Genomic DNA, 72,089 nt, shown 5'->3' with positions numbered 1-72,089 from the left:
TCCTCTGCTCTCTGAAACAATATAATTGTTAGGGACTGAATTTCTGCAGCTTCAAGCCTTCTGGTGATGAAATAGAGATGAGCCACTCAGAACACCCCAAGTATAGGGATGAGTAGAAGAGGCTTTGGGCTTGGGGGCTGGGCAGGAGAAAGGAGACAAAGCACGTGACCCTATCATGGGGACCTCAGTCCCAGGCAGCAGGAGGCAGTGGGGGTGGGAGCACAGCAAAACCTCAGCTGCTGGAGAGGAAGAGCCAGGACCTTTTGTCTCATAATGTATGGAAGAGTGTGCGCATGTATGTGATGATGATGATTAAATGGTACATGGTATCAGCGAAAATTGTCAGCACGGATGCTGATTAGGGATGCTGAAGAACTAATAGTATGGAAGGAAACTGGAAAAATTGGTCTGAGTGTGGAAAAGTAATACTAATTACAATCATTTATGCGAACTGCTTACCATTTATGACTAATTACCACCCAACACAATAACCATTAGGTATATCATTAAGTATGTGTCAGATTAACTTTGTTGTCAGTTTTATTTGTGATTAGAACAGTAAACTCTGCATGTATGCTTGCACTTAATAGTTTGTTGCTCATGCAAGCACGGCTGTCAGCTCACAATTTAAAAAATCATTATGTTAGGGCTGGAGCGTGGCAGGCTTTGAATTCCAGGCTAAGTAGTTTGTAGTTAATTTAGGAGGCAATGGGGAGCCCTTACAAAATAATCAACAGGGAAGATACATGATCAGTGCTGTACTTTAGGAATCACAGATTGGTAGTGCTAAAAGATTCCTTAGAGATTACGTACCCGATGGTTACCATCCAGGGGGCACTGGCAACCACAGTGAAGGTTCTGGAGGGATTGTCAAGATTTCAGAAAAACTAAAGGGAGCCATGCACTTCTCCATAATAAGGCTGTACATTTCAACTACAATGTTGTTGTTATTTGTTTGAGGCTAGAATTGATCAAACTGGGACACTGATCAGAAGCATTGATTGGCAGTTGTGAAAGTCTGATTATTTATTTTTATTTTTTAAAGGTTTATTTATTATTTTAGACAGAGAGAGAGAGAGAGAGTGTGTGTGTGTGAGTGGGGAGAGGGGCAAAGGGAGAGAATCTCCAGCAGACTCCCTGCTGAGCGCAGAGCCCAGATGCAGGGACTGAATCTATGATCCTAAGACCAGGACCTGAGCTGAAATCAAGAGTTGAATGCCTATCTGACTGAGCCACCCAGGCGCCTCTGATTATTTTTTTAAATGGGAGAACAAGTTAATTGTTTCTTAGCAACTGAAGATTTTAACATCAGAAATTTTTTCTAATCATGGACTCCACAAGTTAAAAACAAAAGAAAAGGAGTTTTGGGTCATGAAAAAGTTGGGAGCCTCTATTATAATCCAACCAATCCTTTCATCTACAGATGGGAAAAGAGAGCCTAGACACAGATGGAACTTGCCTTAGAGAAAGATGGGCAAATAGATTGGACAGTTCAAATGGAAGGTAAGTGAAATTAGATACCACAAAATCAGTTCAGTAGCCAATAGAAGTGCCTAGATTAGGGTGGTAGAAATCGATCTACAAAGGAGAAGGGCAGATGGGAGAAAATGAAAAGGCAGTGCCAGACAGGACCACTAGTTGGATGTGGGCAGAGAAGGAGAGAAAGAAGTTGAGGAGGACTCTAAAATTCCCAGTGTGACTGAATGGAGCAGTGATGGCATCATCAGCAGAAATATAAAAAACTGGAGGAAGAATTGGTTTTAGAATAGAGGGGAATCGTGAGTTTGGTTTTAGAACATATTGCCTGTAACTCGTAGTGGTACCTTTTCAAAAAGAGCATGACGATAGAAATTGGAAACACGTGGGTTTGGCTTTTGGTAAGGAATTTCTCCTTTGACTTTTGTTTTCTATATCTATAGATCTAGGGCAATAATATCTGCCTTATAGAATTAGTGAGAGGATTAAATGGGAGCATATATAGGAAGTACCCAGCACATTATCTAGCCGAGTGGCAAGAGCTCATTTCTCTTCTCCGGAGGACGTATGGAGATAGAAATGTTTAGAGGCAGTTAAGAAACAACGGAGAGTTCAGGAAAGATATCAGATCCGAAGTTATATGTTTAGGATGCAAAAATGTTTTATTTTTATTTATTATATTTTTAACTGCAAAACACGGATGGTGCTTTCCCAGGGTTTCTGGGAGGATGATGTCACCAGGACATAATACAGGAGAAGCCACACTTACTGAGAATTTGGGAAGGACTCTAGCAAAGGAAGCTGAAGGAATGGACAGAGGGGGATAGAGAGCACACTGTCAATGAAGCCAAGGGAGGGAAAATAATTTGAAAGTGGAAGGTGTGGTCCATGGGGTCAAATACAGTAAAAAGATCTAGAAAATGAAGACAGAGATGAGGCCATTAGGAAGTCACTTTTAGAGACCTCAGAGAATTAGGGATGAATTAAATAAGAGGCTAAGTAGCAAGCGAAGGTAAGTCAGTAAAGGAAAAGGAACCCTTTCAACATGGACCATGAAACAAGAGGGATAGAGGCAACAGTAACTCAAAAGAGTAGCAGCTATAAGGGAAGGTTATTTCAGGCTACTTAAAACCTGAGCATGCTATTGGCCAGGGAAATGATACCAGTGGAGAATAGACTGATAAGACAGAAAAGACAGGTCATATTTATAAAGCAGGGTCTGTTAAGAAGTTATGCATAGGCAGCCCCAGGCTGTGGTCACTTTAAAGATGTGCTTAGTGGAGGACCAACAGTTTAAGCCAAGAAAAATCACCTGAGGTCAAACCAGAAGCAAGAAATCCCATTGTAACTGTTTGCCTATACTTGTGAACAAACCACCCTAAATAAGGAGCTACTCTTCTCGGTGTGAAGTGTGATTTGGGTACTCTGGGTATGGCTCCTTAAGGGAGGGAGCTCAAAATTCTGTTCCTTAAGACTTTTCGATGTGAATAAGCTTTAACGACAGAGTCATTAAAATTAAACCTTCCTCTCGCTTTAAAGTATGGAGCAAGACCTGGAGTTTACTATTACTATTTAACATTATTCTGGACATACTGGATGATTTAATTAGGCAAGAGAATAATAAGAGGTTAAAAAAAATTGGAAGTGAGACTTCTGGAATGGCAGTGAGAGAAGCTTGGCGCATTCCCCCAGCAAAACAACTATTTAACGGGTAAAAAAGTATTTCTTAAAAAACACACACAAACATTTAAAATCTCCAGAAATTGTCTCAAGGCATAAAGAAAATGGAGAAATGTTTATTCAAGAAAATCTACTATATCTTGGTAAGAAAAATGAGACTCTGTGTCTTTTAAGCCAAACCTGCTCCCATCCCCCACCTTACCCCGGGTTAGTGATAGCAGCTCTATCCTTAGGTGTGGCTAAGAAGATGAGGGCTCCCTCTGCCCCCGATTCTAGCCCAGGGCTACTATTTCACAATCAGAAAGGCAGGCTCAGGGGTGCCTTGTGGCTCAGTCGGTTAAGCATCTGCCTCTTGGTTTCCGCTGGGGCTGTGATCCTGGGGTTGTGAGATCCAGCCCCGTGTTGGGCTGCCCGCTCAGCGCAGAGTCTGCTTAGGATTCTCTCTCTCCCTCTCCCTCTGCCCCTCCCCTGCTCACACATGTTCTCTCTGTCTCTCTCTCACTCAGGGAGAAACGGACCACTGTCCTACCCTGGGCAACCACCAGTCTGCTTTCTAGCATTATAGATGTGCCTCTTCTGGATATAGCGTATAAATGGGATGATGTGATATGTAGATTTTGTGTCTGGCTTCTTTCACTTAGCATAATGTCTTCAAGGTTCGTTCACACTACAGCATGTATTAGTACTTCATTCCTTTTTTTCATTGTGGTAAAATATGCAGAACTTAGAAGTTACCAGTTTAACCATTTTAAGCATACCGTTCAGTGGCATTAAGTACATTCATATTGTTGTGCAACCATCACCACTCACCATCTCCAGAATTTTTCATCATCTGTACCCATTACACAATAATGCCCAATTCCCCTCTCCCCCAGTCCCTGGTAACCGGTATTCTACTTCTGTCTATGGATTTAACTGTTGGGGTTACCTAATGTTTGTGCAGTCATACAATATTTGTCTTTTTGTGTCTGGCTTATTTGGCAGAATCATAGTCTAGTGTGTGGAAATACCACATTTTGTTTACCTATTCACCAGGTGATGGACATTTGGGTTATTTCCACCTCTGGGCTATTATGAAAACTGCTGCAATGAACACCTATGTGTAAGTTTTTGTGTGGACATATGTTTTCATTCCTCTTGGGCATATATGTAGAAATTGCCAGATCACATGATAACTCTATGTTTAACCTTTTGAGGAGCTGCCAAACTGTTTTCCAAAGTGACTGCATCACTTCACATTCCCACCAGCAATGTGGGTTTCTGATTTCTGTCATCTGTGCCAACACTTGCTATTGACTTTTTAAAAATTATAGCAATCCTAGTGGGTGTAAAGTAGTATTTCATTGTGGTTTTGGTTTGCATTTCCCTAATGACTAATGATTTTGAGCACCTTTTCATGTGCTTATTGGCCACTTTTATATCTTTAGAGAAATGTATATTCAGATGTTTTGCCCATTTTTAAATTGGGTTGTCATTTTATTACTGGTTTGTAAGAGTCCTTTATATGTTGTAGAAACAGGTCTCTTGTCAGATATATGATTTGCAAATATTTTCTTCCATATTGTGGGTTGTCTTTTCACTTTCTTTGAATCATAAAAGTTTTTGATTTTAATAAAGTCCAATTTATCTACTTTTTAAAAAGTTGTTACACTTCCAGTGTCATGTCTGAGAAACCATTGCCTAATCCAAGGTCATGGGGATTTACACTTATTTCACAAATAAAATACCTAGGATTACTGAGAAGATAATCACATGGAAAAAGTTATCCAACCATTTGAAAATCTGTAATGTAGTTTTACATAGATATAGATATGTCTTTATGAACTTAATAAATAACAAGATTTATTGGTGGGTTCAATAGCTATTATAATTTTGAAGTAATAATGAGCATGATGATATTTTGAGATATCTACAAGTCTAATGTGACAGGAAAGCATCTGTGATTTCTTTTGGTGACCAAGTCAAAGCTGTTGCTGATGTTACTTTGGTCTGTTGCTTACAGCATAACAAAAGGAATGTGCTACATTTCAGTTAGAAGTCAGTAGAAGTAAAGTTGTAATTTTTTCCTACCCAAGTTAATAGATTCTCTGAATTCTACCTGTGGATCCTAGGTTAAGAACCCTTACAATAGATAACGTCAAAGCTCCAAATGAATAACAATACTGTAAAATTTCATTCTAAGGTATTATTAACAAAGCAAGATTTACCCATGAAATCCAAATATTGAGTAATCAACAAAAAGGTGAAAGTAATGTTGAAATTAATACAGCTGCCTTAGACTTAACTATTATCTACCTTGGTTGGGGACGATTAATTCAGTGTAGAAAAGTATTTTGGTAGTCCCTTCCTATTCAAATGTGATAAAAAAATATAGTATTACTATCCTTTTAATAACTGGACTAATGGGATTCAAATTTTATCTAAATACTCTAATTCACTCTAATTCCAACTGAAGGTTGAAAACATACATAATTTACTTTCTGGTTGGATTTATTCAAACTGTTCTCAGAAGAGATGAGTTTGTTGCAACCAGCTGCTCTGGGCATTCTCAGGTAGAAAACTGTGTTCAATTGTAAAGGAAAAAAAGACCAAGTACTAGAAATAGATCACAGAATAGAGTGTCTAAAGGAAAAGTTTAATAAGGGGTTATATTTCCTAGTTCACTGGAAACAGATGCCTCCCTCTAATAATCTGTTGATATATTTGCTATTATTATGGTTGTGAATAGGTAATGCATTTATGTGGTTCAAAAGTCAAAGTGATATAGCAAGAAATCCCCAGAAAAGTCTTAGTCTCACCTATAATACAATATACCCTGCCCCCCAACCCTATAGGCAGTGATTCTTTATGAGATGAAAGCAAACATCTGTGTTTTTACCCCTTTCTTACACAAATGACAACATACTATATATACTGTTTTGCACCATGCACTTTTCACTTAGTATATGCTGGAGAATTTTCTATATCAGTATAGTAAGAGTGTCCTCATTCTCTTTTACAGCTGACAAGCATCCTATGGTGGGAATATACATGCCATTGTTTATTTTACCTATTCTGCTTGATAGACCCTAGGATTGTTTCCAGTCTTTTCTATTTGTGGGTCTACTTTTAAACTTTTACACATTTTATTTAGAAGTTGCATTAGTCTAGACTCTTTGGGTTGTAAGTAGCAAGAATTTGATTTAAATTAGCTTAAATAGAAAATGGGATCCTTACTACTGAGTGGTAACCCAGCCTTCTCTCCTTTTTGCCTATTCATAGTAGCACGAAACCTTTGCTTTTACAACACACATCTGGCCTTTATTTCTCTTCTTTACCCATAAGCCCAGTACAATCCAAGTATCACTGCTTGGAATCTCCTTGATCTTAAATCAAAAGCAGAGTCAAGCCCAGGAATCATATGTCAATCCTACTATAAGGTGGCCATCCAGATGATTCATAGCATTCCTACATAAAGGTCTTGTTTAGATAAGCATCAGAATAACATAAAATTAAAATATTCTCATGGAGACATCATCTCCCAGAATCATTTCTGGAATTCCAAGTGGGGAAAACACTGGACTTCAGTATATGTTTTCAGGAATATTTTAGGTGCAAAACGAGGAGTCTTCTAACACCCAGAAAGAGAGAGTTTGATCCAAGATAAAAATAGGCATTTCTGAATGACTAGACTGTTGCCCAGGGAGTGGGGATAATCTACCCTTCAGATACTTACACAAGTTGGGAAGTATTGCTACCAGAAGAAATCAGCTTAGTAGGTGGAGAAGTTGGCCTGGCCTGCATCATAAAGGTCATCCCACCCAGTGGATGGAGAACTTTTTTTTTTTTATTATATTATGTTGGTCACCATACAGTACATCCCTAGTTTTTGATGTAAAGTTCCATGATTCATTACTTGCGTATAACACCCAGTGCACCATGCAATACGTGCCCTCTTTACTACCCATCACCGGCCTATCCCATTCCCCCACCCCCATCCCCTCTGAAGCCCTCAGTTTGTTTCTCAGAGTCCATAGTCTCTCATGCTTCATTCCCCCTTCTGATTACCCCCCTTTCTTTATCCCTTTCTTCTCCTACCGATCTTCCTAGTTCTTATGTTCCATAGATGAGAGAAACCATATGATAATTGACTTCTTTTAAAAGATTGCTCTGGCTGCTGTGTTCAGAATAACCTGAAAGCAAGTGGAATGTATGGTTTCCATACCTACAGATTTACCAGAGTTTAGTTAAATAACAGCACCAGCCAACAACACACTTCAGTTATCATCACATTCTAACCGTGCAATTGCATGAAGTACAGATTGTGCTGATTGTTCATTTCAGTCCACAACTCACCACTTAAATAACGGATGCATGTAAGGATCAGTGACCATTCACATCACTTCTTTCAAAGTCTGTTGCTGCTTGGCGTTGGTGATTTATGTTATTTAGTTCATGCAGAGAGCAGAGCCTATACTTGTGTGTCAGCTTCTCGATTCACGGTGATAAACCCACATGACATTTGACAAAAATGGATACTCAGAAAAGGGGGAATTGGCCAACAAAGATGAAAGTGCAGCAAAGAAACCAAAACATCTAATGCTGAAAGGGAAATTCAAATCAAAGGTATATGGAGTTATAGAAGAAATTTCTGGCTGTGGGGTCATAGCAGTGTTGACACTGCCACCATTCGAGAGACCCTAGATATGCAGAGGAACTTATGTAGAATTACACAGAGAAACTTCGTGAAGGTGAAGTTTCTAACATAAATGAGGAAAGTTGTGACAAAAAGAATAGATACCCCGAAGGAAGTGACACCAGCAAAAGCTCACACTGAAGGAATCTGTGGAGATATTTCACAATATCGAGTGTGAAAGGATAAAATGTTGGAAGTTGATCCAGACTTTGAAAGGAGTATGGCACTTCCCCAGGCATGAAAAGATGTTCTCTTGGTATTAGAAGTTATGAGAAGGAGAAGGCACGTACCGTTCAAACTACCTTTGATATGTTTTTTACAAAGAAATAAAGCACTTTGTCAACATTTCCAGTGTTTTAAATTACATTGTACGAAACAAATACTACTGTCACAGTTTTTTCATTCTCCTATACACTTACAATGAAATGGATGGAGTGAAGGGGTTTTTTAATGTTTTGACAAAAAAAATGTAAATGTCAGAGCACAAGTGCAATTTCTCCCACTGAGTAAGATTGCCGGGCACGATTTCAGCTCACAGTCATTTTCAACATCCTGCACTGCCACGCACAGAGAGGACTACCTGTACTTAGTGAGGACTAGATCTGGAGTTTGACCTTGGAACTGAGTGGCTACAGTGAGGTAGAGATGGTCTTGTAGTTGAAGGCTTTTTGGTGCTCCTTTTCAGTAGAAATTCTAGAACCCTCAACAGCTGCGAGAGATTTATATCAGTGACTTGTTAATATAACCAACCCAACAGCCTAAAGCTTAGTGGTGTGAGGAGAGGTGCCAGGAAGTTCCCATACTCCCAACCCTTCTCTCTCTTGCTGCCATTGTACTGTAAAATGCTGCCATTAGAGATTTGGTTCTTCAGGTTAAGCCTTGCCCTTCTTGAATTGTTAAAAACTATGTACCTGAAACGGTAACTATGCGAGGTGATGTATATATAAACTAATCTTATTGTGGTAGTCATTTCACAATATATATGTCTATCAAACACAAATAAAATATGGACGTGGAAAGACTGCTATAGCAAGTAAGTGCTCTAGGACAAGACAGGAAAGGGGTACTGAGGTTCCAGAAAGGGCATCTTTTTAGAAAAAGAAAATAAATTTGGCAAGCTGTGACAAAAGCCTTAAAAATGTGTGTTCCCCTTTGACCCAGTAACCTCACTTCTGAGAGATTCTATCTGAAAGGAAGTAGACGAAAAATTATGCACAGAATTGTTTGTCATATTATCTTCTATAATAAATGGTAGAAATAACGGTGGGAGGAATGTGTAAGTAAATGTACGATACATGCAAATGATGTGACATTACGCATCCTTAAAAATATATTTATGAAGATTAGGAATTTTCTTTGGGTTATCGTGAAAATATCATGGGAAGAGTTTGTGAAATAATATAAATTGAGAAAGCAAGAATATAAAACTATATATACTGTGTGATCTCATTACAAGTGCATAGAAAAAACTGGAAGAAAAGATGCCAGCGTGTTATTATGGTTACTTCTGGGTATAGGAATTGCAGGAGATTAAAATGTATAAAAGAAATAAATGCATGTGAATTGTTAAAAAAAATAATGCACCATAATACTGGCTCTGGAGCAGGATTGCAGACTAGCCGCATTGACCTTGGGCAAATTCTGTAGCCTTCTATGCCCCTGTTATGTCATCTATAAAATATGGGTAACAGTAGTATTGACTTCCTAGGGTTGTTATGGAGATTAAATGAGTTAATACTCATAATTTATAAGAGTTTCTAGTATATAGTAAGTGCTCAATAAATGTTAGCTATTAATTTATTGACGTGTATACACTTGTAAAATGGAAGTTTATTTTCTACTCATTTTCTACATTTTCACTTGTATATACACAGGAATTGTGTATATATGTGTATATACGTGTATACATACATACACATATATACACACAACAGTGGGGTTTACGATGAATACAATTAAACAACTTGCTGTGTTCACTAAGCAATATATCAATATATTTGGACATTCTTGTACATCAGTAATGTAGATCTACTAGGTTTTTGTTAAGGCAGGTTTAGTTTTCTAGAGTAGGTACTTTATTTTATTTAAACATTTCCTCACTAATGAATATATAGCTTATTCTCAAATACTGCTGCAGTGATTCTGACCTTATATGTATATTTTTCTGCACTTATATGAATATCTTCATAGGACAGATTCCTAGGAGTGAAATTTGGTCAAAGGATATATTGTTGATAGCAAGGACAGATATTTCCAATTTCCCCTCCAAAGAAGTTGTACTAGTTGACCAATACGTAAGAATGCCATCTTCCCCAGAGCTTCATCCACTCTGAATATTACGAACCTTTAATAATTTTTCTACCATTTAGGTAATATGGTATCTTACTAGGTTATAATTTGTATTTCTCTGAGCACTACTGAGGTTGAGCATATTTTCATAAATACATAGGTCCTTTGCATTTCCTCAACTGTGAATTGCTTGCTCAAGTCCTTTTCTGAGAGTTCTTTTCTTTTTAATTTATACTTCTCTGTATTCAAAAAGGAAGAAAAATGTTTTCTATTCTTTAAGTAACCTGTGCTCCATTCTTTATCAAGCATACTAGCAGAGGAAAGCATTTACTCAATCCAAAAGAAAGGAAAATGTAAATGTATATATTTTGTTGAGTCTCTTTTTGGGGGAGGGAGCCGGGAAAAAATTTACCTGCTTAATTCTGCTTTGCTCAACCTAATATCAAATGATCCTCTTTTCATTCCCTGGGCCTCCACAGTTGGAAGACGCTGTTTGATCATTTCAAATGCACCATGGACCTCTAACACATTTGTCTAAGTCTCTGAGGACTAAACTTTTAAAATTTAACTCAATAATTCTATAGTTTTTTTTAAAGCCGTCTTTGAGGTTGATCCAGAAGGAAGTGGAGGGCTGCACAGTTATTTGATATATTCAGGCCCATTCTAACAACCCATTCTAACCGTTCAGGCAGATGCATTTTTTTTCTTTCAGAATTCTTTCAGAATGACCTCATAATTGAACTGCCCCTGTAGGCTCAGCATTGAAGAATAATGAGTTTTTGAATGATGAGGAGGACATGTTTTGAAACAGAAGCAAATAGTGCTGATTATTTACAATGCTGCCATCAAGGGAATGTGAGCTGCAATGGCTGGAAATCTTCCTGTGATTGGAGCTGGGGATGGGCATTGCAAAGAGTCCAGAGTGGCAGTGGCCCTTCCTAAGTGTCCTTGCTCCCATTTTTCCTTTACATGAGTAACATGCTAATTGTTGGGTAGCCGAGAGGCCAACCCAAGCTGATTAAAAGTCTGGCTTAGTGACAGTTTAGTTCAGTTCCATTTCTCCTACATGATACTTCAGTTGTTTAAGGAAGAAAGGCATGGGTGGGGGAACTATCCTATCCTTAGTTTTCACTAGTAACATAAGCTTAGGGACCTTTCTGTAGCCAAACATGGTATTTTTTTTTAAGATTTTATTTATTCGTTTGCCAGAGAGAGAAAGAGAGAAGCAGGCTCCCTGCTGAGCAAGAAGCCCGATGCGGGACTTGATCCCAGGACCCTGGGATCATGACCTGAGCTGAAGGCAGATAATTAACTGACTGAGCCACCCTGGCATCCCTGTAGCCAAACATAGTATTAACCTCAGTAAATCTGATGCCTCCTAGACCCTTTTCACTCATATATTGTGTGAAAAGACCTTCAGATGCTTTCTGACATTCTGATTCAGTGTGTTAACTATTAAATTCAGCTTGTGTGTAACAATGTTTTAACAATGCTTTGTGTGTAATCTTGGATCCACCAGTGAGCAAGTATTTACCTTGACCATAATTTGTATCAACAGAATGTTATTTCAGGAAATAGGTTTAGACCACTAGATTCTTCGGCCTTCAAAGTCATCTAATTTAATCCCCTGCTGAGCCTGGACTATCCTTTCCAGGTCTTTCCCTGCCCCTTAATTCCCTCTAAGTGTGGAGGTAGCCTCTTGTTAGCTCAAATCTCTCCAGTAACATGGAGATCACTGTTATATAAGACAACCCAATCCATCTTGAAGAGCTCTGATAGAAAGCCTTTTTATTGAATGGAAATTTTTCTCCTAGTAGATTCAACTCATTGATCCAGTGGGAGTCCAGAGGTGCCTTCCAGAACGGGTCTGAACTCTCTTACGCATCACATACCTATAAATACCCCTTCCTCCTCTTTCCATAGCTCCACCCCTCCCCCTCCCCCACAATTCAATCTAAATGTTCCCAGCTTTCGTGAATTTTCTTGTAAGAAACCCCTGGCTTCTTCTCTAACCTAATCTCCTCCACATGGCCTCCTTTTCCTCAAACATGCACAGCATATTCCTGTCTCGGGGTCTTTATCCTTTTTCTTCCCACTGCCAGAAATGCTCTTCCCTCAGATAATAGCAAGATTTGTTTCCTTACTTCATTTTCTTCAAGTATAAATTCCTTAGAGAGGCCTTCCCTGACCATTGTGTCTAAAAGAACCCCCACCCCATCTCCATCACTATCCTTTTACCCTGATTCATTTTTTTAATCATGCACATCACTCCCTGAAAGATGATTATATATGTTTATAAGTTTGTCTATCTCTGCAGTTAAATGTAAGCACCATGAGGACAGGGACTGTTCATGTTTCATCTAGCACATAGTAGGTGTTCAGTAAACATCTATTGATTGACTCAATAGGATATGTTTTTTATTCCTTTCACTATCCCGGTTACTCTCTTGACTTTCAGTATCCCTCTCAAAGTGCAATGGCCAGAACTGACAATAGAAATCTAGCTATGAGGGGCACCTGTGTGGCTCAGTCAGCTGCGTGTGCAACTCTTGATTTTGTCTCAGGTCATGGTCTCATGGTTGTGGAATCAAGCCCTGCATTGGACTCTATGCTCAGCAGGGAGTCTGCTTGGGATTCTCTCTCTCCCTCTATCTCTGCCCCTCCCACCTATCTTTCTCTCTCTCTCTCAAAAATAAATAAATAAATAAATAAATAAATAACTCTTTTAAAAAAGAAATCTAGCTATGAGCTGATCAAGGCAGAATAAAGCAGAAAAACCACATTATTCAGTCAACGAGTATACACTATGCATCAGACACCATGCTAGATCATGGATACCTGACAGGGAACAAGTTCAACATGGTCCCTGCCTCCAGAGTAGTCATTGTCTAGTATCTTATAGATGTCCTTTTAGCATGATGAGGTCATAAGGTCACATTTGCTCTTAAGGCAGCCATATCACATATCACACTGGAGAATTCACAGTTAAAACTTAAAGCTCCTTATCATGAGTTCTTTTTGTGCTCAAATGCAAAATCATGTATTTACTCTATAAATTTCATTGGGTTAAATTCTGTCCATCATTCTATTAAGTCAAATTATTTTAGGACCTTAATTCAGTCATCCAAGATACTTACTAGTCTTCCCAGCTTTATGTCATATCTAAGTCTAGTAAGTGGGCTTTCTATATATACAAATCAATAAAATCATTGATCAAGATAGACTTCTATAGCACACCACCAGCAAATTACTTCCAACTCAATACCCAAGTGATAGTCCCTACAAATACCTTGATGCTTTTTAGATTTTCTGCCCACCATGTTTCCATATTTACCAGTCTGGAAATCCTGTTGAAGAAGGAGTTAAAGTTAGACATGTCTTGTTCCTAGTGAACCCACTGGGTCCCAAAGATCATTATTGGCCCTGGCAACCACTACAAATTCTATTCGGTTCACCTAAACCATCCCTTTAATATTCCATTTGATGGTCTTATTTGATTAAAACATCATCACAAATTTATCTTATTCAGAATCTAACTTTTTGCCATTTTTGAAGATCAAAATAAGTATCTGTTTCCTTGATTACAGAGCCTCTCTTATTTGCTCTGATTCCTCAAAATCTGCCATGATAGCATAGCATTCTGTGTGTGTGTGTGTGTGTGTGTGTGTGTGTGTACACACATGCATGTGTGCATACATGCTCTTTTTCCTAAGTTCTCTCCACTGGGGACATAGTCATCTGAGTAAGGAGTTTCAAACTCATTTAAACAGCATCTATGCATTCTCTTACGCTCTCAATTTTGGGCTTCTGCTACCTCTAAATAAAGTTCTTTTCTAACCTTTTCAGTCTTAAACTCATTGTCTTTTTCAGAGAAGACAACAAATTTGGAGTTCTGCTGTTCCTGTCTTCTATCAACATTATTCCTTCAGTCCTAAGCAGGATACCTCTCCCCTGATTTTGTTCTTACTCAGAACATAACTAATGAAGCCTCATGCTTTCATCCTAGACATTTCCTCCTAGCCTCAGCTCATTGAACACTTTGACCCTCCTGACATTATTCACATCAGCTGGTGATCCTCTTCTGGTTCATTCTTTTTTTTTTTTTAATTTTTTATTATATTATGTTAGTCACCATACAGTACATCCCCGGTTTCCGATGTAAGGCTCGATGATTCATTAGTTGTGTATAACACCCAGTGCACCATGCAATACGTGCCCTCCTTACTACCCATCACCAGTCTATCCCATTCCCCCACCCCCCTCCCCTCTGAGGTCCGCCGTTTGTTTCTCATAGTCCATAGTCTCTCATGTTTCATTCCCCCTTCTGATTACCCCCCTTTCTTTATCCCTTTCTTCCCCTACCGATCATCCTAGTTCTTATGTTCTATAGATGAGAGAAATCATATGATAGTTGTCTTTCTCTGCTTGACTTATTTCACTTAGCATTATCTCCTCCAGTGCCATCCATGTTGTAGCAAATGTTGAGAACTTGTTCTTTCTGATAGCTGAGTAATATTCCATTGTATATATGGACCACAACTTCTTAATCCAGTCATCTGTTGAAGGGCATCTCGGCTCCTTCCACGATTTAGCTATTGTGGACATTGCTGCTATGAACATTGGGGTGCATATGGCCCTTCTCTTCACTACGTCTGTATCTTTGGGGTAAACACCCAGTAGTGCAATGGCTGGGTCATAGGGTAGCTCAATTTTTAACTTTTTAAGGGACCTCCACACTGTTTTCCAGAGTGGCTGTACCAACTTGCATTCCCACCAACAATGTAGGAGGGATCCCCTTTCTCCACATCCTCTCCAACAATTGTTGTTTCTTGCCTTGTCTATTTTTGCCATTCTAACTGGCGTAAGGTGGTATCTCAGTGTGGTTTTGATTTGAATTTCCTTGATGGCTAATGATTTTGAACATTTTTTCATGTGTCTGTTAGCCATTTGTATGTCTTCATTGGAAAAGTGTCTGTTCATGTCTTCTGCCCATTTTTTGATTTGTTTATTTGTTTCTCGTGTATTGAGTTTGAGAAGTTCTTTGTAGATCTTGGATACCAGTCCTTTATCTGTAGTGTCATTTGCAAATATATTCTCCCATTCCGTGGGCTGCCTCTTAGTTTTTCTGACTGTTTCCTTGGCTGTGCAGAAACTTTTAATCTTGATGAAGTCTCATAAATTCATTTTATCTTTTGTTTCTCTTGCCTTTGGGGATGTATCATGAAAAAGGTTGCTTTGGCCAATGTCATAGAGGTTGCTGCCTATGTTCTCCTCTAGAATTTTGATGGATTCCTGTCTCACATCGAGGTCTTTCATCCATTTGGAGTTTATTTTTGTGTATGGTGTGAGATAGTGGTCAAGTTTCATTCTTTTGCATGTAGCTGTCCAATTTTCCCAGCACCATTTATTGAAGAGACTTTTTCCCACCAGCTGTTTTTTCCTGCTTTATCAAAGATTAGTTGCCCAAAGAGCCGAGGGTCCATTTCTGGGCTCTCTATTCTGTTCCATTGGTCTATGTGTCTGTTTTTGTGCCAGTACCATGCTGTCTTTGTGATCACAGCTTTGTAGTACAGCTCGAAATCCGGCATTGTGATGCCCCCAGCTTTGTTTTTCCTTTTCAACAGTTCCTTGGAGATTCGGGGCCTTTTCTGTTTCCATACAAATTTAAGGACTATTTGTTCCAGTTCTTTGAAAAATGTCCTCGGTATTTTGATCGGGATAGCATTGAAAGTGTAGATTGCTCTGGGTAGCATGGACATTTTAACTATGTTAATTCTTCTGATCCATGAGCATGGAATATCTTTCCATCTTTTTATGTCTTCCTCAATGTCTTTCAAGAGTGATTTATAGTTTCTAGAATAAAGGTCCTTTACGTCTCTGGTTAAGTTAATTCCAAGGTAACGTATGGTTTTTGGTGCTATTGTAAATGGGATGGATTCCCTAATTTCTCTTTCTTTGGTCTCGTTATTCGTGTATAGAAATGCAACTGATTTCTGAGCATTGATTTTGTATCCCGCCACATTACTGAATTGCTCTATAACTTCTAATAGTTTGGGAGTGGATTCTTTTGGGTTTTCCATATAGAGTATCATGTCATCTGCGAAGAGAGACATTTTGACTTCTTCTTTGCCGATTTGAACACCTTTGATCCCTTTTTGTCGTCTGATTGCTGTTGCAAGGACTTCTAGTACTATGTTGAATAATAGTGGTGAGAGTGGGCATCCTTGTCGAGTTCCTGATCTTAAGGGAAAGGCTTCCAGCTTTTCCCCATTGAGAGTAATATTTGCAGTAGGCTTTTCATAGATGGCTTTTATGAGATTGAGAAATGTACCCTCTATTCCTACACTCTGAAGGGTTATAATCAGGAAAGGATGCTGTATTTTGTCAAATGCTTTTTCGGCATCGATTGAGAGGATCATATGGTTCCTGAGTCTTTTCTTGTTGATATGATGTATCATGCTGATTGATTTGCGAATATTGAACCACGCTTGCATCCCAGGTATGAATCCCACTTGATCATGATGGATAATCCTCTTAATGTACTGTTGGATTCTATTAGCAAGTATCTTGTTGAGGATTTTGGTGTCCATATTCATTAGGGAAATCGGTCTGTAATTCTCCTTTTTGAGGGGGTCTTTGCCTGGTTTGGGGATCAAGGTAATATTGGCCTCATACAATGAGTTTGGTAGCTTTCCTTCTGTTTCTATTTTTTGAAATAGCTTTAGGAGAATAGGTATTATTTCTTCTTTGAATGTTTGGTAGAATTCCCCAGGAAAACTGTCCGGGCCTGGAGTTTTGTTATTTGGAAGGTTGTTTATCACTGACTCAATTTCTTCATAATTAATTGGCCTGTTTAAGAAATCAATTTCTTCCTGTTTCAATCTTGGTAGTTTATAGGTTTCCAGGAAGGATTCCATCTCTTCCAGATTGCTTAGTTTATTGGCATATAGCTGTCGATAAAAATTTCTAATAATCCTTCCAATTTCAATGGTGTTCGTCGTGACCTCTCCTTTTTCATTCATAATTTTAATAATCTGGGTCCTTTCTCTTTTCTTTTGGATAAGTCTTGCCAGTGGTCTGTCAATTTTATTGATTCTCTGAAAGAACCAGCTTCTAGTCCTGTTGATCTGCTCTACTGTACTTCTGGTTTTTGCTTGATTGATTTCAGCTCTAATTTTGGTCAACTGCTTCCTCGTGCGTGGATTAGGCCTGTCCCTCTGTTGCTGTTCCAGCTTCTTGAGGTGAGAATATAAAAACTGCATTTTAGATTTTTCTATTCTTTTGAGTGAGGCTTGGATGGCTATGTATTTCCCCCTTAGGACTGCCTTTGCAGTATCCCATAGGTTTTGGACTGTTGTATTTTCATTCTCATTGGTCTCCATAAATTGTTTAATTTGATTTTTGATTTCCTGGTTTATCGAGTCATTCCTGAGCAGGATGGTTCTTAGTCTCCAAGTGTTTGAGTTTCTTCCAAATTTTTCCTTGTGGTTGAGTTCCAATTTCAGAGCGTTGTGGTCTGAGAATATGCAGGGGATAATTTCAATCTTTTGGTATCGGTTGAGACCTGTTTTGTGTCCCAGAACATCGTCTATTCTTGAGAATGTTCCATGGGCATTAGAATAGAATGAGTATTCTTTGGTTCTGGGGTGTAGTGTTCTATATATATCTATGAGGTCCAACTCGTCGAGTATGGCATTCAAAGCGTTTGATTCTTTGCTTAGTTTTTGCCAGGGTGTTCTGTCTATTTCTGATAGTGGAGTGTTGAGGTCCCCTACTATTAATGTATTTTTATTTATATGTCTCTTTATTCTGGTTAAGAGTTGGCTTGTGTATCTTGCTGCTCCCCTGTTGGGGGCATATATATTTATAATTGTCATATCCACTTGTTGAATACTTCCCTTAAGAATAATATAGTGCCCTTCTGCGTCTCTAACTATAGTCTGTAGTTTAAAATCCAATTTATCTGATATGAGAATTGCTACCCCAGCTTTCTTTTGAGGTCCATTTGCATGAAAGATGGTACCCCATCCCCTTACTCTCAGTCTGAATGCATCTTTGGGTTCGAAATGAGTCTCTTGTAGACAGCAAATAGATGGGTCATTTCTTATTATCCAATCTGCAACCCTGTGGCGTTTTATGGGAGAATTTAAGCCATTAACATTAAGACTGAGTACTGAGAGATATGATTTTAATGATGCCATGTTGCCAGTAAAGTCTTTGTTTGTATTGGCTGTGACTTTCTGTTCTGTATCACTCTTGGGGCCTTTTTACCTTTATAGAACCCCCCGTAATATCTCCTGTAGGGCTGGTTTCGTGGTTACGAAAATGGTTAGTGACTGGCGATTCTGAAATGTCTTTATTTCTCCATCAATTCTGAACGACAGCCTTGCTGGATAAAGGATCCTTGGCTGCATGTTTTTCTCTGAAAGAGCTTTAAAAATGCTCCCCCAACCCTTTCTCTCATTCCAGGTCTGTGTAGACAGGTCTGACGTAATTCTGATGCCTTTGCCTTGGTACGTGAGAAATTTCTTTGCCCTGGCCGCTTTCAATACTGTATCCTTGCATCTAATATTTGTGAAATGCACTATGACGTGACGTGGCGTAGGTTTGTCATGGTTGAGCTTGGGAGGGGTCCTCTCTGCCTCTTGGACACGAATGTTTGTTTCCCTCGCTAGATTAGGGAAGTTTTCAGCTACAATTTGTTCAAATATCTCTTGTAGACCTCTATTTTTCTCCACCCCCTCGGGGATGCCGATGATTCTAACATTGGATCATTTCATTGAGTCAGTAATCTCCTGTAACCTACATTCGTGGGCTTGGATTTTTTTAAGAGCAGCTTCTATTTTCGTTTTTTCCTCTATTAACCCATCCTCCAATTCACTAACCCGTTCCTCTGCTTCTGTGACCCTGGCCGTCAGAGCCTCTAGTTTTGCCTGCATTTGGCTCATAGAATTTTTAATTTCTGTCAGATTCGCTCTCATTTCTGTCCTTAGGGATTCTATATTCTCAGTAACCTTTTCGTTATTAGTTTTTTCAATTCTACTCATCATTTTGACCATCGTTACTCTGAATTCCATTTCTGATAATTTGGTTACATCCATATCCATTATTTCTGTGGCAGAGGCCACAGACTCACTGTCTTTTCTTTGCTGGGGGGGAGGGCTTCTCCTTCTTGTCATTCTGATGAGGAGAGGTTGCAGGGTTGTCCAGAGCCCAAATTATTGACTGGGTCCCAGGCCGTGCCCCTTGTTTTATAGGGATCTTAGGGATGTGGGCTTCTTCTTTAAAGATTTTATTTATTTATTTATGTGGCGGCCAACCAGCGAGAGAGGGAACAGAAGCAGGGGAGTGGGAGAGGAAGAAGCAGGCTCCCAGCGGAGGAGCCCGATGAGGGACTCCTTTCCGGAACGCCGGGATCACGCCCTAAGCCAAAGACAGGCGCTCAATGACTGCGCCACCCAGGCGCCCGGGTTGTGGGCTTCTTGATTTTTCAGCCTGCCTTCTGTGTTCTGGGGGAAGGGCCTGCCGCGCCGATACTCAGGCAGCCCTGTTTGGGTAGAGTCTCCGCGTCCCCTGCGAGGGGGGATGGGGATGGGCACTCCCTGAGCCGGTATTTCCAGGCTTTTGTTCTCTGGCGGCTTTCCCTGGCGGTTTGCTGTGCCTCTTCTGAGAGTCAGAGCAGCAGCGGCCAAATTTCAGCCTCTGTCACAGAACAGAGGGATTGCGGCCCGTTCTCTACTAATGTTCTGGCCACTTTAACTCTGTTACTGTTGGTGCTGCTCAACCCTGCAGCGTCCCGGGATGTGCGCCCCACACCCGGCGTCCCAGCCCTCACTTCCAGGGCGGGCGCGTCTCTGTCCTTTGTGTTTCTAACGCCGCCAGCCGCCCTGCACGCGCTCCCGGATCTCCCGGTCTCAGTCTGGATCCAGTGAGCGCACCGGGATTCCGATGTTCCGTGAGAAGCCTGGTGGCGCGCGCACCCGGCTCACGGTCTCAGTCTGCTGTTTTGCGGGTGCCGTCCGCGAGCCTGCCCGCTCTCCCGTGCAAGTGGCTACCGCTTCCCGGTGCCCGAACGCGGCGGCTCCCTCCCCCTTCTGTTTATCTTCCGATATCTGTGCGCGGTTTCATGGCTCCCCGCTTCGTACCTCAATACTCAGCGCTGGAGATGTTCATTTGTAGAGATCCAGATGTATCTTCCTGCGTCTCAGGCTGGTTCCGTGGTTGTTTAGGCTGGTCTGGTACCTATCCAGCTCGACTCGGGGGACTGGCTGAAAAAGGGGTCTCCTACTCCTCCGCCATCTTAACTCTTCTTCTGGTTCATTCTTAATCTCATTTCCTGCCATTCTCCCCACACTGATCCATCCACAAGCACCTCCTTGCTGTTCCTTAAAGATGTTAAGCATATCCCCAAATGGGGAACCTGATTTTGTATGTTCTGAACCCTTAGCCTGGAATGCTGTTTCCCCACATGTTTGCAGAATTTGCCCCTCACTTCATTATGTCTCTTTCTAATTGTTTTCTCATTAGAGAAGCCATCCCTAATACCATCACTGAAACAGCACATATACCCCACTCCTGTGGTCAGTCTCTGCCCTTTACCCTGCTTCACTTTTCTTAACAATTATCACCATCTGACACATTTCTTTGGTTACTGTCTGTCTTGTCCCACTAGAAAAGAAGTTAACACAGGGACAAGGATTTTTGTTTATTGCTACAACAGTGCTTGTCACATAATAGATGGTCGATAAATATGTGTTAAAAATTAATGAGGGGTGCCTGGGTGGCTCAGTTGGTTAAGTGTCTGACTCTTGGTTTTGGCTCAGGTCATGATCTCAGGGTTGTGAGGTTGAACCCCCACCCCCAACCCCATCGGGCTCTGCTCTCAGAAGGGAGTCTGCTTAAGATTTTGTCTCCCGGGGCGCCTGGGTGGCACAGCGGTTAAGCGTCTGCCTTTGGCTCAGGGCGTGATCCCGGCGTTCTGGGATCGAGCCCCACATCAGGCTCTTCCACTATGAGCCTGCTTCTTCCTCTCCCACTCCCCCTGCTTGTGTTCCCTCTCTCGCTGGCTGTCTCTATCTCTGTCGAATAAATAAATAAAATCTTTAATAAAAAAAAAAAAAAAAAAAAAAAAAAAAAAAGATTTTGTCTCCCTCTCCTTCTGCCCCTCCCCTGGTCACACTTCTCTCTCTCTAAAATAAATAAATAAATCTTTAGAAAAAATTAATGATACCAAGGTAGTTCTCTTAGAACATTGTTCCGTGAGACCTACTTACGATTTTTCCACCTTCAGTATGACTCTGAAGGCCCTAACAAGAAATAATTCTGCTATGAGAATAATGATTAGAAAAGTGACTAGAGGGACGCCTGGGTGGCTCAGTTGGTTAAGCATCTGCCTTCTTTCGGCTGGGGTCATGATCCCAGGGTCCTGGGATCCAGACCCGTATCAGGCTCCCTGCTCAGTGGAGAGCCTGCTTCTCCCTCTTTCTCTGATCCTCCCCACCTGCTGTGCTCTCTCTCACTCTCACTCTTTCTTCAATCAATCAATCAATCAATCAGATCTTTTAAAAAGTAACTGGATATAAAACTTAGATTCTATGACTCGATCTGTGTGATACACAAAGCCAACCTGGAGGTCTAATGTGGGGCAATACATGTGGATCACAGTACTCATTGGAATTTAGTGGGACAAGCCTAAATCCTGGAGGTGGAAGAGGCTGCGCTATCTAAAAGGAGCATATCTTGGGGTGCCTGGGTGGCTCATTCAGTTAAGCCTCTGACTCTGGATTTCGGCCCAGGTCATGACCTCAGGCTTCTGAGATCGAGCCCCTCGTTGGGCTCTGTGCTCAGTGCAGAGTCTGCTTGAGACGCTCTCTCTCCCTCTCCCTCTCCCTCTGCCCTTCCCCCTGCTCTTGCACGCTCTCTCTCTCTAAATAGATAAAGAAAATCTTTTTTAAAAGGGAGCATAATTCTAGAAGAGAAGGTAAAGTCATAGTGTATATTGAATTGACATTCACTTAGATTTATAGGTACTGACATGGAAAGAAGTCCATGACATTCCATTAAGTGAAAAAGGCAGGAAATGGAATAACATGTACAGTAAGTTCCATTTATACGCTATTAGAGAGAGAGAGATGTTTTGAGTCTAGAGGGATTTTAATACTAATATGGTTATCTCTGGATGGTGTCTTTTTATTTTAGATTTTTTAAAAATTCTTTTTATTTCTGAATTGTTTGATTTTCTTTTAAAGTGATGGGTGTGGAGCATTTCCCCCAAATAATGGAGTTTTCCTTGAAAGGGTCCACAAAGAACTGAGAAAAGTGGTTGCCTCTAGAGAGTAACTGGAGAACTAGTAAAAAAAACAGAGGGAATCTCAGTTTTTACTCAATTTGAATTTATAGTAGTTCATTCTATACCATGTACGTGTATTATTTTAAATAAATATTATCTTAATATTATTTATATTATTTTATTATTATACTTATATTTTAAAGAAATATTTTAAGAAATTTATGTACATATTATTTATATATTTATTACTTTATTATGATATAGTATTTTTAAAGAAATATTATTTTTTAAGAAATGCGTGGGTTTAGAAATCTTTGAATCTGAGAATAGATACTATAGATATTCTACGTGAGATGTTATAGGCCACCTGATCATAGAGCAGCTGGAAAGTTATTAGAATTGTGCTGCCAATTTCCCAAGCCTAGAGAAAACAACAAGAAGGATTGTGACTTTACACCTAATTCTAACCAACAGGAGGAATCTTTTGGGAAGTAAAAGTGATAAAAACCTAAAGAGAGAATGAGCGAAGGTCTTTGACCTCCAGAAGGCAGATAGCTGAGAAAAGTCTGATGTCCAAGTTCATAGCATGAGACTATAAGAAGACAATTCAAGAGGGTTGGGAAGCTCTCTGAAATGCCACTCTGACTGCCACTATAAATGATCCGGATAGAGGAAAATGTGGGAAGATTCCTAAGTCAGCCAGAGGATGTGTATTGGAAGTCATAGAGAAACTCAGATATTTAAACATGAATTTTTTAAGTGAAAAAAAGCTCCTTTTTTTTAGTGGGAGGGGGCAGACAGTAACCAAAGAAATATGTCAGATGGTGATAATTGATAAAAAGACCAAAGCAATAAGGGGGCAGAGAGTAACCAACAGGAGTGTGTGTATGTATGTGTTCTTTCTGCTGTGGTGCCAAGGAGGCAATTGGGAAGACACCTGAATGAAGTGTGAGGGAGAGCTCTGCAAAAACCGGGGCATTTCAGGCAGATAGTTCAGAAAATACAAAGGCTCTGATATGGAGATATGCTTGGCATCTTTAAGGAATAGCAATGAGGTGAGTGGAACTAGTTCAGAGTACAGGGTAATAGTAGGAGATGAGCTCAGAAAGGTAGAAGAGAGAGATAATAGAGGGCCTCATAGGCTGTAACAGGAACTTTGACTTTTATTCTGAAATGGATCATTATTGAGTGGTCTTGAGCAGAGAAGTGGCACAAAGTGACTCATGACTTATCAGGATCACTGGCTGCTGTGTTGAATAGATGATTGGGGACAAGAATGTAAGCAAGGGGGACCATCGTGGAGGTTACTCTAGTAATAGAGGTAAGAGATGTTTGTGGCTCAGACTGAAGTGTCAGTGACAGGGCTGGGGAGACAGGGTTACATTCTAGATATATGTTGAAGGCAGAGTCAATAAGATTTTTGATGGGGTAGATGAAAGTTGTTAAGAAAGAGAGAAAAGATACAGATGTAGTGAAAAGAAGGGGCACACGCACCCCGGTGTTCATAGCAGCAATGTCCACAATAGCCAAACTGTGGAAGGAGCCAAGATGTCCTTCAACAGATGAATGGACAATGGAACGCTACTCAGCCATCAGAAACGATGAATACCTACCATTTGCATTGACATGGTTGGAACTGGAGGGTATTATGCTAAGTCAAGCAGAGAAAGATAATTATCATATGGTTTCACTCGTACGTGGAATATAAGGAATAGTGCAGAGGACCATAAGGGAAAGGAGGGAAAACTGAATGGGAAGAAATCAGAGAGGAAGACAAACCATGAGAGACTCTGGACTCCATGAACCAAACTGAGGGTTACAGAAGGGAGGAGGGTGGGGGAGGGGTAGCTGGGTAATGGGTATTAAGGAGGGCACGTGTGGTAATGAGCACTGGGTATTATATGCAACTAATGAATCATTGAACACTACATCGAAAACTAATGATGTACTATATGTTGGCTAATTGAACATAATAAAAAAAAGAAAGAAAAAAGGGAAAGAAAGAAAGAAAGAAAAGAAAGAAAGAAAGAAAGAAAGAAAGAAAGAAAACAAAGAAAAGCCAAGGATAATTCCACAATGTTTGGTCTGAGCAAGTAGATGAATGGTGATTCCATTTATTGAGATGGGAATAATTGAGGGAGAGTCATGTCTTAGAGAGTGGGGTTCAAGACTGAGATTTAGACATATTGAGTTTAAGACATCTACCAAAGAAGACATCCAAATGGCCAACAGACACATGAAAAGATGCTCAACATCACTCATCATCAGGGAAATGCAAATCAAAAGCACAATCAGGTATCACCTCACACCCATCAGAATGGCTAATATCAAAAAGACAAGAAATTGCAAGTGTTGGTGAGGATGTGGAGAAAAGGGGAACCCTAGTACACTACTGGTAGGAATATAAATTGGTACAGCCACTGTGGAAAACAGTATGGAGGTTCCTCCAAAAATTAAAAATAGAAATAACATATAACTCAGTAATTATACTACTGGATATTTACCCAAAGGGGAAAAAAAAACAGTAATTCAAAAAGATAATGCACCCCTGTGTTTATTGCAGAATTATTTATAAATTCCAAGATACGGAAGAACCTACATGTGTATTCATCAATAATAAAGAAGATGTGGGGTGTCACACACACACACACACACACACACACACACACACAATGGAATATTACTCAACCATAAAAAAGAATGGAATCTTGCCATTTGTGACAACATGGATGGATCTAGAGGGTATTATACTAGTGAAATAACTCAGAGAAGACTAATACCATATGATTTCACTTGTACATGAAATCTAAAAACAAAACAAAACAACAAACAAACGAAAAGCAGAAACAGACCCATAAATACAGAGAACAAACTGATGTTTGCCAGAGAGGAAGGAGGGGCATGGGGGGATAGGCAAAATTGGTGAAGGGGAATGGAAGGGCTGGGCTTCCAGAACGAATAAGTCATGGGGATAAAATATACAGCATAAGGAATATAGTCACTGGTACTCTAATAGCGTTGTATGGTAACCGACGATGGTAGCTACACTTGTGGTGAGCACAGCATAATGTACAGAGTTGTCAATTCACTATGTTGTACACCTGAACGTAATGTAACATTGTGTATCAACTATAATTTTAAAAAGAAAAACAAGGTATCTATTAGATATTCAAGTGGAGATGTTGAGTTGGAGGTATATACATGAGTGTGGAATTTAGGAGCATGGTCTTGTTTCGAGAACAAATTTAGCATATATATATATATATATATATATATATATATATATATATATATTTAAAGCCAGGGGAATGGATAAACAAGTGAACAGGGCAGCTAATTAGGCTTTTCTTACCACTTTTCTATCCCTCTTCCCTTTCCCCTGCCTCCCTTACACCTGCTTGCCCTCCTCCTGGACCAGAGAGGTAACTCATTGCTTGGATATACCTCCTGCACCTTTTCAATATGCTCTGCTTGGAGACCTCTGGGTTAGAGAACAGAGTGGTTCAACAAATAACCACAGAAAATATTAAAATTAGGCTTCACTATCTTGTAATGGCTAGTTTTAGAGGGGAAAAAAGCAACAGGTTAGAAGTGACACCTTTAGAAGAAAGGGAGGGGTAAACAGAAGGGGGAATGAACCATGACAGACTATGGACTCTGGGAAACAAACTGAGGGCTTCAGAGGGGAGGGGGGCGGGGGAATGGGATAGGCTGGTGATGGGTAGTAAAGAGGGCACGTATTACATGGTGCACTGGGTGTTATACGCAAGTAATGAATCATCGAACTTTACATCAAAAACCAGGGATGTACTGTATGGTGGCTAACATAATATAATAAGAAATATTATTGAAAAAAAAAGAAGTGACACCTTTCCCCACACAGAGCAGAAGAAAAGGTGAGGGAAAGGGGCACCTGGGTCACGAAGTCGGTTAAGCGTCCAACTCTTGGCTTCTGCTCAGGTGGTGCTCTCGGGGTTGTGAGTTTGAGTCCCACATTGGGCTCCACACTGTGTGCAGAGTCTGCTCTCTCCCTCTGCTCCTCCTGCTCGCATGCACTCTCTCTCTCTCTAAAATAAATACATCTTAAAAAAAGAAAAGATGGGGGAAGTCACATTACCTTCCTATTATGTACCGAGCACTGTGCTCAGCTCTGTACATGCATTAGCTCCATAATTAATCCTCCCAACAGCTCTGTGAGGCAGCAATTCTTGGACCCATCTGTAAAGATGAGGAACACAAGGCGCAAAGAGTTTAAACCTACTTGCCCAGATTCGTATATCTAGTTACTAAGTGGTAGAGTCAGTAATCTAGCCTGAATTCCCCCAAGACCCCAAAGCCCGTGCCCTCCTCCATCCATATGCTGCCCTGAGCAGGTACAGCGGAGAGGTGTGTGGGGGCACGAGAGTGTTAATCAGAGGCCACATCCTGGAGTTCTGGGATTCACAGTATTTATTACCGTTACCCACCTCTTTGAAATGTTGATTAGCCGTTGTTCCCAGTTTGTCAAGTGCTTTCATCCTTAAATCTTTAAAGGTTGGTCCCCCCCCCCGCCCCCCGCAAATGGGACAACCACCATTTCACACCAAGCTGCAAACTATTTTCCACCCTCAGGCTAAATAAGCAGGAGTCATCCCAGATTTAGGTAAAGCCCAGCGATGGACCCTATCAGGCCCCATTCTGTCAGTGGTAAAGGTTTAAGTACAGATGTCCCTGGCACTGCAGAATGCTGTCAGATCTTTGCAATCCTGGGTCATATGAGTTTCTGACCATTTCTAAGGTCAGTATATATGGGGGTGAAGTCATATTTGTACCAGAGACCATGAGAACCTTGGAAGCAGACTGGCCCTAGCTGGGAGTGCACGCGCCTTCACTTGTGCACAGCACCCCCCCCCCAACCAGGTGGTTCTAAGGCAATTTAAAAGGAGGAGGTGACTTTAATTTAGCAACAGGGGATCGACCTGTGCTGCATCTTAACAGATTGTGTGACTGTTTCACTGGGGTTGGGCACTGGGGAGTCAGAGCAGGACCTGTATTCTGATGGGTAAAGCAGAACTGCTCATTCTGGGCTTTGTTGGGCCCCAGGGAGTTTCCTTCTATCTTCCTCACCTGGAACCCATTAACTGTATTCAAGTAGAACTTGGGCCTCAAGACTATCCAGTGGCCCCATCTAGATACAGGCAGAATAGTCTTAAGTCTTGATGGCTTTCTTTTCCTCTGAAGTTGTTAGAATGAAACAGTGTGTCGTATTTATCCCCTCCTCTGCCAAGAAATGTCTCCTGATGTTGCGATTAATTTTCCCCTCCTCATACTCCCATAGCCCTTTGCTTGCACTCCTATTCCAGTGTTTCCCAGCGTCATCCTTATTAGCATTATTTATGGGCACGTCTGTCTTCTCTTCCAGATCATGAGCTCCTGGAGGGCAGAAGCTGTAGTTTATTCATCTCTATCCCCCATGGACTGCGTGCAGGGCCCTGCACATCGTAAGCACTCAATAACTGCTGGTTGAATTGAATTATTACTCTCCTCCACTGTTGTTGTGATTGGCATTCATTCATTTAGTCCATTTGCCCCTTAAGAATCTCCTGCCAAGACCCAAAAGTAAAGACTCACTAGTACAAAGAGACACATTTTTAACAGTTGATGGTTTGGGGTGGTTTTCTTTTAAATGGGTCCAAATGAAAAGAAACGTTTTCTTAGGTCTTGCCAGCCAGCCAGAAAAGGTTATCAGCAGATTAAGAGGAGTGTTCTCAAACAGCATCAAGTGTCTTTCAGTGTGCCCAATGGGTGGAGGGCTTTGTGTGGCCGTGAAAGCTGGAGAGAAGGCTACTTGGATTCATTCTGATATATGTCATATTTTCAAGAGAGGTGTTGAAAGCAGAGTCAAACAAACAGCCAGTCAAAGTGCCGCTCAGCGCACTGGAATTGGCATTACATGAAAGTGTTAGTGAGCACCTCAGTGAACAAGGTTGCCCCCAGCTCTTCCCTAGGAGCTACTTGAAAAGTTGAGAAGTGTACGGGAGTTCTCATCACATAGCCACATTCCCTCCATTCCAGGCTGTGTAGCTGGCCTCCCGAACACTTTGTACCGACTACATTCTAGCTGTCAGGCTGAGTTGATCTTCAACTCAATGATGCTATCAGTTGAAAACAGCACATCTTTATAGTCTGACACATTTAGGAAACTCCATGGCATATAAAGTGCAGATTCTCTTTGCCATGACTTGGAGAGTTGAAGATCTAGTTGTCTGTCAGCACCAGAGGCAAGGGCTCAGGCAGGCAGGCAGGTAGGCAAGAGCAAATATTTAGTGTGTACCCACTGTATGCCCGGTCCTGGGCTAGTGGGAAGCTAAACGACATGGCGCCAGCCCTTGTGACCTTTACAGCTGTGGGAGCGGGTAAGGGGTGGAGGTGGAAGTGGAGAAGGCGGGGGGGGGGGAAGGGGGGGATGAGCATTAAAGAAGTAATTACATATGTGGTGAACCAATTACACACATAGTAAGAGCTCTGATGGCGATGCTAAGAGAGCCCATAAGAGAAAAGTTGGACCCGGTCCAAAGGGCCAGGGCAGGCTCTTCTGAGGGAATACGATTTAAACTGAGATCTGAAGGATGAATAGGAATTAACCAAGTGGAATCCACGTGCACACGTTGGACGGGGTAGTGTTTAGGGAAACGGGACAGCATTTTCGATAGCACTGCAGCAGACTACATCAGGACACGTTTGAGGATCTGAAAGAAGGCCACCATGTTTGCAGCATGGGGAACGGAAAGGTGTCAGGAGTTCTGAGAGATGAGTTTGGAAAAGTGAACAGCTGCTGGATCGCACAGGATTTCACATTTGGTACTTTTTTATTTGGGGCAGTTGGGGGAGGAAGAATGAAGAAATCACTTTCAAAGACAATTCAGCAATTAAAAAAAGGAATGGACTGCTGGTATATATGCTATAGCCGTAAAACATTATCCTAAGTGATGAAAACCAGTTGGAAAAAGCTATGTGTTATGTGATTCCATTTACATGAAATGGTAAGAAACAGCAAATCTGTAGAGAGAGGAGAGCAGACGAGTGGGGGTGGGAATGGGGAATGATGGCAAACAGCCTTAAGAAATATTTGGGGGATGATAGGCTCTAAAATCGAGTCATGGTGATGATTATACAACTCTGCTAATGCATTAAAAAAACCATCAAAGCGCATACTTAAAAAAATTAATTGAAAGTTTAAAAATAAAAAAAAAGGAATGAGCCCTCTGCTCCCATGGGAGGAATATGAGACACATTAAATAGAAGACAATGAGACCCATGATCACAGAGAACAAACTGATGGCTGCCAGAGGGAAAGCGGATGGAGGGATGGGCGAAATGGGTGAAGGGGAGTGGGAGATACAGGCCTCCAGCTACAGAATAAATAAGTCATGGGAATACAAGATACAGTGTAAGGACTCTAGGCAATGATATTGTCATAGTATGTATCAGGACAGATGGTAGCTATGCTTGTGGTGAACATAACATAATATATAAACATGTTGAATCACTGCATTGGACACCTGAAACTAACGTAACATTGTGTGTGAGCTATACTCAAATGAAAAAAAAAAAAATAGAAGGACCCTTCTTCCCCAGCAGCCTAAACCTCCCCAAGGGCTAGGCAAGTCTCAGACTCCACTCTACAGGCAAAGGAGGATGTCTGTTTATTTACTTGGTGCAGTTAGCTCCACATGGACAGTGGGCACAAACAGATCATATCTGCAGAGCTATGAATTGGGCACATGGTGGGAGTGGTTGGTTATTCAAGGGATGGCTGTCATCTTTGTAGGTAGGAGAACAGAAGTGTCCATGACCAGCCATTGGAAGAGAGTTATTAGAGCCCAGTGAACATCTCTGTTTTCCAGAAGGCATACTCGCGCATTGGTTCCTGGCCAGAAAGCCAAGGGAAGCTGGGCCATGATAAGAATTACGAGCTAACTGCCCGTCCAGATGTTAGGGGGGCAGTGCCATCATTTACAAACCTCCGTGGTCCCTTGGCCTCTTCCGAGGGCAGCCTCCATCTGTTAAGCCTCAGCAGCTTTCACGGTAATAATCACCTAATTGAGGAATTGAGAGTGAAATCAGGGGGAAATCTGTGGCTCATTCACTAGAATAGTGACTTCCCTGTACCTCAGACGAGAGACAAAAGATCATAACTGATTTCCTGCTCTTCCCAAGGGAACAGTTTCTAATAGTCTAAAGCAATCAAGCAACAGAATGAATTGGCTTTCCGACCCAACAGTCCTTAGGGAAAGCACTATGAAAGGCCACCAAGTTGTTTTATTTGTATAATTAAATCCAACACTTTGATCAATTTGATGAGGACAGTGTTGTCTGTTGCCTTTGAGATCTGTTAAGCCAGCTCTCTTCTCTGATTGTGCTCACTCTCTAGCCAATGTTTATGAGTAAGACCACAGATTTGCCCGTATCTTGCTTTCTCTCCAACAGATTTTGGAAGGACAAAAATGGAGTTGAAGGAAGTGACAGGAATGCAAAGGGGAATCACCTCAAGTGTGTTTCTGAATTGTAGGCATGCTCCATAACCCATCTGCTACTTGAGGAGGGACTTCCCTTGTGCCTTTCGATGAAATCCATGTTGACTTGAAGGAGCAGACCAATAGACCATCTAACTTTTGTTTGCTAAAGTTGACAATGAAGCCCACAAAAAAGGGTACAGTTGGACTAGACCACTACCTGTTGCTGGTGAAAGTTGTAGGAAGGGTCTCTGTTCTGCCACTGAGGCACTCACTGTGGAACTTTGTTTTGGCTGACTTTACTCCTAGGTGCTCTGCTCCCTCCGCCTCTGTCCACCCCACTCCCCATTGTGTTAAGAGCAGAACTACACCTTTTGTATTTACCGGCTTCTCCTCCTTGTCTTCCTTCGGACATCTAGGAGGATACCAAAGGAAGAGAGATTCCTTATCACTGCTTGAATAGAATACCAAAAGTTAAGAGTCAGAACTTGGCAGCAGATAAACCATTTCCTGGTAGGATGGCTTTGGGGAAGTTACTCAACCTCTGTAAGCTTTCCTTTCTTCATTTGTAAAATTGAGATAATAGAACCAACTTCACAGGATTATGAGACTAAAAATAGTTTGAAACCTGTAAAGTACTTAAGACATTGCCTGTATCACAGTAATTGTTTTTTCTCTATTCAAGCAGCTGCTAGATTAAGTACCTACTATGTGTAGGCAGTGCTGTGGGGCATACAGTACATAATGTGGAGTTTATCTGAGTGTATGAAAGGCAACCATGGTGTAGTGGAAGAAACTTGAGCTTGGAGTCTGAAATCTGGGTTCCAATCACCACTCTGCCTCTTAACTTCCTGTGTAACCTTGGGCAGGTTACATGAAGTCTCTGATCCTATTTTTTCATCTGCAGCATGTGAATAATGACATTTTTCTGTTTCTGCTGGTAATTAAGTGAGATAATGCATGAGAGCCTCATCAATCTACCGAGAGCGTGTCTGTAGCTCAGTACATAAGGGATGAAGACATGTAAGACTCATTTTTCCTTCCTCATTGGGTGTAAATCCTCAACCTCGGTCAACCTTGAGCCTTGGGAAGTAACTCTAACTGTCTAGATATTTTGAAGATTGCTGAACCAATATCCTGTGTTAATGCATTATTTAAATGTCATATGTTAGAGATCTCAAAAAGTCTCACATGGAATCCAGAGGAACAAATTGTACATTTTGAAAAAAGTTCATCCAGATGTTCCACTCAGATGACAATTGGCCTTGGGCAAGTCACCTCACCTCTCTCTGCTACATTTTCCTCATCTGTAAGATGAAAATAACTCTAGAATTCACCCCATAGAGTGGCTGGGAGAATTCACTGAAATAAAGCAAGGAATGTACTTCATCCCATGTCTTGCACTGATAGGTGCTCTGTAAGTGGCAGTGAAATGACCACTAGTATTAATATTCAGAGAAGAAAATCAGAATAAAATTTCCGGTGCATATCTTTTCTAGTTGTTTGGCTGTCATTATCTTTATGTTAGGAAGGAAAATTAGGCTATTTTGAACCATATCACTCATCTTTGTGACTTGACATAAAAAAAAAAAATCCCAGCCATGTCCTCCTGCCAAACGCACCTTCATGTCTGGGGCAAAGGCAGATTCGAAGCTGCCGCTGCTCGCAGTCATAATGTCCTTGTATCGAACTGAGGCACAAGAACGCTACTGAGAAGATTTAGCAGGCAAGGATTTGAAATTATCAGTCCGTGTCCACTCTAATTCTGCCTCTTTGTACCCAGTAAACAAGGGTGAAAAGTGGATTTTTGTCACTAAATTAATTTGCAAAAATTCCGTGACAAACATTTTCTGCCCCTGCAGTGTGTCTGAAACAGTGGCTTCATTTAAATGTTTTCCACTTTTATATTTATCTTCTCTCTGCTCATAGTTTATTGGAGGCTTTGTGGAGCACCCTGGCTTCTCCCTTTGATGAGGGGCTTGCATAATGAGACTCTCAGAGGTTCCTTCCAGCTCTGACATTATTCATTTTTAGGGATGTCCCTGGGATTTTCAAGAATGCATGCAGTGGGGTTTCCTTAGTAAAGATCCTTGTGAAAGAAGGTTATGTCCACCTTTCCTTGTATAATCCTGTCGGAAACTTTGGGAAATCACCAGGAATAATTAACGCGTTCTGGATGACGCGTGCTTAGCTAATTGGGCTGAAACACAGGGTTGGTTAGCAAGTTGGCTGAGTGCCAGGTAGCAGGTGTCTGCATAGAGTCAGACTGATTCTTTTTTCAAAGAAGGGAAGAAGCCCTGTGCATGTTTTGTTTTTGAGAAAGTTTGCCTGGGTTTTGCCCTATTCCCACCCTCATTTGAAAATAGGGCAAAAGAAAACCAAGTTTATTAGCACTAAAATAAAGATTATTTCTTGTTAAATGTAGTTTTGTTTCTTTTCACCATTTTCAGTCTGGTTTTTAAGAAGTCAGTTCATGTTTCTGTGTGTCTTTATTTACCTCTTGTTTTAATCAGAGGCACACAACCAGGATCATTTTATAGGGTGTTGCCTTCAGGCCAGTTGAACTGGGCCTTTTTACAATGGAGATTACGTTTCCCAAGGTATTCCCAAGTTGTTTAATATTTTGCATTTCCACATGAGTGTATCATTTGCACCTTTGGATTAACTTGTAGTTTGGCTCTTCAAACAACAAATTTACATTATGTTCACTTTCCTCCATCCAAATATCATAAAATTTCTATTCAGCATAAGCCCTTCAAGGGAAGGTTAAGGACGGTCAGTGAAGGGTACATGGGTAAACGTGGATATTTAAGCAGGATTTCTGGATCTTGTAAGTGGAGAACAACATTCTCTACATACCACTGATAAACAAGCATCTCTCAATATGCATCTGAATCCCCGTCCCTGGGGCTCATTTGGCTAAACACATACTCGATTCTGAGGAGGGAGGACTTTCCTCAGCCTGAACAATTTGGGCCAGAGAACCGTTCCCATGAGTTTCTGGCATCTTGCTGCAAATAATAGACGCTCACTTGAGCTAGCACTGTAAGGATTCTAGGAGTCTCACAGAACTCTGCAGCAGGAAATGGAAAGGCACATCTACTTCGGGCTCTACTTCCAACAGGGCTTTCTTAGGCATTCTCCCCTGATGGATATAAAACGTTGCCCAGTGTTCAGAAGTCCCCAGGCTACTGTGTAAAAAAGAAACAACGTAATTTTAGAAAGGTTTTTGGTGGCATTGATTGCATTTTGAGAGAGAAAACAAAGTGGGGGTGGGCAGATGATCTCTGCCTATCCTGCTAGCTCTGATTTATTAGGATCCTGCACATATCTGGACATCTCTTAGAAGATGTGCTGTTAGGTACCAGGTTTCCTCAACTCTACAATTTTATCAGTTTGTTAGACTCCATGAATCCCACTGGGGATTGGGCAGTAGTTGCAAATAAATCACTCCTGCACTAGTGGGATGGCGCATTTGTGGCACGTGGGAGGCACCACAGCCTGCTCTTGGCAGCATCCATGGCCACAGCTCTGAGTCGACCTCAAAATCCTTCTCGGAACTGACGGATGAATCAACAAAATGTGGTGTACCCATACAATAGAATATTCCTCAGCCACAAAAATGAACAAAGTACCAATACACGATACAACATGGATGAACCATAACAACATGATGCTGAGTGAAAGAAGCCAGTCACAAAAGACCACGAAGTCTATGATTCCATCTGTGTGAAATGTCCAGGACCAGCAAATCCATAGAGACAGAAAGGGCGTTGGAGGTTGCCAGGGCCTGGGAGGAGGAAAGAATGGGCAGTCACTGCTTAGTGGGTACGGGATTTCTTTTTGAGGTGATAAAAATGTCCTGAAACTAGATTGTGGTGATCAATACATAACTCTGTGGATATACTAAAGGCATTCAATTGCATGCTTTAAAAGGGTGAATTTTTTGGTGTATGGATTATATCTCAACTTTTTAAAATCATTCCTCACAGCACTCTAAGAAACCACCCCTAGAGGAATTAGCATGTGTCATCAAATTTGAAGTTTGCTATTTAGCTTTTTAATTCTACCTGTGCTTGGGTTGAGATTCCCTTCTAGCTCTACACTATACACTTAGAGACCTCTGGGCCTTTGCTTCTGCTAGAATGTTATTGCCATTTCTCCTCCCTACTTCCAGTACAAATGGAACACCCTCTGTAAAGCCTCCCCTAACTCCTTCCACCACTATCCTCACCCTCGAACAATTAAATTCTCCCTTCTCAATACCTAACAGCACTTTGTGCATCCCTTTAGCCCAGACTATATCATAGTTGTATGTGATTGTCTCCTTAGTGCTCAGAATTTCGCTCTTGACTGTTGTCCTCATTTCTGCACCTACAGCCCCTCCACAGAGCCTAGCCCAGAGTAGTCTTCCTCAGAAAATGATTATAATTTGGTCCCATCCCTCAGGATTACTAGGGGGAGATTATTAGGAGGAGACAGACACTCAACTAACTACAAAAGCATGTGCCCCAAATTAGCCACTTGAATACGTGGGCCTTGGAGAAGAAAATGATTGGTCCCCCCATGGCAATCAAGGAAGAAGCCTTACAGAGGAGGGGACATCTGAACTTAGCCTGAACATATGAATAAGAACTCTCCAGATGGAGAAACCATGTGTGGTACTGAGGGGTGGGGAGATGACTTCTAATATTCCTGATAGAGGAAATAACATGAGCTGGGACAAACATGTCAAAGTTCATGGCCCATCATAGGACTTCAAAGATGGGCTGGTTGTGGCTGGCCACCGAAGAGGTTGGTCAGGGCCAGAGAAAGAAAAGCTTTTAGTACCATATGAAGAAGTTTTGGCCTCTTTCTGTGGGCAGTGGAAAGTCATCAGAGATTCTTTAAAAGAGTGACATAATCAGATGTAAATTTTAGCATGAGTAAGAGAGGACCTGGGGTTGGACTCATATGAGGAGGCAAAATAGGTCACTATTTCAATAGCCCAGGCAAAAGATAATGAAAATCCAAAGTAGGGCAAAGCTGCTGTGATGTAGACTGCCTATTGTGAGTGGCCTCAGCCCTGTAACAACAGGGAACTCAATTCTGCCAACATCCCCAAAGCTTGGAAGAAGATCCCAAATTCCAGTGGAGAATCTAACTGCCAACGCTTGGATTATAGCCTGGTGAGAATCTGGCCAGAGAACCCAGCCACTCCATGCCAGACTTCTAACCTTTAGTTCTGTAAGCTAACAAGTGTGTATTGTTGTCACCCACTAGGTTATAGTAATTTGTTACATGGCAGTAGAAAACGAATATTCACCATTCATGATTCAATTTACCATTTACCATTCATGATAAAAACATTTCAGCAGGGGCGCCTGGGTGGCTCAGTCAGTTGGGCGTCTGCTTTTGGCTCAGGTCATGATCCTGGGGTCCTGGGATCGAGTCCTGCGTCGGGCTCCCTGCTCAGCAGGGAGCCTGCTTCTCCCTCTCCCTCTGCCTGCCGCTCCCCCTGCTTGTGCTCTTTGTCTCTCTCTCTGTCAAATAAATAAAATCTTTAAAAAAAAATACTTCAGCAAATTAGGAATGGAAGAGAACTTCCTAAATTTGGTAAGGGGCTTCAACCCCAAAACTTACAGTGAATGTAAATTTAAGTGGTGAAATATTGAATATTATCATCTTAACAATGAGAAAAAAACCAAGGATATCTGTCAGCATCACTTCCAATTGACATTGTACTTGAAGTTCTAACTAGTGCAAAAAGGCAAGAAAAAGAAACCAAAGACATACAGATTGGAAATGAAGAAGTAAAACTGTCTTTATTTGACATGGCATGATTGTGAGTGTAGGAGATCCTAAGGAGTCTACAAAATAGCTATACAAATGAATAAATAAACTTAATAAGGTTGCAAGGTCAATATAGAAAAATCTATCGTATTTTTATATACTAGCAACAAACATTTTGAAAATTAACTTTTTTAAAGTGATACCATTCACCATAGCACCAAAATCATAAAGTACTTAAGAATAAGTTTACAAAGAATGTCCAAATGAAAGCTACATAGTATCACTGGGAGAGAATTTTAAATATCGAAATAAATAGATACAACGTGTTTGTGGATTGGAACACTCAATATTGTTAAGATTTCATTTATGCACAGACTGAGCTACAGATTTAATGCAATCCTATTTAAAATCACTATAGGTTTTCCTTTCTAGAAACTGACAAGCTGATTCTAAAATTTGTTATAAATGCAGAAGGACCTAGAATATCCAAGAACAACTTTTTATTTTTATTCTTTTTTTTAAAGATTTTAAGTAATCTCTGCACCAACGTGAGGCTCAAACTCACAACCCTGAAATCAAGAGTCACATGCTCTTCCGACTGAGCCAACCAGGCACTGCCCAAGAACAAGTCTTTAAAAGGAAGAATTATGTTGGTAGACTTACACTACCCAATTTTGAGACTTACTCCAAAGGTAAATCAGTCAAGACAGTGAGGGTCTGACCTAACGGCCTGAGTGCTCTGAGCACTCAAAATGCATCGTACAGACATCTTTAAGGAAGAAAACATGAGCTTGGGAGTAAGAAGATTTGGGAACGGGTTCTAGCTCTGCTACTCACTGACTGTGTAATGCTGGGCAAGTCATCAGTTCACCCTGGGCACCAGTTTCCTTATGTGTCAAACATACCTTAATTACAATTCTTTATGAACTTGAAAGAATATTGTAAGACACTACACTGAAAAGTGATGCGTAGTTTATAGAATACTGTACCCATGTGAGAGGTTCTCCCCACCCGGGAATCTCAACTTACAGCTAGATGAAATATCAAAGTCACTCGTGCTGGAGGAGTAGAAGAAATCAAAGCTGTGTGGGGTTGAGGGGTCCGTGGAAATGGGCAGAAGCCACAGCAAAGGTGGCGAGTGAGCGAGAAAACCCCAGGTACTTTAGATGGAGTCACAGCGAAAGAGCAGCCTACCAGCAGGAAGTGCCTCAACTCTTCTTCAGCACCTGGTGAAAGCGTGAGTCTGAGGCCCTTCCTAAAAGCTCCAGAAAGCTAGTCAACATCCTGACATGTGGAATCCAGCCCTAGACAGGCATAGTCTTCACTGTGAGGAAGGGCTCATGTTTGTGTTACTTCAGGACTTCTCAGAGCCTTTAATATGCCAAGGTACATTGTGCTGTTCTAAGAAGGGTGTTAGAGAATGAAGTGATTCCCAAACCTCTTTTACCACTGAATTGCTTTGTAATTTTTACCTCCCAAACTAGCCACACCTCTTAAAATCTACATGGAACACATGCTTTAAGTGAGTTCGTTTTACAGCTGTAAGAATAAGGGCCCAGAGAGGGAAAGGGACTCACCAAAGTCACGCAACTCGATGCTGGTAGAGCCAGAACTAAAACTTGGCCTCCCTGATTCCAAAACCTCTTCCACACCACAGACACTCTGCAGGCTCCCTCTCAGCTCACTTCATTCCTAAGTGATTTGAATGCAAACCGCAAACCGAACAACAGGGAGTATTCTTGATCAGAGAGTAGAAAAATGCCACAGGAAACTTTCCTAGATGTCATCTCTCATAAACAAGGCTGTGGTTATTTGCGCCCATCACTGGCTCATTATTGAAGCTCCAGTATACTCATTAGCTTTGGACTTAGTAATGTGCCATGAAAATGATGCTTGTCAATCAGCACAATCAAAGCAAATCACTTTTGGATGAGGTTTTCCCCAAATAAATAGCAGAGTTTTTTTGTTTGTTTGTTTGTTTCTGAATCAAAGTAAAAGGCTTTTTTAGAGCTAGGGCTATGTGCGGATGAGTTTCCATGGGCACTGAACCAGTAGGAACAGGAAGGCGGCAGTTTTGAACTCTCGCATTAGAGCCATGGTTCTCAAAGTGTAGTCCCTGGACCAGCAGTATGGGCATCACCTGGGAGCTTGTGAAAAATGCAAAATCTTGGGCCCCACCCCAGACCCACTGAATCAGAAAGTGTGGGGTGGGGCCCAGCAGTGGGTTTTCCACCAGGCCTTGGAGGTGATTCTGAATGCACACCCAAGTTTAAGAACCACTACATTAGAGAAAATGAGACAATGAGTCAAAAGACAAGAAAGGCTGTTCAAGTTCAGTTGTGAGACCCGGGTGAGAGACACACCTTGGAACAGCATGAGCAACATGAAGGTCTTTTTTTTATTTTCAGTTTCTGGCCTTGGAACGAAGTGGGGATTAGGTAATAGATGAGATAAACATATAAAGCCCATTAAGAAACAGGAAGAAATGAGAAGGGACCCAACATAGAGAAGAAGCACAAACATGAGACGGTAAATGCAGAACAGAAAACGAAACTGTTTGGCCAGAGGATGCCTTACGACTGAGAGAATGAATGTTCTGATTTTTTGGTTTCAGTTTGTTTTTTTAAACGACCTGTTGACACAGTCGGGTGTCTGCAGTTCTTAGAATACCGGGGGCCCTCAGGGTAGGATTGTGGCTCTCTGGCGGGAAGCCAGGAAGTCAGGAGATGTTTGCTTTTCGATCCGCCACTGACTATTAGTATGATTTTAAGAAAGTCACTTAATCTCTCTATACCTGTTTCCTATTCTAAAAAGCGGAAATGAACGTCTCTGCCCACTGCTAGCTGTGGTGTCTTTTCCATTGACCTTAGTTGCAAATTACGGGTGCTTCAAAGCCTGGTTAGTAGAGGGTTAAGGAAAAGAAGCCTCAGCGTCTCAGGCCTCTGATTTATCCCTGACTTTTGGGTTGTCCACAGTGCCTTCATTTCAGCGCCTGCAAGGATAAGCAATTGAGAGAGCCACATCTCCCCTCCCCCACAAAGCTGGAGATACCTACGTAAGAAACCTCAAACAGAGAACATGAAAGACCCTGCCACACACCTCATTTGTGGCACCATCCTCCCAGTGAATTCATGTATAGCAGTAAATATCGATTGCTAACAGTTCTTGAAAAATTGCATTGTGTTGGGTATTGTTCTAAGTAGCTTCTGGGTGTTAATATATGTGACATGAGAAAGTGTTCTAGATAATATAACTTGGAGAAACATGGAGTTATGTAACATTAAAAGGATTACTTTACTGCAGGAGCTGTTGGAGCCTTTAGTTACATGCCTGGCTGCATTGTGACCTTCTAAGGACAGGTAGTATGCCACGATTCCCAAACTTACTTTCCATTTGACTGTTTCTGGTTTTTGTTTGTTTGTTTTCCCCCAACCTTCACACACCTATTCAAATCTACCTGGAACATACTTATTTAACCCTTTGAGGTAGGGACATTGACTACCCCCATTTTACAGACAGGAAAACTGAGGCTCAGAGAGGTTAAATGACTTGCCCAAGGTCACACAGCAGATAAGAAGCAGAGCCAGGATTCCGTCCTAAGCAAACTGATGCCAGACTGGCTTTTGACCACTATGCCTACTGCTCTTTTGTAATAATAGTAGCTAAAACGTATACAGTATTTACTATGTGGCAGGTGCCACGTTGAATGTTGGACATGCATTATGTCATTCACTCAGCAGCACTGGGAGGCACGTGCTGCTCTTGTCCCCCATTAATATGAAGTTATTGAAGCTAGAGAGGGTCAATAAGTGTACCACAGTCACAATCAGAATTTGAACTCAGTTCTGTCTGGCTCTAAAGCCTATGCTTTTAACCACTAGGGGCTGCTTCTTCATATAGACACTTTTATGACCCCCGGTGACTGAGAACTCTTCTGTTAGGTGGATCTAATGGTACTTTACGTTTCCCTAAGTGACTATAGCAGTGGAGACAGGTAATTCAATATAGGTTGCTAGGCAATGCCTAGAGGAAAACCAAACAGGAATCTTGAAATCTCTCATGGTGTGTGGGGCCCATAGGAGCTGCTTCACCTCTGCCAGTGAGGGGTTGGCCATGGGCTATGCCCCAGACTCCCAGCTGTCAAGCAGAGGCCTTGCACTGGAATGAGGACATTTTGTGGACCCTCTGTTGGAGCACCCAGCTTTGAGATGGGCTCCCATGCAGTCCCTACTTGGAGGAGCTGCTCTCATCTAACGGAGAGGCAGCTGAGCGCAACCTGGGGCCTGCTGTATATACATCTAAAGCCGGCTAACCACTTGCTGTATCTGGTGGCTCGCAAATCCTGCTTCATGCAGGCTGAGCTGACGAAGCCGGGAAGGAGCACAAGCAACTAAAAGAAACCCATTCTGCTCTCCCCCGCCAAGTGTGACTACAAATTGCAGACTGCTGTACTATTGGCAAACCTAGCTTCGGTCCATGTGCATATACAGGCTGCGGCTCACTGGAAAACACTTAGGCATGATGGTACCAGGACAACCCCCAATCTTACAGCTCTCTAACTTCACCTCCGTTTTGCTAAACATTATGAATAAATGTGCTCTGGTGCCCACTGAGAGACCCCTAATAATAGTGGTCTCCAGGCGGCCAGGAATTGTATAGACGTGGCTTTTGCTCCAAAAAGCCCAGCTATTGACTCACTCCAAGCCCACTGCTGAGATGGCTCTTAAGTCAGTTAATCAGCATGAGCAGGCACAATGCTGGGCACTGGGGATAAAGTGGGAAACAAGTCAGAACATGGTGCCTGCTTCAAGGGGGACAGGTTTAGTATGCAAGACAAACATTAAGTGAATATTACACAATTTATTTGATTACATAATGACCTCCTCAAGGAAGTTAGAGGGCAAGATCTTGTGGGTGTTTCAAAGACCCACTTTCTGTGCTACCTGTGGGCACTGGGTCTTCCTTGGCTGTAAGTCCCAAGGCTATGGTGTTGGCTACAGTCATCAGCATTTCCTGTGGGCAATGAAGGCAGCTTCCTGTCCTGGCTCACTGGTGCTCAGAGTGCCAACAAAGTATACTAACTGTCCAGAGAGCTTCTCAGGTTATTTGGCAGAAGAGCTGACCCCAAGGACCAATAATCTGAGGACAGGGCCTAGTACTGATTATCAAGCACAAAAATGAGGCACTGTGACTTAATAAGAACCATCAAGGTCCAATGCAGTAATGGTGGATGATAGTACCAATCCCCCTTTATCTAGAGGCCTGGGGGTCATGTAATTTAGGAAGTCAGAAAAATCAATGCTCTCTGTTCTTCCTTCTACATGATTTCCAGCCTTCTTTGCTGACCGCCTCTCTTCTTCTTTTTTTTAAATAATTTTTATTTTGTTATATTAGTCACCATACAGTACATCCCCAGTTTTTGATGCAATGTTCCATGATTCATTATTTGCGTATAACACCCAGTGCACCATGCAATATGTGCCCTCCTTAATACCCATCACCGGCCTATCCCAATCCCCCACCCTCCTCCCCTCTGAAGCCCTCAGTTTGTTTCCCAGAGTCCACGGTCTCTCGTGGTTCATTCCCCCATTTCTGTCTACCCCCCCTTCCTTCTCCTACCGATCTTCCTACTTCTTATGTTCCATAAATGAGTGAAACCATATGATAATTGTCTTTCTCCTCTTGATTTATTTCACTTAGCATAATCTCCCCCAGTCCCGTCCGTGTTGCTGCAAATGTTGTGTAATCGTTCTTTCTGATGGCTGAGTAATATTCCATTGTATATATGGACCACATCTTCTTAATCCAGTCATCTGTTGAAGGGCATCTCGGCTCCTTCCACAATTTAGCTATTGTGGACATTGCTGCTATGAACATTGGACTCCCTCTCTTCTGCTCAGCCTCATAATGTTGGAGAACCTCAGGGTTTAGTCCGTTTTCATCTTCTTTTTACTATAGACACACTCTCCCTAGGTAATCTCATCATGTCCCATGACTATAGATACTAACATATTTTGGTGACTTCTAAATTTATATTTTTAGGCCAGATTCACATCTCCAGCTGCCTAACTGGCATATCCATGTGAATATTTAAAAGGCTTTTGGAACATAGCAAATGCAAGACTGAACTGTTGATTTCCCCCCAACAGTTTTCCAGTCTTCCTTGGCTCAGTGAATGGTACCACTATTCATCATGTCATTGAAGCCTCTCTTTCCCTCAGGCCCCCCCCATCCATTTCATTAGGAAGTCCATTGCCTCTCTGTAAATATATCCCAGAGTCCACTGTCTTTTCTCCATATCCACTGTGATCAGCCTAGTCCAAGTCACAATCATCACTTTCCTTTACACCTGCAGTGAAGGCCTTCCCTCTTCTGCTCTTGCTTCCCTCCAGTCCAGTCTCCACAACTGTGATCAGTCATCTACCTTCAGTGAATATCATCAAATCATGTCATCCCTCTGCCTAAAACCCTCCAATAGCTCCCTATTTCATCTTGACTAGAACTCAACATCTTTACCACAGTTTAGAAAATCTGCATGATCTGCTTCTAATTTTCTCTTCCACCTCATCTTGTGCCTCTGCTTCCTCTTATTTATCATATTCCTGCAACAGTGGCCTTTTTTCTGCGCCTTAAACATATGACACTCTTTCTAGCCTCAGTGCCTTTGCACAGGCTGCTTCCTGTGGCTGGAATGCTCTTTGACCTCACACTTCCTGTGTCTGTTCTATCATTCTGTCGCTACCTCAGAGAATCCTAAAGTAGGTTTTTTTTCTTTCTCAACTTTTTACCTCTTTTCTTCACAGGTTGCATCACAATTACTTGCTTTTTTATACGTTTATTGGAATTTAGTGGGGCAGGGGGAGTCTGTCTTCCCAACTAGAATATAAACCTCCTGGGGGCCACTACCACTGGAAGTGGTACTTGAAAGTTAAAATATAAATTAGCTTAGGAAAAAAAAGTCATTTCCATCAGGCTTATTACATTTGTTAAATAATTTCCAGCTTCTGTAAATAACAGGCTCTTCTTCAGCATCTAAAATTATTTGATTTACTCATGCCTGGTTCATTCCTAATGTTCCTGGAGCTCTTCTTTCTCAAAACAAATAATTTATGGGTATTTACACTTTCCTTTATTTGATGTGAAAATGAAAAAGAAATTTTGTGAGTGTATCAAAGTTGGAAGTGCCGCTCCTTTTCCCCCACGATAATGACTTTCAAAGAAAGCAGTGTGCTGTCTTAGAGCACTTACAGGCTTTGCAGACAAATAGAAGAAAAGGCTGTCAATCTCAGCTCTCCCACTGACAAGCTATGTGACCTTGCAGAAATTACTTGACCTCTCTGAGCCCCATTTTCTACATAAGAGTCATAATACGTACTTCAAGGTGGTTATTTTAAAGATGAAATGAGACTAGGGTCATGTATAGTTACCTGGCACGTAGTGGGAACTCTGAAAGTTCATTCTTTTCCACTCAGAGTTAGCCACTAAAGAAAAGCCATTACTTCTTCATTACTCTATTTTTAAATGGTATTTCCTGGACTACCTACCTAGTTTTTGGTTTGGGGCTACATGGCTTCTTCTAAACATCAAATTCACCCGCCAAATCAGCAGTTTTGTCACCCTTGCAGAGACTCTTGAGAATGTGATACAAACTCTAGAGTTAGTCCCCCAGAACGGGTTTTTAAAATGTTTTGACGGGGGCAGCAGCACTGAGGCAATTGGCCAGACCCTCATGGGCCGGCTAGGTCCCCACACATTTGCGAAAACTATAGCACCAGCATCTAGGCCCATGACTTTCCAGGCATATTTTTTAAGTATGAGACCATCATTTCAGAATGAATCCAACTTGTCTCACCCACATACAGAGCCTCTTTGACTAACACTGTCTTTGTGGGTAGTATTGCAGGAGCAGAGACCCTATACTGGCCAGCTCTAGGTAGGCCCTGTGGCCTGCTAATAGGACTAGTTCACACTTTGGGACCATCTTGAACTCAGGCGTGGCCTTGAGGTTAAAGGACAAAAGCAGACTTTAGAGGAGTTAATGAATGAATTCATGCTGGAAAATGTTTCCCTTGGACCAGATCTCCCGTCAATTTCGTTCACATATCCAGTCCCCGATTCCCAGAGGCCTCTAGTCACATATGACAAATGGCTGGTCATCCAAGCAAAGTGACCTGCCATTCAATAAACCATATCTCAGCCAATTTAGAAGACAGCTCATTTTTCTCCTTAGGGATCTCTTCTCCCTTCATCTGTATGAATATCCCAAATGCGGTCCATTGAGGCCTTTACCCCTGCTGAGGCAAGACAAGCTCCTCTAACCTGCCTGCAGGATCTTTCTTCCTTGTAGAAAGATCTCGGAAGGGCTCTAAAGGTTTTATTGCTTCAAGTTAGGCTTGGCCAAATTACTCACAAGTGCTGAATCCTCTTAGGGGTGTCAGCCTGAGGGAAGGAGACCTATTCAGACTAGGGCCTGCATTGAGACTGCCGACAAAGACCAATTAGTCTTGATTGTGCTGGCTGCATTTGGAAGGTGACTGCCCTCAGACCACCAACTCGTGCCACCAAAGTGCTCATCCCACCCAGGAGTCAGCTGCTTTCCCTCAGTCCCCACTCCAGCTTCACATGACCCCTGGGTCAAACGCCTCTCTCTCGCCCTTGCTTTCGCTCCTGCCAGGTTGTGGATAGTGCTCTTCATCCCAATGGCATTCTTCCCCTCCGTCTGAAAGCTGGTAATGTTTGGATGATTGCCGTGACAAATGAAGCGATCTAACCTTCCCTGTAGAAAATCCCTGTGACTTCATTTTGATCTATTTTGCCTCTTGGTGGCCCAGATTGTAAACTTCACTGGGAGGAATTCAGGTCTCATCTTCAGGTTATTCACCTATTTATAAGGTTATATCCTTCTGTGAACAGAAGTGTATTTAAGCAATGAGACGATGTCTCTCATTGAAACATCATGTACTGAGCACCTACAAAGTACAATGCAAGTGTGAGGGCTTAGCCACTTAAGACACTACTTCTGCCTCTCCAAGACTCACTGCCCATAAGGAGTTAAAGCCAAGTATGTAAATGGCCATGATAATCATGGCTGGCTTTCTTTAAGCATTTAGTATGTGCTGCTGCCATGTTAAGTGTTATACATATTTCTTTTAATTCTCACGGGTACACCATCCTTTAGCTGCAGTTCTAAAATGCAAAGCTTTAAAAACCCATAGTTGATTCACGAACTGACGTGAGGCTATTTGTCATTTTATCCCACTTAAGGTAATTATTCATTTGTTTCACTGAATAGTAAGGTGTTTGCTTTCAAGCCCTATCCCACACCCCCTGGGGGTGTTTTGTAGGACATAAAACATGCCCTATACTTTTTAAAATCCCCAAATTTCTGAATTCCAAAACACTCGTGGATTTTTGGAGAAGGAAACGGTATATAGTTATTGTGTCCATTTTATAAATGCTGAGACTGAAGCAGAGAGAAGTGACGCAACTTTCCCATTATCACACGACCAGGAACTGAGGCGCCAGGATTGAAACCCAGTTTTGTCTGGATCCAGAGTCCATGTGCTTACCCCCTGAGCCACACCAGCCTCTCATCAGAAAACACGATATAGCAACGATCCTTAGAGAGGCTCAGACTGAGGGCTACAGGGAATTTGAAGAGTAAAAGGGGACCTCCCATTGGGGATTTAGTCAAAACTGCAGGGAAAGAGGGAGGGTGTGTGTGGAACCGTACCTTGAAGGAAAGAGTGATCTGTAAAGAAGAGAAAGTCATCTAGCCAAGGAGCATTTGGGTACATAAATAGGCGCCATTGGCCGGGGAGTGGAGAAGCTGGAAATCAGAGTGAGAAGGTAGGCGAGGGGGCAGAATATAAAGGGCCAGGAGGACTAGACTGAGGAGTTTTGAATGAGAACCAAATATGTGCCCCTTGCACATCCCAAAGCACCTACCGGACGGCCATCATGTCATTCTGCCTCCATTCTGCCTTAGAGGAGCAAAGAACAGATAACGCACATCCTCATCTATTTTTGCTGGCTCTACGTTTTTTTATTTCACGTTATTTTATTTTGTATTTTTTATGAAGCAGATTAACAGGATGTGTTGAAAAGGCAGCCAAGAAAGTGAGGTAGTCAAGAAGAGCAATGGTCATAAACGTCTATAATAGAAGTATCTGTGTGGGGCTTTGTTGCTTCATTGTAAGCAGGGAGTTAAAATTTAACCAAGGAACTCATGCCTCACTGCAGCTGGCAGGGATTCAGTGGGAACCCGGCCGGCACCCCCATGATAACTCACAATCCCCCTCCTTCTGCACTTAAACAACTGTTTCCTCCTCTTCTTCCTCCTCCTCCTCCTATTCGGAATCCCAGTAAAGGTCTTAGGGGAATACCTCCATTACCAGGAATTTAAACCTAGGATCCAAATATGTTCTCTTTTGTCATGAATAATCAAAGTTCTAAATTGATATTTTAGAAATCAGGTCCAGTTCATGAGTAGTGAATTGAGTGTGTCTAATTACATTTTATAGTCATTTAACAGCTGTTAATAATGTAATTTTGTGTTATGCCCAATTTGCGCTGAATTACTTTAATGACACACATTGTATTTATTTTCCTTTTGGTGTAACAGTAATCAAGCACCAGGGAATCAACTTGGACATGGAGAGAAATAATTTATTATTTTCATAAGTTTGAAGAAAAGAGGTTTTTTTTAAAAAAGAGTGTGTCGTAAAAATAAAAGTAGCTTAACATACATGAATGCATTGTTTTCTCTGGCATTTATTTTCGTAAGGAAAAAAATAATGTAATGAACACAATACATTTGTTTCCCATCCAAGTCGGTATTGTTTGATGTGAACCAAGTGTTTGCAAATACACATTGGATTGACAAGCTAATGAGCTTCGTCCTCCTCTCACCCCAAAAAATATCTTTCTGGAATGAAAACCCAGATTTCTGAGTTTCTGGTGTATAAGTTAAAGAGATAAAGCATCCATTTAGATAGACTCCCCCCCCCCAAAAAAATTACATTTTTAAGGTGAGACTAAAGGAGAGAGCAATGTAAAAAAAAAATCAAAAACACCACAGGAGGGAATACAGCTTTAATAGAAGAAAGATATAAAGCAGGTAGGCAAGTATTTCTCCTACAGGTTAAAAGAAACTTCTATGTGACATCTTTATAAGGGTGAAGAGGTCAATTTGGGGATGAAAAAAAAATTGCTAGATAATTGGAATGGTCCATTATGAAAAGACTGCTCTGTAGTTTTCCACTCACTTTAAGCACTTAAGACCAAGCAGTTAATATTATACCTGCATATAAGTGTTTTCTGCGGCTCACATAGGTCGATGCCCTTTATGTTTGAAATAAACTATAAGAATAGAGCAGAGAGGCGTTCTTCCTGTCTGCGGGATGTCAGCGGCCATTATTCCAGCCAGGACCTGACCTAGCATGTTCTTTTTGCTTTTGCCCACTTGCCTCCTGTGACCTATGTGGGAGGAACTACAAATGGATGGGCTTTCCCTTGAGGAGAGTCAGAGTTATTTTGCATTTTGTTAAGAGTAGGAGGCTAATTTCATCCCCATTATTGCTCAGGCCCCAGTGAATGGGGCAATGGTATATCAAGGGGGGCTGGTGGTGGGAGAGGTCTACCCCAGGTGCAGGCAATAAGGGGGGGAGGGGTACGTTCCCTGTGGAGAATTCAAAAACAATAATAAAACTAAAAGTCGGTCTGCTTTTCATGTTCATCATGTGCTAGCCATTCTAAACAATGTCAGTGATAAAATACTCCTTCCAGCAGGGTTGCCTGCTCCCACTGCTGCCTCCCCCACTTGGGTATTCCATTCAGTTGGGGGGTGGGGGTGGGGGTGTGATCCCTCACATACCGGGAGAGTTACAGAGCCCCAGTCTGTACCCTTTTCTTGTAACAGCGGGCATTACTGCATTATTCTGCGGCTAGTACCAAAGCCACTCTCCGTCTCCTGATGGCCCTGAGTAGCAGCTGCCACTTCTTTACCCCTGCTCTTTAGCCTCTGTAGGCTTTTCTCACCATCATTGTGGCTCTTGCCAATGTATGGGTGAATTCTCTCCCTGCCAATGTTTGCAGTTCTTTATTAACTTCCTAAAGGGTGTTGTGGCCCCTTTAGTTGATGGAGCCTTCTCTTGAGGAATTTCAGACAGCATGCCAAGGGCTGGCTTGAGGGCATTTCAGTGACACCACCTGATGTCTTACTCTGCCATCAATCAGCCACCATCCCCCAGACAAAGCTCATAGCCTTGGGACCTTTCCTGCTTCAGGGTAAATTCTCCCCTTATGCAGAGAACTGTCTTCAGAAGTTGGTGGAAGAAGGGATAGACTTGAGGCTTAATTCCGGGGTCCTGGATACCAACCCCAAAGTTCTCTTCACCTGGCCATTCCTTCAGGGCTGTTTTAGCACAGAGTTGCAGATTTGACCACATCTGTGTGTCATGGGAAAGGGGGTAGTACCTGTGCTTGAGGCAAGGAGCATGGAAACCTATGTAACTGCCTCTATTATCCATAGAAATACAGAGGTTGAGTTAACTCAAGACAGTCTTGCATTGGATTCCATGATGCACCTCCATTACAACAGATGGTCTTCTTTATCTTAATCTGTTTTTGGATCATGGGCCCCTTTGAGAACCTAATGTAAACCATGCACCCTCTCCTCAGAAAAGTGCTCCTTTCTACATATGGTCAAAATTTTCAATGCCACTTAGATGGGTTCAGTTATGGGAGTCTCTGAACCTCAGATTAAGAACTCCTGGTCTAGCAAGTCCTCCTTATCTTGCTGCCCCTCACTCCCCAGAAACATATCCAGGGTGATCTTCTGCATTAGGCACAGGAGGCATGGAGCCTAGGGAGTTCACAGTACTTTTAGGGGCCCAATGATAATATCTTTTTAAAATTTTAGTTCCAGTGTAGTTAACATACAGTGCTATATTAGTTTCAGGTGTACAATATAGTAATCCAATAGTTCCATGTATTACCAGTGCTCATCAAGACAAGTGCACTCCTAATCCCCTTCACCTATTTCCACCATCACCCCACCCACCCTCTGGTAACCACCTGTTTGTTCTCTATAGTTAAGAGTCTGTTTTTTGGCTTGTCTCCTTTTTTCTCCTTTATTCATCTGTTTTGTTTCTTAAATTCCACATATGAGTGAAATCAGATGGCATTTGTCTTTCCCTGACTGCTTATTTCACATAGCATTATACTCTTTAGATCCATCCATGTTGTTGCAAATGGCAAGCTTTCATTCTTTTTTATGACTGAATGGTATTTCACTGTATATACCTACATCACCTCTTCTTTAGCCATTCATCTATTGATGGACACTTGGGCTGCTTCCATAGTTCGGCTGTTGTAAATAATGCTGCTATAAACATAAGGATGCATCTATCCCTTGGAACTACTGTTTTCATATTCTTTGGGTAAATATCTAGTAGTGTGATTACTGGATTTAACTTTTTGAGGACCCTCCATACTGTTTTCCACAGTGGCTGTACCAGTTTGCATTCCCACCAACAGTGCAGGAGGGTTCTCTTTTCTCTGCATTCTTGCCAACATTTGTTTTTAGTTTTTGATTTTAGCCATTCTGAGGGGTGTGAGGTGATAGCTCAGTGAAGTTCTGATTAGCAGTTCCCTGATGATGAATGATGTTGAGGCATCTTTTCATGGGTCTGTTGGCCATCTGGATGTCTTCTGTGGAGAAATATCTGTTCATTTCTTCTGCCCATTTTTCAGTTGGATTATTTGCTTTTTGGGTATTGAGGTATATAAGTTCTTTGTATATGTCATTTGCTAATATCTTGTCCCATTTGGAACGCTGTTTTTTAATTTTGTTGGTTGTTTCCTTTGCTGTGTAGAAGCTTTTTATTTTGCTGTAGTCCCAATAGTTTATTTCTGCTTTTCTTTCGCTAGCCCCAGGAGACCTATCTGGAAGGATGTTACTACGACCAATGTCAGAGAAATTACTGCCTGTGCTGTCGTCTAGGATTTTTATGGTTTTGAGTCTCACATTTAGGTCTTTAATCCATTTTGAGTTTATTTTTGTGTATGGTGTAAGAAAGTGGTCCAGTTTCTTTCTTTTGCATGTAGCTGTCCAGTTTTCCCAGCACCTCATGTTGAAGAGACTGTCTTTTCCTCGTTGCATATTCTTTCCTGCTTTGTCAAAGGTTAATTGACCATATAATTGTGCGTTTGTTTCTGAGTTTTCTATTCTGTTCCGTTGATCTTATGTGTGTATTTTTGTGCCAGTACCATACTGTTATGATTACTACAGCTTTGTAATATAACTTGAAGTCTGGAATTGTGATGCCTCCAGTTTTGTTTTTCTTTTTCAAGACTGCTTTGGCTATTGGGGGTCTTTTGTGGTTCCATACAAATTTTAGGACTGTTTATTCTAGTTCTGTGAAAAATGCTGTTGGTGTTTTCATAGGGATTGCATTAAATGTGTAGATTGATTTGGGTAGTATAGACATTTTAACAATATTTGTTCTTCCAATCCATGAGAATGGAATTTCTTTCCATTTCTTTGTGTCATCTCCAATGATAATGTCTTAATTTCTTCTAAAGTTGGAAGAAAAAATTGAACTATTACATCAAAGAAAATACTTTAATAAAATATAACATATTGGTCTTTACCCTAATGCAGTAGTAAAATATAAGTTTTAATATTTTTCATAGAGGAAAGGGCCCACAAAACTAAAAGTACCTAGGATCTGAAAGTCATAATGCAGCTCAAGAAAAGACCTGTTGTGGCTTTGTGGAGATGGAGGCCTGACTAAATTGTTGCCTGTACATACCTTTCCATGCAGGAAGATAAAGAACTTTCTCACTGGGCTGATGGCAGAGCCCAGGATTTGGAATTGGGGGACCCAGGTTCCAATCTTTACTTAGTCACTGACTGCTTGTGGGACCTTGAGCAAGTTATCTTACCTCTCAGTTTCTTTATCTGCTAACTGGGGATAAACCTAAAAATTCTGCCTTGACCCCAAACTGGGGTCTAATACTCTGGATGTGTAACAAGAAAATAAATACTAAAAAGTGCTTCGTAACCTTTAAAGAACAAGAGATTGCAATTAATTGCATGACAATCACAGATTTGAAATAGTGGTGATGAAAGCCACCCTAAAGTTGCTGTTTCTATTCTTGCTGTTGATATATCTCAGGGATTCCCGGAATAGTGGAGAAAAGAAGGACCCTGGAGGAATGTCTAGAGACATAAACCCACAGGCCAATTTATAAAATATGAATATAAAATAACAAAGCTAATGTTTAGACAAAGGTGAAATTTTTCTGAATCTTGTGTAAATAAGTGCTGTCATTCTGTCATCTTAGATGATTATATACTTTTCTCAGCCGTGCTATCTATTTTGATAACTCTCTCTGAATTGCCTTCTGACTTACATTATAAAACCCATGCAGAAATCATTATCATTTATGAAACTGGATTTAGAATTGGCAGATCTGGTTTCAAGCCTCGGCTCTAGGGCTTACCAACTATGTGACCTTGGGCAAGTCACTTTCTCCCTCTGACCATTAAGTTTCTCCTGAATAAAGTGGGAGTCAGACTGGATAAAAAATTCCAGACACATGACCTGGAAACTCCCCAGTGATGAAGCTGCTTCTTTCTAGCTCATGTACACCCTGGCCCACCTCTTTGGTGCCTATGCAGTCTTGAACACCTACCAATTTACTTTAGGGCCTAAAGAGTGAGCACTGCTGGTGGTGACAGCAGAAGCTGCCTCTGAGGGTTTAAAATCATGTGCTGGTATCCCTACAAGTGGATTCACTTTGGGCCCTGTAAAGACAACAGCCACTACTTCAATGATAAGGTTTACTTTCTCTACACATGGTACAGGAAGGCTTAATTTTGGGACTCCCTCTCAACCAATTGTGGGTACACTTTCTTCTGCCCTGTTCTCACTCAGTAACCCAATGCCAGCTACACAGACTACAGAATTTGTCTTCACAGCATCAGTTGTTATCAACTCCTGCTCCAGGAGGAACTAGATTTTCCTTAGGAATAAATGCACCAAAATTGAACTTGAGTAATACTGCTTCCACACAATCTACAGTGATTGCAGGGGCTTTTAAGTGGGGTACTGACAACCCTACTAATGCTGTGGTCACCAGTGCCCCCATCAAACCAGGTGACAGCATCCACTCCTTTTGCTTTTGGCTCTACTACCAGCTCTACTACTTATTCTGTAACAACCACAGTGTTCTCACTTACCAGCAGTAGCGCATCCTAGCCTGGGAGCACAAATTCCAATGTAGTCTCAATAGGGAATGCTGCTCAACTAGCAGCATCTGCAGGATTACTTCTCATTCCTGTAACCCAAGCATGTTCTCTGAACATAACAGAATTAAACTAGAAATCAATAACAAAAAAATACTAAAAAAATTTTAATCCCCAAATAGTTGGAAATTAACAATATACCTTAAATAACTGAAAAGTCAAAGAAAGAAACCACAAAGGAAGTTGGAAAATATTTTGAACTGAATGATAATTACACTATATTAAAACTTACGGAATGCAGTTAAAGAGGTTAGAGGGAAATCTATAGCTTTGAATGCCTAGGTTGGAAAGGTCTACAATTAATTATCTAATTTCTATCTTAAAAGCTAAAAACAGAGAAAATTAATCCCACAGTAAGTAGAAGAAAAATAATGATGATAAAGGTGGAAATTAATACAAAGAAAGCAGACAGTATTTAGAAAACAAAGCCAAACGTTTGGAAAGGAGGAAGTGAAATAGTCTTAACAGAGAATATTTTTTTAATGATTTTTTATTATATTATGTTAGTCACCATACAGTACATCCCCGGTTTCCGATGTAAGGCTCGATGATTCAATAGTTGCGTATAACACCCAGTGCACCATGCAATACGTGCCCTCCTTACTACCCATCACCGGTCTATCCCATTCCCCCACTCCCCTACCCTCTGAGGCCCTCAGTTTGTTTCTCATAGTCCATAGACTCTCATGTTTCATTCCCCCTTCTGATTACCCCCCTTTCTTTATCCCTTTCTTCTCCTACCGATCTTCCTAGTTCTTATGTTCCATAGATGAGAGAAATCATATGATAGTTGTCTTTCTCTGCTTGCCTTATTTCACTTAGCATTATCTCCTCCAGTGCCGTCCATGTTGCAGCAAATGTTGAGAACTCATTCTTTCTGATAGCTGAGTAATATTCCATTGTATATATGGACCACAATTTCTTAATCCAGTCATCTGTTGAAGGGCATCTCGGCTCCTTCCACGATTTAGCTATTGTGGACATTGCTGCTATGAACATTGGGGTGCATATGGCCCTTTTCTTTACTACGTCTGTATCTTTGGGGTAAACACCCAGTAGTGCAATGGCTGGATCATAGGGTAGCTCAATTTTTAACTTTTTAAGGGACCTCCACACTGTTTTCCAGAGTGGCTGTACCAACTTGCATTCCCACCAACAATGTAAGAGGGATCCCCTTTCTCCACATCCTCTCCAACAATTGTTGTTTCTTGCCTTGTCTATTTTTGCCATTCTAACTGGCATAAGGTGGTATCTCAGTGTGGTTTTGATTTGAATTTCCTTGATGGCTAATGATTTTGAACATTTTTTCATGTGTCTGTTAGCCATTTGTATGTCTTCATTGGAAAAGTGTCTGTTCATATCTTCTGCCCATTTTTTGATTTGTTTATTTGTTTCTCGTGTATTGAGTTTGAGAAGTTCTTTGTAGATCTTGGATACCAGTCCTTTATCTGTAGTGTCATTTGCAAATATATTCTCCCATTCCGTGGGCTGCCTCTTAGTTTTTCTGACTGTTTCCTTGGCTGTGCAGAAACTTTTAATCTTGATGAAGTCTCATAAATTCATTTTATCTTTTGTTTCTCTTGCCTTTGGGGATGTATCATGAAAAAGGTTGCTTTGGCCGATGTCGTAGAGGTTGCTGCCTATGTTCTCCTCTATGATATTGATGGATTCCTGTCTCACATCGAGGTCTTTCATCCATTTGGAGTTTATTTTTGTGTATGGTGTGAGATAGTGGTCAAGTTTCATTCTTTTGCATGTAGCTGTCCAATTTTCCCAGCACCATTTATTGAAGAGACTGTCTTTTTCCCACTGGCTGTTTTTTCCTGCTTTATCAAATATTAGTTGCCCAAAGAGCCGAGGGTCCATTTCTGGGCCCTCTATTCTGTTCCATTGGTCTATGTGTCTATTTTTGTGCCAGTACCATGCTGTCTTTGTGATCACAGCTTTGTAGTACAGCTTGAAATCCGGCATTGTGATGCCCCCAGCTTTGTTTTTCCTTTTCAACAGTTCCTTGGAGATTCGGGGCCTTTTCTGTTTCCATACAAATTTAAGGACTATTTGTTCCAGTTCTTTGAAAAATGTTCTCGGTATTTTGATCGGGATAGCATTGAAAGTGTAGATTGCTCTGGGTAGCATGGACATTTTAACTATGTTAATTCTTCCGATCCATGAGCATGGAATATCTTTCCATCTTTTTATGTCTTCCTCAATGTCTTTCAAGAGTGATTCATAGTTTCTAGAATATAGGTCCTTTACGTCTCTGGTTAAGTTAATTCCAAGGTAACGTATGGTTTTTGGTGCTATTGTAAATGGGATGGATTCCCTAATTTCTCTTTCTTCGTTCTCGTTATTCGTGTATAGAAATGCAACTGATTTCTGAGCATTGATTTTGTATCCCGCCACGTTACTGAATTGCTCTATAACTTCTAATAGTTTGGGAGTGGCTTCTTTTGGGTTTTCCATATAGAGTATCATGTCATCTGCGAAGAGAGACATTTTGACTTCTTCTTTGCCGATTTGAATACCTTTGATCCCTTTTTGTCGTCTGATTGCTGTTGCAAGGACTTCTAGTACTATGTTGAATAATAGTGGCGAGAGTGGGCATCCTTGTCGAGTTCCTGATCTTAAGGGAAAGGCTTCCAGCTTTTCCCCATTGAGAGTAATATTTGCAGTAGGCTTTTCGTAGATGGCTTTTATGAGATTGAGAAATGTACCCTCTATTCCTACACTCTGAAGGGTTTTAATCAGGAAAGGATGCTGTATTTTGTCAAATGCTTTTTCGGCATCGATTGAGAGGATCATATGGTTCCTGAGTCTTTTCTTGTTGATATGATGTATCATGCTGATTGATTTGCGGATATTGAACCACGCTTGCATCCCAGGTATGAATCCCACTTGATCGTGATGGATAATCCTTTTAATGTACTGTTGGATTCTATTAGCAAGTATCTTGAGGATTTTGGCGTCCATATTCATTAGGGAAATCAGTCTGTAATTCTCCTTTTTGAGGGGGTCTTTGCCTAGTTTGGGGATCAAGGTAATATTGGCCTCATACAATGAGTTTGGTAGCTTTCCTTCTGTTTCTATTTTTTGAAATAGCTTTAGGAGAATAGGTATTATTTCTTCTTTGAATGTTTGGTAGAATTCCCCAGGAAAACTGTCCGGGCCTGGAGTTTTGTTATTTGGAAGGTTGTTTATCACTGACTCAATTTCTTCATAATTAATTGGCCTGTTTAAGAAATCAATTTCTTCCTGTTTCAATCTTGGTAGTTTATAGGTTTCCAGGAAGGATTCCATCTCTTCCAGATTGCTTAGTTTATTGGCATATAGCTGTCGATAAAAATTTCTAATAATCCTTCCAATTTCAATGGTGTTCATCATGACCTCTCCTTTTTCATTCATAATTTTAATAATCTGGGTCTTTTCTCTTTTCTTTTGGATAAGTCTTGCCAGTGGTCTGTCAATTTTATTGATTCTCTGAAAGAACCAGCTTCTAGTCCTGTTGATCTGCTCTACTGTACTTCTGGTTTCTGCTTGATTGATTTCAGCTCTAATTTTGGTCAACTGCTTCCTCGTGCGTGGATTAGGCCTGTCCCTCTGTTGCTGTTCCAACTTCTTGAGGTGAGAATATAAAAACAGCATTTGAGATTTTTCTATTCTTTTGAGTGAGGCTTGGATGGCTATGTATTTCCCCCTTAGGACTGCCTTTGCAGTATCCCATAGGTTTTGGACCGTTGTGTTTTTATTCTCGTTGGTCTCCATAAATTGTTTAAGTTGATTTTTGATTTCCTGGTTTATCGAGTCATTCCTGAGCAGGATGGTTCTTAGTCTCCAAGTGTTTGAGTTTCTTCCAAATTTTTCCTTGTGGTTGAGTTCCAATTTCAGAGCGTTGTGGTCTGAGAATATGCAGGGGATAATTTCAATCTTTTGGTATCAGTTGAGACCTGTTTTGTGTCCCAGAACATCGTCTATTCTTGAGAATGTTCCATGGGCATTAGAATAGAATGAGTATTCTTTGGTTCTGGGGTGTAGTGTTCTATATATATCTATGAGGTCCAACTCGTCGAGTATGGCATTCAAAGCCTTTGATTCTTTGCTTAGTTTTTGCCAGGGTGTTCTGTCTATTTCTGATAGTGGAGTGTTGAGGTCCCCTACTATTAATGTATTTTTATTTATATGTCTCTTTATTCTGGTTAAGAGTTGGCTTGTGTATCTTGCTGCTCCCCTGTTGGGGGCATATATATTTATAATTGTCATATCCACTTGTTGAATACTTCCCTTAAGAATAATATAGTGCCCTTCTGCATCTCTAACTATAGTCTGTAGTTTAAAATCCAATTTATCTGATATGAGAATTGCTACCCCAGCTTTCTTTTGAGGTCCATTTGCGTGAAAGATGGTACTCCATCCCCTTACTCTCAGTCTGAATGCATCTTTGGGTTCGAAATGAGTCTCTTGTAGACAGCAAATAGATGGGTCATTTCTTATTATCCAATCTGCAACCCTGTGGCGTTTTATGGGAGAATTTAAGCCATTAACATTAAGACTGAGTACTGAGAGATATGATTTTAATGATGCCATGTTGCCAGTAAAGTCTTTGTTTGTATTGGCTGTGACTTTCTGTTCTGTATCACTCTTGGGGCCTTTTTACCTTTATAGAACCCCCCGTAATATCTCTTGTAGGGCTGGTTTCGTGGTTATGAAATTGGTTAGTGACTGGCGATTCTGAAATGTCTTTATTTCTCCATCAATTCTGAATGACAGCCTTGCTGGATAAAGGATCCTTGGCTGCATGTTTTTCTCTGAAAGAGCTTTAAAAATGCTCCCCCAACCCTTTCTCTCATTCTAGGTCTGTGTAGACAGGTCTGACGTAATTCTGATGCCTTTGCCTTGGTACGTGAGAAATTTCTTTGCCCTGGCCGCTTTCAGTACTGTATCCTTGGATCTAATATTTGTGAAATGCACTATGACGTGACGTGGCGTAGGTTTGTCATAGTTGAGCTTGGGAGGGGTCCTCTCTGCCTCTTGGACACGAATGTTTGTTTCCCTCGCTAGATTAGGGAAGTTTTCAGCTACAGTTTGTTCAAGTATCTCTTGTAGACCTCTGTTTTTCTCCACCCCCTCGGGGATGCCGATGATTCTAACATTGGATCGTTTCATTGAGTCAGTAATCTCCCGTAACCTACATTCGTGGGCTTGGATTTTTTTAAGAGCAGCTTCTATTTTCGTTTTTTCCTCTATTAACCCATCCTCCAATTCACTAACCCGTTCCTCTGCTTCTGTGACCCTGGCCGTCAGAGCCTCTAGTTTTGCCTGCATTTGGCTCATAGAATTTTTAATTTCTGTCAGATTCGCTCTCATTTCTGTCCTTAGGGATACTATATTCTCAGTAACCTTTTAGTTTATAGTTTTTTCAATTCTACTCATCATTTTGACCATCGTTACTCTGAATTCCATTTCTGATACTTTGGTTACATCCATATCCATTATTTCTGTGGCAGAGGCCACAGACTCACTGTCTTTTCTTTGCTGGGGGCGGGGGGGCTTCTCCTTCTTGTCATTCTGATGAGGAGAGGTTGCAGGGTTGTCCAGAGCCCAAATTATTGACTGGGTCCCAGGCCGTGCCCCTTGTTTTATAGGGATCTTAGGGATGTGGGCTTCTTCTTTAAAGATTTTATTTATTTATTTATCTCAATACTCAGCGCTGGAGATGTTCATTTGTAGAGATCCAGATGTATCTTCCTGCATCTCAGGCTGATTCCGTGGATGTTCAGGCTTAACAGAGAATATTATGTACACAGAACATTCAGAGGAATTTACAACAAAAAACTATTGGAAATATTAAGTGAATTTAGGTAGGTTACTAGATATTAGGGTATTAGTTTTCTATTACCACATAACAATATTACTACAAACTTAGCTAAAACACAATGTATATTTATTATTTCACAGTTTCTGTGGGTCAGAAGTCTGGATACAGCTTATCTGAATCCTCTGCCTAAGATCTCACAAGGGTGTAATCAAGGAATTGGTCAGGGCTGGGTGTCTATCTGGCAGTCTCAACTAAAAAGCCTCTTTCCTGTAGATGTATGACCTTGGATTAGTTATTTAACCTCCCTATAGGTTTATTACCTCATATGTGAAATGGGATCATAATGCTTGTACCTAAGTACTTAATAAATAATACTTATTATTAATAATCTCCGTGGTATACTCGAAAATTTAGCTGAATAATTTTGTATTTGCTGGTCACACACTTTCAGATTCTGGAATAAAAATGCTGTAATATTTCAAGTATCATAGTAATACCTTATTACTTCACATAATACTTTTAAAGTGTTAAATTTGTAGAAGTTTTAAAAAAGGAATTCGCCAAACAGTAGAAACCAACTGAGGGTAAACTCTCCTTTTTACTTAATGGTATCTAAGTATTTGAGATTTATTTTTCTCTCCAAAAAATATCTCATGGCTGCTAAGTCAAAAACTTGAAAAAATGTCTTGGATAGAGATGTGTGTTACAGCTAGGCTACCCCCACAACTATGGCGATTCAAATCAAATTTCTGTGGATGAAAGGAGAGACTGTAATTGCCAGACCTCCTTACCATAAACTGGTCATTGTGTCTGTATTAGTGATTTGATATTCCTCAGTAATGGTAGAACTTCGGTAAATATCTTATACTACTTCAGTCAACTATAGTCAAACAGGTGGAGCTGAGAAGGTATTTTCTGTCTCTCTCTCTCTCACTGAAATCAAACACCCAGTCTTTAAATTTTCACCTATTGCTGTATCATCATTTCCATGTGAGAACATCCTTTATTTTATTTCCAAGAGTAACATATCATTACAAACCTTCGGTGGCAATAAAGAAACAATTGAATATTAGTTTCCACCATTTCTATGGTAAGAGTTTGAGGTAGGAAGTATGCCATTACAAGAGTTAGCTTCTGAAGGACTATATTGGCAATCGAAACAATGATATATTGTTTCTTAGGAACACTTAAAGTCACCAGAAAAGAACTAGAGCAAACATGAGAATTTTGGAGGGATGCTGCACTTTCAAGGTTGATGTGATTGGAATTGGTTGAGGCGACAGTGCAGACGAAAGTTATCCTGAGTTTCCCCACGTGGTCTCCACAATACACAGAGGACTCTGGTGGAACCAAAGCCACCATGGAACACCTGTTCCACCTGCCACTATCTTTAAAAGTTTACTAAAATTAAGGGAAAGAATGTCCCTATTTCAGAGGAGACATCAGTGTCATCAGTAAATTCATTCATAACCCCAACTAGAGGCTGATCTGTGTTATATCTTCAATCCCATCCTACAAATGAGCAGCTTTTGGATTACCCAGAAGAACTTCATGGGCCATATTAATGGAAACCCCTCAGTCCTATGTTGTCGTTGCTATCCGCTCTGACTCTATACATTCAAGCCAGCGCACCCTATCCATGCCATATCCAGACAACGGCATGTAAATGCAAGTACTTCAGAACTGTTTTCTACCGCAACCCAACTCTCCCCATTTTATTCCCCACCTAGGTTCTGTTCTGTTCAAGTTCCTCCTAGCTCCTGATTCATGACGTTCTTTAATGGCTAAGGTTTGTAGCCCCTTTTTTTTTCTGTTCCTGGCTCTTATGAATAGGATTTTTTTCCCTCATTTTTGGCCTCTGGGATTCAAACTATGGCACTAGTCCAGCTGTTCTAGGTTCTGTGATATATCTAGGTTCTGTTAATATATCAGAAATCTTGTATTGCTCCAGAAAAGCTCCCATCTGGTGGGTTTGGCTATAAGTGAAGATCTGAAAGATTGAATCCTGATCAAGTGAATTAGAGAAAATTTGGGAGAATGCTGAGAAAAGATAGGAGGTATTGGGACCTAATATTTACCTCAGAGTGGCAGACAATAAGGATTGTTCACTTCTCTTGCTGTTAAAGCATCAGCCTTCATAGCTACATTACACTCATAGTGGGCTGCTAAAGATGGGAGCCATTGCCATGAAATGCCTGTAGTTGACTAATGGCCACTGCTTGAGAAAGTCTGGATGGCCTAAGTTGCTGATTACTATAATGGGAAGAACGCTGTCCTACTCACAAATTTCATCAAATTCTCATCCTAGTTAGGAAACTCAGAATGTCAGTCACATATCACTGAGTATCTCTGAATAGTCTTCATTAATGACACCCAGGCCCTCCCCTACAAAGCAGATCCTCAGAGCAAAGACTGTCACACACCAAGCTCGAGACTGTCCGATTGTCATGTTGGAAATTCCCTTTTTGGAAACTTGGGCAAGTAGAAGGCTTCCAACTTATTAGGAAGGAAGGAAGAACTCCTGCACCATGAAATATCACAACTTTAGACAATGATGATAACTGTAGTCTCTAAAATATGGTCACACGTGAGTTGTCCAGACCCAGAGTCAACATTGCTGTGCTGAGTGAAACCAGACTTCCTGTTGAAGGGCAGCCCCTGAGAAGGATTCCAGCTGCAGTTTTCCTTGTAGAGATCTCCACCCTCTAGCATGAAGGCTATCAGGTGTTGGATTTACAATTGGACAATCACTTGTCTCAAAACTCCCCAACATGCTGAGAGGTATTAGTGACCTTCTGGTGACCCCACACATACCTTTCAAATTCAATTCCAGTACTTCTGACCTAGCATTAGGATTTGGAATGATGGGAAAGAGAAATTGGATCTAGATGAAGGTAGTGTCAACAGAGAACAAGCTGATTGTCATGAGAGAGTTTGACCAGAGTAGGAAAATCATCTGGTCTTTCAGCAGTGAAAACTAGAATATACCTGGATTTCTCCTCCTTACCAAATGTTGCAAGCAGCAATTCGTGATCACTAATTCCATCTTCTGCCTACCACTTAGGGTTAATTCCAGTTAGGGGCAAACAAAGTTTTTAACAGTATCACCAGATTGTCATGTTTATCAATGGCACCAACAGAACACTAAGGTCAACAAAACCATTTGAGATTCTGAGTGCTGTCCTGATAACCATCTCATTTTCTTGCTCTGATCCCAATGTGCAGAAGATAGTCACTAATTTGGAAAAAGAAAGGGAGACAAAAGAGAGTGGTCCTACCCAAGTGCATGGAAGGTCTGAGTTGTAGAGTACTTTAACGACATAGAAGAGCATGTGAGCTTGGATGAAAGGAGAAGGAAACAGATATTGTTTAGGTGGAGAGTGGCTAAGAGTGAGGGCTCTGGAATCTGAGATTCTGGTTTGTAATCCTGACACTACCACTGACTAGCTGTGTGATCTTGGACTACTAACTTGCAGTCTAAGTTTCCTCATCAAAACCCAGGCATATAACTCTCTACACTTTCCATTCCATTTTGCTGTGAACCTAGAACTGCTCTACAAAATAAAATCTATTAAAAGATAAACCCAAGGATATTAGTAGTACCTGCCTCAAAAGATTGTTGTGGAGACCTGTATATCAGTTACGAGGTTATTATCTCTCAGCCTGAAACCCATCCATCTATACTCTGCTTTGTGATGCTGGGACAGGGACCCCACAAACCACATTTCTTTTTTGCCAGCTGGCTTTCTTGTAGGCTCTTCCCATGGAGACCCCAGAGGAAGACTGCAAGTATGGAGCAAGAGGAAGGGATCTGCTCCTATCTGGGTGCTTCTTATAGGTTCTGTTTGCCAATGTATATCACCCTGACAACACTTCCTCACTCCAGCAGTTGCAGCTCCTACTGGAAGCAATAGCTGAATTCAGCTTTTCATTTTTCTAGCACTTGTAGAACCAGCCTATCACACCCCTCAGAGACACCAGCGCTAGCCTCCTCAGAAATCAAGGTCTCAGCTTCATGGGGCCACTCTTCCAATTTCAGAGTCAGCAGTACCATCTGAGCAGTGCCCTCATCTCAGAGGTCTGAATTCAGTTCCTCAGGGCCCCTGCTTTAAGCTTCTAAGTTGCAATAATTCCAGCCTCTTCTCTTTGTTCCCCAGGCACAGTTGCTGCTTCTTGTAGTTGCTATCTATGTGACACTTTTAGGCACTTCTCCTTTTACCTTTTTAGTTACCTAGGAAACAACTTTATTATGCCTAGTTACCAATTCTTTATACTAAGCTCTCTATTCCTAAAACTGATGTGGTTTCTGTCTCTGACTGGACCCTGACTGATATACTATGTAGCTAACATTTGTTGAGTACCTACTATGTGTTAGGTCTTGTTATAAGAATTGTATATGTTTTTTTAAAGATTTAATTTATTTATTTGACAGAGAGAGAGACAGCCAGTGAGAGAGGGAACACAGGCAGGGGGAGTGGGAGAGGAAGAAGCAGGCTCCCAGTGGAGGAGCCTGACGTGGGGCTCGATCCCAGGACTCTGGGATCATGCCCTGAGCTGAAGGCAGACGCTTAACGACTGAGCCACCCAGGCGCCCCAAGAATTGTATATGTTTTAACTAATCTAATCTTATTCCTAACCACTGTGTTAAAGTACTATGAAGGAAATATCACAATGCCTAGCCCATAATAAGTACTCATTTAGTGTTAGCCACTCTTTTCATTTGGGTAATGCCTTAAACAGACCCTGAAACAAGGACTACTAGGTTGCAGGTGGTTTATTGGGGAGGTAGCATAAGTCATGAATTGGGAAAACTGAGGCAGGAAGGGATAACAATAACCAATAATATGTGCATTGATGAGCAGGTTACTGCTATGGAAAAGCAGGGCTCAGTCCTACTGGGAACCCCCTTTGAGAAGGCTAATATGACATGCCTCTTAAGTGTCCCATCAGAGCACAGGGAGGATGGGCATTTATACCCTGTCCCATCCCCCACAGGCACTAACTCCCCCACATTTCCAAGTTAGCCAAATAGATAAGGGCAAGGCATTAAGTGTATCTGTTAAAGCTGTTATTATCCTTATGGGTGTAGACTATAGACTGGCCAGATAAAGGCCATGAAAAATGTTTTCCTAATATAGGTCACAAAACTGACACAGAGGCCAGGGAGAAACTATCAACAATATCTCACATGTAATAGGCATTCAGTAAGTGTTTGTTTAACTGAACTATTGATGGTAAGATTCTGCCAGGAACACCACTTGACTAACAAAAAAATACCTGGAAAAATTTTCTCTTGAGTAGAGTAGATTTTCCTTGAGTAGAAGGATTTAATTCTAACCCCCCCCCCAAAAAGTTAACTGGCTATTAGAATATAGCAGCAGCCTTTGAGGATTGCTAGTATGTCACCTTGGAACTCAGTATAGTAAAGAAACTAGACAATCACATTCCAAAGATGGTCTTTGTTTAGAGGTATATGGGATTTATTTTTTAGTATGGTAAGCACTTAAATGTATTTACATGTTATTCAAAGAGAGGTTGAAGGTAATAGGAAAGACAAGGAATAATGTCATGGAGCAGAGAAGGATTCAGGGTACAAGGGAAGAAATTAGCCTTCAGAAGTAATAAGACATACTTTTTCCATGAGATAGAACAGAATGGTGTGGCTGAACGTAAATACTGTGTGTGGTAGGGAATAGGAAAATAGGTTGAGGAAGTTCTACCTGATAACTCCAATTCCCTTTCTAACTTAAAAAGACTGAGGGCGAGGGAGAATGAGGGTGGAGGTAATAAGATAGTAGTCTTAAAGAAAATGCTGAGAGGAAGTCAGCAAGATGGCAAAATAGGAGGTTCCCTGCTCATCTTTCTGCTCAGTGACAATAATTTGGCAGCAGACATGGACAAGAATACCTTTGTGGGAGCTTTGAGAGATCCAGCCACAGGCCAGGAGTAGTCATGTCCTCCCAGGAACTCACCAGGAGTCATGTCCATCCCAGCCCCTGAAGGTAGGCCTGCCAATTTCTATGCCACTGAAGATCCTAAAAAGACCTTGTAATTCAGCTGTAGCTCCTCCCAGCTGCAGCCCAGGCACAGCCCTTCCTGCCCAGGGTCTGAGTAGGAGACACACACATCCTTGCCCCCAAAGCAGGCCTGCTGATCTCTGTCCAACTGCAGATCTTAAGGTAGGCCTATACCCAGGCCCAGCCCCTCTCAGCCATGGTCTACGAGCAGTCTTGCCTGCCCAGGGACCTGCCAAGAGATGTGTCTATAAGTACCACTGGAAGCAGTCCCAATGACCTTGATCTGATGATGGACCCTGAAGTAGTGGCCCTGTGACTTGTCACCAGCCCCTTTCAGCTGCAGTCTTGGAGCTGTCCTGCCTGCTTAGGGACCTGGCAGGAGACACGCTACTCTGTGCTCACAAAGGTAGGCCTGCCAGTCTGACTGCAGATCCTGAAGCAGCCCTGTGACCCAGCTCTAGCCCTACTTTGCCAAAGTGCAGGAGCAGTCCTGCCTGCCCAGGAACCCAGCAGGAGGCACAACCATTCATGTCCCTGAAGGTAGGCCTGTAGACTTTGGTCCCAGCAGTGGGTCCTGAAGTTTGATGACTCAGTTCCAGCCCCTCTCAGCTTCAGTCCAGGGCCCCACTCAATAGACTCCCCTGTGACTTATAGGGGGCCCTCCCAGGGACCCAGCAGGAACAAACCCAGTCTGTCGACTCAACTGTGGACCCTGAAGTGGACCCTTGTCCCAGCACCAGCCCTACTGACCAAGATCCTAGAAGTAATTCCATCCTACTAGAGATCAGAATCCACACCCACCCAAGCCTCTGGTAAAAAGTCCACAAACCAAGGACCCCACCGTGGATCCTGTAGCAGCCATGTGATCTGGCTCCAGCCCCACATGCCTGTTACCCAGAGGCAATACCATCAGCCCAGAGACCCTTCAGAGGAAGGTCTTTACCTGCCAAAACCTGTCTGCAAATACTAGAAAAAGGTTTGCTCTCCCAAATGCACAGACACCAACACAAGGCTACATGGATCAGGAAGAATCAGGCAAACGTGACACCACAAAAGGAAACTAATAAAGTGTGAGTAACTGACTCCAAGGAAATGGAGATCTGTGAGCTGCTGACAAAGCATTCAAAATAATCATCTTAAAGAAGCTCAGTGAGATGCAAGAGAACACAGATAGACAACTAGATGAAATCAGGAAAACATTGCAGGAACAAAATCAGAAATCTGAAAAAGAAATTTAAACTAAGAAATCTTAGAGCTGGAGAATATAGTCACAGAACCAAAAAATTCAGTAGAGATTCAACAGCAGAACTGATCATGCAGAGAAAAGAATTAGCAAACTTGAAGACAAGTCATTTGAAATTAGCCAGTTAGAGGAACAAAACCAACAAAAGAATGAAGAGAGAAGAAAGCATATGGGACCTATAAAATACCATCAATAAAATGAATATATGGCATTCTCCCAGAAGGAGAAGAGGGGAGGCAGAAAGATTACTTGAAGATAATAGCTGAGAGCAGGCCAAATCTTGGGAGGGATATAACATCCAGAGATATATGAAGCTTAAAGGACTCTAAGCAAGATGAACTCGAAGACTACACTAAGACTCATTATAATCAAATTGTCCAAAATCAAAGAAAAAGAGAGAATTATGAAAATAGCAAGAGAAAAGTAACTCATCACATACAAAGGAAACCTCATAAAGCTATCAGTGGATTTCTCAGCAGGAACCTTCCAAGCCAGGAGGGAGTGGGATGATATATTCAACGTGCTAAAAGAAAAAAACTGCCAAATAAGAATACTATGCCCAGCAAAGCTGTCCTTCGGGAATGAAGGAGAGATAAAGACATTACCAGACAACAAATGCTGAAGGAGTTCATCACCAATAGACCTGGCATATAAGAAATGATAAGGGAGTTATATTTGAATTGGAAGGATGCTAAGTAACAGCATGAAAACATATGAAAGTATAAAACTCACTGTTAAAGTTAAGTATATAGTAAAATCCAGAGTACTTTAATACTATAATGGTGGTGTGTAAATCACCTTTAATTCTAGTATAAGAGTTAAAAGGCATGGGGTGCCTGGCTGACTCCATCAGTAGAACACGCAACTCTTGATCTCAGGGTTGTGAGTTCAAACTCCATGCTGGGCATGGAGCCTACTTTAGAAAAGAGTTAAAAGACAAAAGTATTAAAAATAGCTATAGCTACAATAATTCGCCAATGGGTGCACAACATAAAAAGATGTAAAGTGTGCCATGAATAGCATGAAATATGTGCGGGGCTGGGGGGGGGAAATGCAGAGTTTTTGTATGTGATTGAAGTTATGTTGTTATCCACTTAAAATAGACTGCTGTAATATTTTATGGAAGCCTAATGGTAACCACAAAGCAAAAGCCTACAGTATACACACATAAGATAAAGAGAAGAGAGTCAAAGTATACCACAATGGAAAATCATCAATTCACAATGGGAGATGGTAAAAGAAGAAAGGAACAAAGGAAATGCAAAAAAGCCATAAAACAATAAGATAGCATTTGTAAGTCCTTACCTATTGATAATTACTTGAAATGTAAATGGGTTAAATTTTCTAATCAAAAGGCATAAAGTAGCTGAATGGATAAAAACAAAAGAACAAGACCCAACTATATGCCGCCTATAGGAGACTCACTTCAACTTTAAGAACACATTGACTGAGGTTGCCAGAGGGCAGGGGTTGGGGGAATAAGTGAAATAGGTGCCAGAGGGCAGGGGTTGGGGAAATAGGGGAAAGGGATTAAGAAGTACAAACTTCCAGTTATAAAATAAGTAAGTCATGGGGATGAAAAAGTACAGTATAGGGAATATAGTCAATAATATTGTAATAACTTTGTATGGTGACAGAGAGTAACTATACTTATCATGGTAAGCATTTTGTAATGTATATAATCAGTGCATAACTTTGTTGTACACCTGAAACTAATACAATATTGTATGTCAACTATACTTAAATTAAAAATTAAAAAGCACAGGACACCTGGGTGGTGCAGTCAGTTAAGTTTCCAACTCTTGGTTTCAGCTCAGGTCATGCTATCAGGGTGGTGAGATTGAGCCCCACATTGGGCTCTGTGCTCAGTACAGAATCTGCTTAAGTTTCTCTCTCCCTCTCCCTCTGCCCCTCCCCCCCAATAAATAAATCTTTTTTAAAAAATTTAAAAGCGCAGGTGTTTGCCTGAAGTTAGGAACACGGCAGGCAATGTGACTGGCCCCAAGCTATGGACTAGGAAGCCAGAAGGAGATCTTTTCCATAGTTCAGGGCTGAGATTGATCCGCTCAGGGCCCAGCAGCTGGCTACAGAGCTGGAGGTAGAGATGATAGCTGATATGTACAACAGAATGACAGTGTCTACCATTGGAAGTGTGTACCTCTCAACTACAAGGAAGCAGAGCTGTCCAAGTGTGAGTCTGTGTGTCTGGACCACTGTATCTCCAAGTACCTCGACATCCAACGTCGGATGGGCAAAAAGTTGACAGAGTTGTCTGTGCAGGATGAAGTGCTGATGAAGAGGGTGCAGCAGGGCTCTGGACCTGTGTGTGGCCCTGACAGTATACACCCCAAGGTGCACCCTCCCCTTTCCCACTTATCTAATAAAAGTGCCCCCATTGGGTGTCATCTGTGGAAAAAAATTAAAAAGCGCACATAGGCTGATAATGAAGGGATGGAAAAAGATTCCATGTAAATGGAAACAGAAAGAGAGCAGGGGTAGCTATACTTAGACAAAATAGATCTTAAGTCAAAAAATGTAACAAAAGACAAAGACAGGGCAGGTCATTATATAATGATAAAAGGGTCAATTCATCAAGAGGATATAACAATTGTAAATGTATATGCACCCAACATTAAAGCACCTAAATATAGTAGGGAAATACTGACAGATTTTAAGGGAGGAATAGACAAAAATACAATAATTGGGGACTTCAACACCCCACTCTCAACAATGGACAGATCATCCAGACAGAAAATCAATAAGGAAATATTGGACTTGAAATATACTTTATACCAAATGGACCTAATAGACATATACAGAATATTCCATCTGACAGCAGCAGAATCTATATATTCTTCTAATATGTAATGGAACATTCTCCAGGATAGAGCATATGTTGGGCCACAAAAGAACCCTCAACAACTTCAAGAAGATAGAAAGTGTATCAAGTGGGGCGCCTGGGTGGCTCAGTCGTTAAGCATCTGCCTTCGGCTCAGGGCGTGATCCCAGAGTCCTGGGATCGAGCCCCACATCAGGCTCCTCTGCTGGGAGCCTGCTTCTTCCTCTCCCACTCCCCCTGCCTGTGTTCCCTCTCTACCTGGCTGTCTCTCTCTCTGTCAAATAAATAAATAAAATCTTTAAAAAAAATGTATCAAGTATCTTTTTCTGATGACAATGGTAAGAAACTAGAAATCAATAACAGGAGAAAAATTGGAAAATTCACAAATTTGTGGAAATTAAACAACACATTCTTTAACAACCAATGGATCAAAGAAGAAATCAAAAGGGAAATAAAAAAATATCTTGAGGCAACCAAAAATGGAAACACAACATAACAAAACTTATAGGATGCAGCAAAAGCAGCCCGAAGAGGGAAATTTATAGTGATAAATGCCCATATTAAGAAAAAACAAAGATCTCAGACAACCTAATTTCACACCTCAATGAGAAAAAGAAGAACACACTAAGCCTATGGCTGTGGCCATGGATGCTTGGCTCAGGTGGAGGGTAGGGAAGGGCACCGCAGATGAGGTCAGGAGAATGAGCAGCTAGGGTGGTGGGTGAGTTGTCACCATGGACATTGAAATCCCCCATCATAAGAACAAAGTGTGGGGTATAAGGGAAGCCATAGAGTCAGGGCCCACAGTCTTCAGTAAATGTTGGGAAGTGACCAGGAAGTTGATGGATGAATGGAAAATGGCAGGGTAGACAGTAATAGTTTGAAACAGTAATTAACAGCTAGAAAGAAGATCCTGCCTCCAGGCCCTCTGCTAAAGAGGAAAAGTGAGCTCACTGGAGAGGCTGCAGAGGAAGCAGAATCCTCTGGCTTCCACTGTAGGTTCCCAGGCCTATGAGACATAGTCCTAACTCCTTGGCATGAACCAACCACAGTGCCTTTCACGATCTGGTCCTAAACCCATCTTTTCAGTTCATTTCTTCTACCCATCCACTCAGGGCATGTTTTAATCTACAGAATCAGTATTTAACAATTATTATCTAAGGGGCGCCTGGGTGGCTCAGTTGGTTAAAGTGTCTGACTCTTGATTTCGCCTCAGGTCATGATCTCAGGGTCATAAGCTCGAGCCCCATGTCAGGCTCCACACTGGGCGTGGGGCCTGCTTAAGATTCTCTCTCTCTATCTCTCTCTCTCTGCCCCTCCCCCCCAAAAAACAATTATTATCTAATCTAACCCTTTTGAGAAAGAAATTTGTTAATTGCAACATGTATACATGGGATGGTGCTTAAATGATTTTAGCAGTACTCAATAGATCATTATTGCTTTTAAAAGGTGACACCAAACCAAGCATATAAAAATCTATGTGTTAAGTTGGGGTAACTCAAAGGCTGGGCACACTTACAGATGAACCTTCCCCACTGCCCCCGAATCCCTGCTGATCCATCAGTCAATTGATTAGTAAGCAATAACTGAGCACCTACAAAGGACCTAGCATTGTGTTGAGGTGCTGTATGAGTTATGGGAAAGTAATGAGACATAATCCATGCTTTCATAGAACTTTCAGTGTCCTTGGAATAACGTGATGCACACCTGAAACAATCACAGGTAATATGTAATTAAGTGTCAAGGACTGGGCTGCAGGAGTTAAGAGGAAAGAAGACTCATTCAAACAGAAGACAAAACTTAAGCCTACAAAACTATACTACATATAATAATAATACCTGTGGCAATAATCGTAATAATAGTGTCATTTATTGAATGTTTCTCAGGTGCCAGGCACTGTGCTTAAGTCAGCATTTTACCTGCTTTTTCTCATGCATTTCTCACAACAACCCTGTGAGATGGTTACTATTCTTTCCTCCATGTTACAGCTAAAGAACCTGATGGTCAAGTAGTTTGAGTGACCTGACCACAGTAACAAAACTGTGAGACCCCAGAGCCTATGCTCCTCACACCTCACTGTCCTCAGGGGCTGCCCAGCCACATCTGGTTAAGCAGCTGAAAAAAATAACAACAACAATAATAACCACCATTTATTGAGTGCCTAGATTATCTCTAATCGTCCTTTAAGGTAGGTTATTAGTTTTCTGGGACTGTTGTAACACAGTCCCACAACCAGGTTACTTAAATAACAGTAATGTATTGCCTCAGAGTTTTGGAGGCTAGAAGTCCAAGATCAAGGTGACAGCAGGGTTGGTTCCTTCTGAGAGCTGTGAGGGAGAATCTGTTCTATGCCTATGTCTTAGCTTCTTGTGGTCTGCTGCCAATCTTTAGTATTCCTTGGCTTGTAGGTGCAGTATCCCAATCTCCGCCTTCATCTTCACATGGTGTTCTCCCTGTGTGTGTGTCTCTGTCTCCCAATTTCTCCTTATCCTAAGGACACCAGTCATATTAAGTGGGGCCCTCCCTAATGGCCTCATCTTAACTTGATCATCTGCAAGGACCCTATTTCCATATGAGGACACACTCATAGGTGCTGTGTGTCAGGACTTTAACATATGAATTTTGAGGTAACACAATTCAACCCATAACAGTAGGCATCATTATTTCAATTTTATGGATGCCCAAAGAAGTTAAACAGCTTGTCCAATGTCACACAGCTCTAGAAAAGGATCTAAACCCAAGTCAAGCTAGTTCTAAAACCTTTGTTCCAACCCCCCTTAAATCTGATCTGGTAACTTCTCTGCTTAAAATCTTCCTTTCCTTTCCAGGTCTAACCCTAATCTGTAAGTCCCCCAGGCCAGGGCTCTGGGATTGGCTTCCATGTTCTCTTCTGGAAAATCCGTTCCTACACAGTCCATGGTAATAGCTGGGCTTCTGCCTTCTTCCAAGCGCACTTCCTACTTTAGACTCAAGTTTTAGTAGTAATGTTGGTCACTGCCCTAAGTACTTTCACAGACCTTGTCTCATTTAACCCCATAAATTAACCCTGCAAGATTATATAGAAGTGTCTCCATGTGCCAGATGAGAAAACTGAGACTCAAAGTGGTTCTATCACTTGCCCAATTTTACACAGATCCTAAATGATTTTGCTGTGATTTGAACACAAGCCTGTCATGCTCTAAGGAAA

Source organism: Ursus arctos, chromosome X, assembly GCF_023065955.2.
Source record: "Ursus arctos isolate Adak ecotype North America chromosome X, UrsArc2.0, whole genome shotgun sequence".
Lineage (NCBI taxonomy): Eukaryota > Metazoa > Chordata > Mammalia > Carnivora > Ursidae > Ursus > Ursus arctos.
The sequence above is the reverse complement of the archived record's forward strand: the minus strand, read 5'-3'. Positions refer to the sequence as shown.